This window comes from Vicugna pacos, unplaced genomic scaffold (genome assembly GCF_048564905.1).
Source record: "Vicugna pacos unplaced genomic scaffold, VicPac4 scaffold_105, whole genome shotgun sequence".
NCBI classification, from domain to species: domain Eukaryota; kingdom Metazoa; phylum Chordata; class Mammalia; order Artiodactyla; family Camelidae; genus Vicugna; species Vicugna pacos.
In genome coordinates, this window is record NW_027328785.1 from 2,895,774 (window position 1) to 2,967,862 (window position 72,089).

Here is a 72,089-nt window from a genome sequence, read left to right on the forward strand (position 1 = left end):
GGTACTGGGGTTTGAACCCAGGACCTCGTACATGCTAAGTATATGCTCTACCAATGAACAGTACCCTCTACCCCAAGGCAAGTTTTCTTATCCATTATTATGAAGCTTAGGAGTTCAAATAAATTGAATAGGAATCCAGATCTTTTGATCCTACTGTGGTCCTTTTCTTTATATTCTGCTGAAGGGGGTTGGGGAAGCATTTCCTTTGTTCATTTCTTTATTCAGCATTTTTGAGCAGTGACTTTGCATCAGGGCCTTGCTAGGTGCTTGGAAATAGAAAATAAGAAATGACCTTTCTCTGCAGAGGCAGGAAGCCTAGACCAAAAGCTGGGTAATGTGATCGAGCTACAGTAGCCATATGCAGACTCTGAGGACAAACTGTACCCTTGGATTTGCTTTGGCTTCCCTTGTCTTCTGGCTGGTACACACCAGGTCACCGCAACCCAGATGGGCCCGTAGCACACAGCAGAGAATGTACCTCGATCTCCTCTCCCCTCTCGGCAGGGCCTGCAACATGAGCATCCCTGACTACGTGCAGTGTGCTGAGGACCACCAGACTCGTCCCGTTGTGGTCCAATCCATAGAGAACATCTCAGAGGAGAATTTCTTTTGCATCTATCAGCTACTCACCTCGGTTAGCCATATCAGCCCTTGTGGCTCCCAGTGGACACTCTGTATCCACTACAGGCACCGCTATGTGCCCGAGAATCGGTGGAGCGTCTTCCAGAAACACCCCAAGGTCGTGGGCCTTGTCACCATTACCGAATGTCTCTCTGCCAAGGCCTTCGAGAAGCTCCACATGCAGAGGAGCTGTATGGCACATCGCTTAATGACTCTCAGCTTTTTGTCGTTGTGCAGCATGGGGAGGTAGCCGAGCAGACGCGCACCGACGTTGCCTTCAATCTAAGAGTACTGCAGGGTGGTGGAGAAGAGGATCGAGGACTTCACTGAGTCACTCTTCATCTTGCTCAAGTCCAAGTGGCTGGATGGTGGCCCCAAGAATTCTGGGGACAAGATCCCCCTCCCCTGCATCCCGTTTGAGAAGGAGGACTTCATGGGACTGGACACAGACAGCAGGTAAGTTTACCTGGAAGCCAGTCCACCTTGGCTGTGTACTGGATTGCTTCCCTACATCCAGAAAGGGATCAGCAAGGAAGAAGTCTGTCTTGTAGCCAAGGTGGGAGGGAGGTGCAGCCCGCCGGTTTCCAGACATTTCAAAGTGAATCCGCCTTTATTTCAGAGAGATCCTTTTAGGGTTAGTGTGGACACTTACTCCCGCTTTACAGCCAGGAACATGGTGGGACCCCTGGAGTTGCTGTCCAATAAAGTAGCCAAAGCCACTGATGCTAGGAGCACTGGGGAGGAGGCTGGACTGAGCTGAGATGTGCTGTAGGTCAAATGCACATCAGACGCTGAGGCTTGTCTAGTAAAAGTACATAAACTATCTCTTTACTTCCTATATTGATTACATGTCAAAATAATAGTATTTTACATACAGTAGATTAAGTAAGATCTGTTCTTAAAATCACATTCTAGTATTTGTTTTTTGTTTGTTGGTTTGTTTCTTTGTTTCAAATTTTAAACGTGGCAACTGGGAAACTTTCTTTACATGGCTCTCATTTCATTTCTGTTGGGCAGCCTGTCCTGGTACATGCTCATCCCTTTGTTATAGATGAGATGCTGAGCCCCGAGAGGCAGAACGAGGCGCTGGTTGAGCTGCGGCTGGAGCCGCTGTCACCTGCCTCCCAGGCCCAGCAACTTTTCAGCTCAGGCCGTCTCTTCCTGCCCGACAGTCACCATGCCAAGTTAGGACATCAGAAACACCGCCAGGGACTTCCTAATGAACTCCTTATGCAGGGAAAGGCGTATCACGGTGTATGGGACAGAGCAGGGAAATGTTCATTCCCACTTTGTCCCTGTGATTAAGTCAATGGCCCCACTTTGCCTCGGAAGTACAGATGAGCTCTTCTGGGCTGCCTACCCCCCACCTTCTGCTCTGTTTCCCCATATATCTATCGTGTTGTCCCTCGGGCTGAAGAGGGTGAGATGCCTTTGCCGAGACGTGGTCCCCCTTTGCTGGGGTGAGTGAGGGAAGCTGTGTCCCCCCGGCCTACGGCCTCGGTCCTTGAGTCTGGAGAGGGCTCATGGTGGTCCCACAGGTGGCGGTCAGAAGACCTGGCATGTGCTACCGGGCCCGCTTTGGAGGTGGTGCTCTGTGATTCTTGAACTTACCTAAGATCAGATCCTACTTTCTGGTTGTTGGTAAGTTGGAGGAGAAGATGCTAGAGAATTAATAAAAAGAATGTCTAGACCAGCCCTGTGAGTGAGAAGCACAGGGGACACTAGTCCCACCTGCGAGAGCCCACCTAGCAGGCTCTGGATGAATTTTCTGTTCCTCCCCGGAAATACCTCTATGGCTTAAGGAAGAGGAGAGGCATGTCGTGGCCATGATCTGTACTTGTCCTCACAGGGCCCTGTGATCTACATGCTCGCACTCCCCATCTGCTTCTTGGAGATGAGTTGACATGTTTAGGAGCCTGGGCACTGCTGAGGGCATAGCTCCCAGCACCGTGCTACACAGAGTCTGGCTCTGTTCACCTCACCTGTCAACTCCTGCTGAGGCCCCAGACATTAGTCAAGGTAGGTGCATCAGCGAAACCTAAGCAGGGACCACCTTCTCCCCCTGGACATAGTGGTGAGTGAGCAGTGGAAGCCTGGAGCCCTGCCCCAGCCCCCACGCCAGTGCCACTTCTTTTGTCATAGGAGGCACTGGTGACATTTTTGCTCAACAAATGCTTGTCTCTGAGTCTGCAGACCCACCAGAGAATGCCAGCTTGTTTTTGCCTTTTGAAGTCTGCCCTTGGGACTTGGCGGAGTAGCCGGATGTGTACTTAGCCCACAGTGGTTCAGCGCATTGAACCTGCCTCCTTGTGGGTCTGTCTATTGTGGTACCATAAGGGCTCAGCCAGCATCTGAACGTCATTGAGATAACGTGGCCAGTGAGCGAGGGTCAAGCACATTCTCCTCCAGTCACTTTTACTCCATTGTTTCTTTTACTATTCCACAGTCATTAATTTTTTAAACAATGCTTTGGTGCAGGAGCAGAGCCTCATTCTCTCCTGCTACTCTTGGTGGAAGTGAGTAAAACGGTCCAGACTGAAATGCGACAACAATTTGTAGCTCAAAAGCTGCCTAGACGCTTGTAGGTCGAATTTTGGTTAGGGGAGCTGAACACGTTGTGGTCCCCCGGCAGCGCCGCTCCCCTCAGGCCCCTGCTTTCCCTTGAGCAGGAGGTGAGGTTGGGCCTCACCATCCCCGTGTCCCTGGCCTCACACACTCACATAAATTCTTGTACATGCAGTCAAAATCATTTTTATTCTTGTGTGATTCTAATTTTCTCTTGTTCCTCTTTTCCTTTTTCTTTACTCCTTTTTCACTTGTACTGCACAGTGAGCATGTTGTTGCTTCTGAAAATGTGGGCTGTGCACACCCTGCATTGGAAATAGCCAGATTGTCCTCCGTACAGTCTCCATCACTTTAAAAAGGAACAACTTAACAGATGTTTTGATCCATCTATTATCTTAGTCATTTTTTATTTTCTAATTTTTTGGAATATTTGCTTTGTTAGCTCATCACCCACTGGTGTTTGATACCTGTTGAAATCCTTGCTTTTGAGGAACATGTTTGGTCCTCCTTTTATTTGGTGACAAATGCGCCCTTATTAAATTTGTTTGATTGTTTTGAAGAATTAAGATGCGAATTGATTTTGTCGGCTGCTCAGGGATTCTTTTCATGGAGTATTTAAACTTGTAAGGTCAAACTCTGCAGCATTTTGCTCGATTCCTGCTTTTACACAAACGTGCTCGGCACGCGGTTCCTGGCTGTCGCTGTGTGACGTGCGTGACGGCGCTTCCTGGCCGGTGGTCACTGGTGAGGAAGTGGCTGCCACGGAGGTGACAGCTGCAGGGGACGCTGTTGGAGGAAGCGGTCACCGTTTGGTTCTTTAATTTTTTTTTTTTGCATTCAACTTCCCCGTGCCATTTACTTTACTTTGCCTTCATAAAGGGGTAGAATTGGGTCTAAAATCCATGACACTATTTGTTCCCTTTACGAGGCTGGTTTTTCTGGGTATCAGGACAACATGACCTTCTCCTAAGTAGCTGGCTCACCTGGATCTGTTGGACACAGGGACAGCTAAAAGGGCCGTAGCTTCCTCTCTGCTCCAGCCAGTGGGCATTCAGAGCTGGGTCTGTGGTTTGCCTCAGCAGCCGTGCAGATCTCCCTGCCCCGGCCTTTACTTTTAACCCATGTTGGCAGTAAAGAGTTGAATCCGTTTCTGTTGCAGCTGACATCCACCACTGACAGCCGTGTCGTTAGTTTGTGGTAGTCAGTCTCCAACACCCCAGACAACAGTGAAGGAAGATGATTTGGCCGACCTAGGACCCTGGATTCTCACCCTCACCATGGTTCATCTCACCCGGTGGAAGGGTTTGGCCACCACCATCATGCTGACCATGAGGCCTTGTTTCTCCTTTCATGCTCTGGTCCAAATGTGGACACTTCATTTTTCACTGAATTTGTCTCACTTGAGACAGGCCAGAATATCTGAATGAGTCCATCACATTCTGGGTGGGGAACAGAACAGAAGTAAGTGTCGCAAGTAGATGGAGTCTAGGCTGTCCGGGTTGGCAAATGCAGGCTGGGATCTGTGATGGCTGGGCTGTACACTGGACACAGGCCTTTCCCGTGGCTCCTGAGAGCCCATGAGTTGAAGTGATAACAGCCTTGCGTGGGTTCCCCCATCCTCATCTGCTCATTGGCAAGTGTGTCTGCTAATTAGGAGCTCCCCCAGACCTCGGGCCCTTCAAAGCTCAGACCATGGGAGAACCTTGAGTCCCTTCTCCTGGACATCCTGTGTGAGAATCCACTGCCTTCTGAGGTGAACAGCGGCAGGAGATGCCTCCCCCTCCAGGGAGCACCCTACGGCGGACTGTTAGTGCACCATGCTGTGAGCTTGTGTGTTTCCGGCCATGGTCCCTACAGAACTACAGTTGAGATGGGCTTATTGATGGAAATAACAGGACTGATTCCAGGGCAGGGCCTGGGGGAGGGAACAGTGGAAATTGAATGTGACCTCAGACACCTCGGTGGGTGCTGGGGCTGTTACTAAAATGGGGAGTCTGGGAGATACCTGCCAGGAATGGAATTCTAGAGTAAATGGTGGACATGAGGCATTTTTAAGATGCCATTTGTCATCCAAATTAGGACTTCAAAGAGGCACTCGGGTCGATGAGCCTGGGGCTCAGGTGAAGGAGCCGGACTAGAGATACACGTTGGGAGTCGTCATTCTTAGCTGGTGTTCACAGCCTTGCATGTGAATTAGATCATCTCGAGAGCTGCAGACTGAGGCTGAGGGGGGGCAGGGCTGTGTCTTGGTTGGAGGAAAGCCCAGACCATACAGCTTTGGTGTGTCAGTCAGTGGCGTTTGCCATTTTCAAAGCAATGCCAGTTATCCTTAAGGGGCCAGGGGCTGGGCAGGGCCAGCCAGGAAGAAATCTGAAGGGAGGGTCGTGGCCACGTGTGCGTCTTGGGAAGGTGCAGAGTCTGCAGGGTACGGGAGGGTAGACTCCTCAGATGCTAGAGTTGCAGTGAGGAATGGGGAGAAGTTAGTCACAATCACCTGTGAGGGAGGGAGGGAGGTCTAGGGAGCCCCACCTTACCGGACTCGCTTTCCCATGAACAGAAGGCAGTCAGGCAGAGGATCTGAGGTGAGAAGGGATGGGCACTGGGAGGGGAGCCAACCTGGAGAATGGTGCTTGCAAAATTCTGGAATAGTCTCCCTGAAAAATAGAGTTAAAAATACCCAGACTCTTAAGAACATTGTTAGTGACTTGGGAGGAGGCAGTTGTTTTTCTGGCCTCCTAAGGGTAAGGCATGTATCCAGGGATACACAGAAGATACGGGAAGTCTGTTCCGGGGGCTTGATCGTTACTGGGGGAACAGTGCAAGTTTAAAGGGGGAAAAGGGCAGCCGAGGGAAACTAGCCAGGCCCCGTGTCAGGTACCAGTCGGCCGCCCTACTTGCGTGTTGCATTCACATCCATGCCTCCCAGGTGGGCGCTGACAGCCCCCTTTTGGGGATTGGGAAGCCTTCTCAGAGGGGTTAAAGAATTGGTCCATTTAGTGACTAGTAAATGATGTAGCAGGATTCAAGCAGGGCCTTGTCAGAATTCAAGGGCATGTTCTCTCTACTGTTTCCAGTACTTCCCTGTTATACCTGGAATGGTGAAGTGGGTCAGTTTTGGAGCCTTTCAGAAAAAGTATGATTTAAGCGTCTCTGGACTGGTTCACAAAGCTCAGCATTCTTTGATGGTTCTGAAGCACGCAGTGATTTTCGCCCCAGAGAGGTAACGTCTAACTCCTTTGATGATGACGTGGTTGCAAATGGTGTGCAGGTGCAAAACCAGACTTTGCAGCTTCTGAAGGGAAACTCTCCAGTTCTCCCTTGGTCGGCTTTCTTCCTCGGGATGTATCTGTGCTGCAGCATAGGCCTGAGCTTTCCATATGGAGTGAGAGTTTAATATCCAATGTTAGCATAAAACGGTCAGATGAAGAAAATCGACGTTGACAATTTATTTTTGGGTTTCATTAGTCAAAATATACTATCAGTTAATGGCCCATATAGCAAATGAAATTGAGTACAGGACATTGCATTTCTTACTTTCTATTTAGAGTTCTCTTACAGAATAATGTTGCCTGCTTTGGAACATCAGCTCCACCACTCACGGCACCTATCAGTGTGTTGGTGTGATTGCATTTACAGAGTGAATGTAATCTGGGCTTCCTCAGCCCCAAACACTTCAGTGCAGAATCACGGGCTGTAGACGTCTGTTAGTCACGCAAATACTTCTAAAATTATATGATTCCAGAAAAGAAAGAAGAGAGAGAGAGAGATTGCCTTTATCAAATTTCCTTTCAGTTCTAACTGAAAACTGTTGTTGAGCAGCTCTGGTTTCCTTTGGATAAGAATATATACATTTCTTTGCATGTAACCTGGGTTTTGGGCTAGAACACCAAGTTCTTGCTGTCCACAAGCCACAAAAATAGTAGCCAAATTGCACACGTGTGAAATAGTTTATACTTTTTTCTGAGAAAGTATCCTTGAATTTGGGACTTGGGCTGTGATTTCTGCTTTTTGCTTCCCCCACCTGTCTTGTAATCTCTCACTCCTTCCCACGTGGTTCCCAAGTGTTCGTGGTCTCAAAGGAGCGGGCAAACACCCAGTTGGTCACCATGTACTGCTGCTATAGAGCCCAGTCAAGACCTAAAGGACATTATCAGAGAGGACTTCCTGGAAGAAATGGGCTGTACATTCAGTTGTGAGGACAGAGTAAGAGTCAGCCAAGAGAAGGAGTCAAGAATGTGGCTCAGGTCGCAGGTGCAGCCCAGGCAGAGGCCTGGAGGCTTTTGGCGTGGGGACCCGTGGAGAGTGCCCTGTGCGGTCCAGGGTGGAGGGAGCCCCTGCTGGGTAGGACACTGGAGAGAGTCCGGGGTGTAGGGCTTTGGAAGAAGTTGAGTTTTACTAGAACTGACACAGTAGGCAGTGAAGGGTGTCAACAGAAGTGACCCTCAGGAAAGGTACTTCTGGTTTTGCTTCTGATATACTACAGACAAAAGGGTCGGGACGGGCGAGAGCAGGTATGTCTGTCCCTTTGAGATCCAACCCGTCATTCATTTATTCATAACACGTGCACTTCAGTGAGTCTAGGGGAGAGAGAGTGTAGCCACATAAATAAGCAAAATGTATTTGCTTCTTGAGAGCTTAGCATTGTCAGAAGTTGACTTAGCCTAGAATGTTCTAGGAAGAGAGGAACAAATTGTGGAGGTTGGAGGGAGGGAAGGCTTCCTTGGGAAACAGTCAAAATGAACCTGGAGGCAAGTGGGAAGTAGGAGCAGGTCAGGGGGCTCCTGAGGTCACTGGGGACCTATGTACTGAGATGATGCTGGGCGAGCAGGGTCTGGGGTGGGGCTAGAACTCTACCAGGGAGCCTCTGAACTGTTTGAAGTGGGGTTGATGTAATCAAATTTGTGCTTTGGGAAGGCTGTCGTGGCTTTGTGTGTGTGTGTAGTGGGAAAGAGGTGGAGGGTGCCACCAACTGGGGGATCATTTGAAGACCATTCACAGGCTGGGATATGGGCTTCGGGGCTACTTGGGGACGGCAGGGGCAGTGTGGATGCCGGCTTTCCTTATGGGGGACTTGTTAGCGGGGCTGCCCTAGAGGCACCTTGTTGCTGGAAGAAAACTGATGGAGGCTGCCAGGTGGACATTCCTCTTCTCTCCTTCCCTGCTTAGTGTGATGATCTTAGCTCAGCCAACATTTGGAACAAAAGAGCTAATCTCCAGGGTTGCCCAGGCCTTTGTAGAGCTCCTTCGAGTGAGATCTGATAGGATTTAGGTTTGTGTTCAGATCTGGATGTTCACTTAGCTAGAAACGTCCTGTCATTTCGATTTCCATAGGGGTTTTTATTCCTGATAAAGATTGCTTTCTTGGTGAGAGGAAAATTATTACAGCTGTTGTCTTTTTCAAAAAAAATCATATGTTTTAAGAGCTTTAATATTCAAAAGAATAGGAATATATAAAATATTTAAGGAAGTCTTTGGTGTAGTTTCTTTGCTTTCTGAGCTAATGTGGAGTTAGAGCCTTTGCATTACTTAATAGCACATCCTTGTCAGTATTTAAAGAGCTGTTAGTGAGCACCCCAGGCCCCACCTCTCAAAGAATCGTTAAAGTTTGCTCTGAAATAGTGAGGTCATAAAGGTCTTGTTTTCAGAAATCAAAAGGTTTTAAATACGCACCATAGCTCCATTTATAAAATAATAATAAGTTCAAAATTAAGAAAATGGAGGATAATTGATTTTTTTTAAAGCCTAAACATAAACTTTCTTGTGCTAATGTTGCAACTGGAAATTTTGAAAAGAAAAATCCTACTGCAATATCATCTACGTGGTATATATATATATATAAGTTTCACGTTTGAAAAGTAACTGCGCAGTGGTTTTCAAAGTCAGGAGCATTCCAGCTCAGATACTGGCAGTGATGGTTGCTGGTTTTCAATGGAAGAGCCTAAATTTGCCTTCTTAGCTTTTTTTTTTTTTTTGTACTGAGAAGGTTGAGTAGTGCTTTGCCAGGATGATTTTCGGGCAAATTGAGGGCAGATGTCGTGTAAAAACAGTGAGATATTTCCATGCATTTTATTTTCTGGACATCACCAGGGCACATGTGGGGTTTGTGCCTGCAGGCTGGAATGCTGTAGGACTCCCTAATCCATCACCATTATGTCCTGGTGCTGCTCCGGTCAGTGAATGATTTTCTGTGACTTGGAGGTAATGTGGTCTGATGGTGATGATCAGACGTGCAGTTAAATGCTATTAATTGAAATAAGAGTAACCTAGAAACATTGCTCTAACAATACAGGATGAGGGAGGAGGATTGGCTGAGCTGCTTGCAGTGGGGTGTCTTCTCAGGTGACTCCCTCACCGTGATTCCTGCCAATATCCGCCCCAGCCCTGCACGGTAGTCCTGCCGAAGCAAGCAAGCACTTTGCTCAGAAACGCACTGAATTTCCTTGTGCCTCTGTTTGTTGGCTTTTTTTTGAAAGCACATTTTGCCCTTTGCTTAAATGCCATCCATGCTAGTCATCCCTTACACTCATTCTTCTGGACCTCGTCCATACATAGCTGCTGAATGGATGAACAGAATGTAGTATCTCCATGTAGTGGAACATTATTCACACGTAAGAGTGAATAAAAAAGAAAAAAAAAAGAGGAAAATGAAAAATGCCACCTGTTTTGGGAAGTCCACCCTGACTGTTCAACCCACACTTTTCCCTTTGAAACCCAATCACTTATGCTCCATTCTACTCTTTTTGATAGTACTTACCACCTTCTAATAATCTTTAACGTTTCCAAAAAAAATAAATAAATAAAGAGATGCTGATGCCACTTCAAAATATACAAGCCTTGCTAACAGCATGTTAATTGAAAGGAAGCAGACACAAACGGCCACATATTGTTGATTTCAGTGATCTGAAAAGCCCAGAAAAGGCACATGCAGAGGCAGAGAGCAGGTGATGGTTGGAAGGGGCTGGGTGGAGGGGGATTACGGGGTGAATGCTAGTGATAGGGGGATTCTTTTGGGCTGATGAAGTGTTCTGGAAATAGAAGGTGATGGGTGCTACACAACCGTGATTGTGCAGAAGACTGCTGAGCGCTGTGTCTGGGAGTGCCTGTTGTTGGGGCATCTTTATTTTGTTCACATCCTGCAATGTGAAGGGCCATCTTCTGCTGTGGTCATTCTACTCCTGTGAGTGGTGAGGGTCAGAGACTTTGTAGAGTCCTGTTTCTTTTCTCCCTCTGGCTGAGTGTAGGCAAATAAATTTAAGCCTGAGAAATTGCTCCATCTGCAGAAATGTCTTTCAGTTTTGCCTGGTGTAAAAATCTTGAGAGCTTTTAACCGTTGAGGCTAGTCTGTGGGGGTAAATAGCCTATGAAGCCTGGGTGAGCCCGGGAAGAGCCGCGCTTCCCTCCCAGACACGGGTGGGGATTTCACCCCCTTTCAGGCAGTGAAGGGCCCAGACCCGTGGGCAGACTTGACAATCGTGAATATTTACGTGTATCCGCTGCTTCATCTTGGATATTAATTTCAAGCTGAGTCAGTTTGTGGCGGCAGCCTCATCCTACAACAGGAATTTATAGTATCTGCTCTTTGAGGTGAAGACCTGACAGACTTGATTATTTAACAGTCTGCTTTGAATTGATATCTCAGATTCCTTTGTCAAAAGCAAAACAGCAGAAATACAGACGTCCTTTAATTCCAATGTGGCCTGGAACGGGTTTAGTGTCTGTGCCTCAGTGGCCTTATCTGCGGGTGGGGAAGATGATAACAGTGCTTCCCTCAGAGGAGCTGGTGAGGGGAGTGTGAGAAGCACAAATGGAGGACTTACACGAGATGCTCATAAATGACCGAATTTAGTGCTCTCCGCCTGGTGAGGCCTTAGGGGCAGAGATGTCAGAACAGAGCAGTCCTAGCCGGAGCTCGATACGTGATGGTAGCTGTTATGATCAGTATCACCACTGTGGGTTATCAGGTAGTTTTAAGACTTGGTAATATGATTTCATGAATAATGTTAAAAGACTAGACATCTCAGATCCAGTTTACATAGTCCTCAAGATTTCTTCTGAGAATTGGATGGTTTCTTCCCCATCTTAAATCTGAGATGAGTCTCTAAAAATTTCCGTATTCCTCCATCCTTTTGCTTTAATTCTCTATTTCTTAAAAAACAAAGTTTTTAGATGGAGTTACTGGGGACTGAACTGAGGGCCTCATGCATGCTAAGTACATACTCTCCCAAATGAGGTATAATCTCTTCCCTGATTTTTTTTTAAAATTTACATCTTAATTTTCAGAGGTTAGAGGCCTCTAATTATTTTTCTGGAGACTTGTCCATGAACCTGTAAATCTACAATTAATGGACAAAATTTGGTTTATTAAAAAAAATCTATAGAATATTCTGCAGTCCATCCAAAAGGAAATGCTCATGGACTTAGAATGTTTCTCCTTTAAGGTGATTTCTCCTGTTTGGTCGTGCTTAATTTGTTAACAGCCATCCTCATCATCATAATGACCAAACTCGCTGTGAGTGGACGCCTAACTGAGGCTAAAATGCTTTGCTCATGTTTTACTTCATAGCAAGTGTTTGATTGTAGGTATCAGTGTCTCCTTTTTTGTAGCTGAGGGACTGAGAGATGGGTCAGCTTGCCCCAAATCACACGCAGCTGGCGGTGGCTAGCTCGATGCTGGAATCCAGGCTGCACAGGATGAATTCTCAATTGCTCCTCTAATCAGCTTCCCGTTGAGTGTTTTCCCGAACTCCTGTGAGCCCATAAATGACCGATTTTAGCTATCTCAGCCTGATGAGGTCTTCAAAGGAGAGACACCAGTGAGAATGAGAGGCAGAGTGGCATAAATTAAAATTGTACATTTTCACAAATGTTTTATTCTCAGGTAATGACTTTAAAGGTAATATTTTTTTAATTTAGTGCTTTGTGAGAACTAAAAACAAAACATTTAAAATAATTATTGTGCAAGAGAGAAGTGGTCTTTGAAAGTCCAACTGTTGCTAATGATGTTACTTGTTTTTTCTAGTGGTGCTTATTTACTGAAAAATTTCCAAACACTGAATTTGTTTTATGTAGTCTTAGTATGAAAGAAAACTTTGTCAGTGAGTATTGTAAGTAAAATCCTTACTCTTTTCTTTCCTGATGATGAATATCTTAGTTGTTTACATGGCTTAAGTATATTTCGTCATTTGTGAAATTTGAGTAATATGGTTTACCTTGTCTGACTGTGAGAGCTGGACGCCTTGTATACAAAGCACCGTAGAGGTGCTTAATAAAAATGTGCTGTCACAGTGACTGATAGTTTAGAAGTATCAACTCTGAATACTAAAAAGGGTAGCTTATTTCTGATGCATATTCAATATGTATATATATGATATACATTATTATGGCTTAAAGTAACTAGGATTGTTTTTTTTAAGTGCAGTATGAAGCTTTAATGAAATCTGTGTCATTCTAGTGAGACAGGGACTACTTAAATTGCCTTAAGCAGACGACCTTGAAGATTATTTACACAGAATGTGTATTGTTACAGCTCAGAATTCATGTTGCCGTGTAACCATCCATCAGACATTTAATTTCTCGGGATTCTGACCAGAACCATTAAGTTTAGAAAAATCCACATTGATTATTATCAGGGAATAAGCTCCTCTCTTTTGTGACTAAAGAAAATTTTGAATTTTTTCTGCACTCTTTTCAGGTTTTAAAATTTCAAAATTTTGATTTGACATGTCCCTTTTTTACTAGAGAGAATAAAGCTCATGCTGTTTTAATATGTAAATAAATGTTTTTGTATTTCAATACCCTTCTATGATTTCCTGGCTCTTTGAGAAGTATTTTGCAAGATACTTAGATTACCTACTGTTGGAAAAATACAGACGTGACTTTTATGAATATAGGCGTAGTACAGTTCTGTTGGTTTTTACTACAGTGCAAGACATGAGACCTAGGAGAGCTATGCTGCTGATTGCCAGGAGGACAGATCTCAGGTCTCAGTCTCCCCTGGTGTAAAATGAAGTGGCTGGACTGGATTCTTTCCTCTTCTAAGATGAGCTTCCATGAGCCTATGTCTTTTGTTTATATTTAGGAGTATTAGCAATATCAGATTAAATACTGAATACCCCTCCATCCCCCCGAAGCAAAGTGCAGTATATGCTACATAAGCTTCTAGTTATCTGATTCTCGTTTCTCATCTTACAGTCAATTTTTGTGTTGCATGTTTCCCGGCAACCTGGAAGATCTTTTTAGCCATAGGTGGCGCTGTTGCAACTTTTTACAGTCTTAATTTTTCTGTTTGTAAAATAAGGCTTAAACAATGTGATTTTATTTTGATTCCTTTGCTTAATGCTTCAGAATAGCACAACGTCCATTATGTCTTTCTACCTGGAAAATTTTTTCTGCTTATATCATAGTTTTATTCTTTTATCTCGCTGTGAACATTTCAGACTTGCTGTGCAAACAATGGCAAAATCGGGCTTTTCTTCTAGTGTTAGAAACCAGTGAGCCGGGATATTTTAAAACAGCTAGAAGCTGCCTCTGGAGCACCATAAAGCTGAAAAGTGTGTTGATTTCCCTGAGTATTGACCCCGCCGCTGTGTGTTAATTGGTGGGAGTTGATTTGGTACATATATGATGGGGTGTAGTTTCTTGACTTGGGTTTGCCTGCACGTGCTGACACTGAACCACGTGATCCTGAGTCAGCTCGTTCTGAGTTTTCCCCTCGTCTGTGAGAAGGGGACACTCATATCTGCTTTGTAGAATTGTGAGAATTAGTAATTATGTAACATGTTTACCACAGTGGGTATGTCAAGAGAGCTCATAAACTTTAGCTGCTGTTTTGTGTGCAGCCATCATTTTATAGTCTTTGGTAATTACAAAGAAACAGGAAAATAAGAAAAGCTGATTTTATGATGAAAGATATTTGAGGAGGTTCCATAATTCCTACACCCATAATTTAGCATCAGCAGAGTCAGAACTGTTACACAGTCGCCCTGGACCAACGTTAAGCCACAGAAATTTTTGTTACTTCATATATGTTGGGGCCTAAGGGGAACCAATACTTATAGACATGTTGTCTCCAGCAGCCAACTGAGAGATGACACAAGAGTAGGCAGATGATAAATGTCTTCTTTGTTACTGATGAAGCCACGTTCTCCATGAACTTCAGGGCTGTGGATAAATGAGTGTCATGATACTGTGTCCCAGAAGTAGAGACTCACCCTGTCCCAGGTATCTCTGGGCCACAGCAAGCCTTCCCTTGAGAGAATGTGCCCCATCATGCACAGGGCTGTTCTGCAATGCAGCTGAGCATCCAGGGTGCTTCCCTAGGGTAGTCAACACTGGAGGGAAAGGAAGGGTTCACATGCCCTGCTTGTCTCCCTGGAATCACAACTCAATCTGTTAATGTGAGGAGGGCTAGCTGTGGGCCAGGCGTCAGGGCTGTGAAGGGAGTAGCACTCTGCATGGCCCAGAGGAGTGGGGAGGAGGTATCCCTTCCATCAGTTTAAACAGGTGGTGGGATGGAACAGAAGGGTGCATCCCATGAGTTTATAAAAGGAGAAATAAGAATATCCTTTGGGTATTAGTCTAGCCAGGAAACACAGAAGATGATTAGGAAGGAGACTTGTAAACCACTGTAATATTAATTTGACATTTGTTGAGCACCCAAAATGTGCTACATTCTTTTCTGAGCGTTTTACAGAAATGAATCCTTCAATCTTCTCAACAAGCGAGTAAGGAAGGTTTGATTGTTATCCCAGTTTTACAGTGTGGAAATTGAGGCACACAGAGGGTAAGTTGACCAAGGTCACAGAACTAGTAAGTGGCAGAGCAAGTATTTTAACCCTGGCTGTATGGTATTGTGGCTCCCAGAATGGGCTTTGGGTGTTTAGATGTATCTGCATCCCTCGATTTCTGTACGTCTGTGCATCAATTAGCCCAGAAAGGACAGGGAAAGGAGAGTTACACAGGTGCTCACAGTCGTGTCTCGGCAACTGTCCACGAAGAGTGCACCGTGATTAGAATTAATTGTTTTCCAGGCAGCAGATCTGTTGGTATAACAGAAATTTAGTCCATTGAATTCATCTAGAAATCCTTCCTGCTCTGCTTCTGTCCACACTTGCCATGTGACTGCCTGCCCGTGTTTGGGCCGTGGAGGAGAACATATACTCATGGTTGAACTCTGATATTGCAGTCTGGTTCATAGTTTCACATCTTCTGTTACATTAATAAGTTAAATTTCTGGTTTTCTTGCATCAGTGTCTCATGAGTTTGGTTAATGTGAAACCAGTCCATGGGAGCCCAGGGGTTATGATGGTATAAATTTTTAGCACGTTGTGGCACTTCTAGCCATGCAGACATGACTGGGGGATGTACGCCTTTCTCACTGATTTCTCCCAACAGCAGGGTCCTCTCACGGATGTGAGGCTGGGAGCTCTCTGAGTAGCTCAGTCAGAGGCCAAGTCCACCAATCCGAAAATGATGAAGTACCTGGAAGTGGGTTTAATAAAAGTAAAGGGCTTCCAGGTAGTCCGATGGGCTGTTCAAGAAATTTGGTGAAAAGCTGTCCACTGTCTGTGGTTTAGCTGCTTCTTTGCTGTTGAAAAGTCTGGAGTAGATGAAGGGATTTTAAAAAGCAGAAAGGAGTGATTTCAGGTGGTACGTCCACACCGGTGAGAAGTGATGGATGACCGCCTGTGTGAGGCACAGACAGAGTCTTACAAACTTCATAAACCAGCTTCAAATGCTCTGCCATCTGAGTGCGCTTCATATGGGGTCCAGTTCATCACTGGTCACGCTGTGAGGGCAAGTAACTGACGATGGCAGAAAGGACACGGAGGCATCAAAAAGGTCTCACTCATGTTCCCTGTTTAAAGAATGTGGCACAGTGTATTATATTTGAGCTGGTTTTTCACTGAACAGTTTTTAGTGTTTTCTGGGACTCCCCAGTGCCCCAAGGTTCCATGCAGCTGGGTGTCCCCTCATTGCAGCTCCGTCAGCGCTTGCCCTGGGCTGATGTGGTGTCACGGGAAGCAGGACGGTCAGCGTTCCCGGCTCCTCTGAGCTCCATCTCCTCATCTGCAGAGCCTGGTTTCTCATCCGTGTCTACTTAGTAGGGTTGCTGAGAATCACACGTGATGGTTATCAGGTGTGATTTCTGGTTGTCTCTGCGATTGGCAAATAGCCAATAATTGACAGAAACTCTTGTTTTTTTTTATTGTAATTGTGTCTCCTAGATTGCAGTGGTTTTTAGTCTGCATTTTTTTATAACTTTACTCATTTTTAAATATGCCCTTATTTTATTTATTTTTTTTTTTGAGGTACTGGGGACTGAAGCCAGGACATTGTGCATGCTATGCAGGTGCTCTACAACTGAGTAATACCCACCCTCCTTTTCTGCACTTAAAAATAAATATTGCAATACACAAAATAGCTCTTAAACTCCCTGATGGGACCTGGTCTCTGTATAGGCAAATGAACACGTATACTATTTCAATAAGAATAAATGCTGTTGAGACATACGTTTCTGAATCTGTTAATGTGCTTAAAAACGATCATAGCTAGTGATAAACACGAGGCTTAGATCCAGGACTTTTTAGGGTATGTTTTGCCATCATGGGAAATTACATTCTACCGAGAAGGCTAATTGGGTCTCTTTGATATTTGGATGGTTTAGCAGGTGATCAAGGCTTTCCAAAGCTGACAGTTTTGTATTTTAAACTAACTACAAAGTTATCTTCTAGAAGATGGAAATCCTAAGTTTGTGAATTTCCCAGTAATCCAGGGGGTATGTGTCTGTGTCTGTGTCTGTGTGAACGCTTGTGTGTGTGATTTCAGGAATGTAGAAATAAGTTCCATATAGACTTCTGATATCTTTCTCTTCCAGTTCAAGGTTTAAGCATATACTTACACAAATAAATTGATTTTCTTTTGTCATTTGGCATATTGGCGGGAATAAGAGGTTCTCATACTTGTTTCAGAAGGTTTGGGAAGCATGAGCTTAGAAAACGGGAGGAGAAAGAGGCAGGGAGACACTTCACACTTTGTGCAGTATATGAGAAACAGTAGCTTTTCTTTTCTCTTTTCTTCTAAAGCAAACTGGCTCTGAATTGTAACACACTATTACTCAGAATTGCTTTTCTAATCAGATACAAGTGCCTCAGATTTTTCAAGGCAACATGAATGATGAAATGTGTTTTAGCATTTATCTTTAAAAGTAGTTTTATTTCTCAAGTAAAAGACTATAGCCTGTTTCTTCCAGCGTCTCAAGAAATTCTCATTGATCTATGTACATGTTCTATGTGCTTATTTTCTTTTTTTTTTTTAAGTGCTTGTTTCATTGTGGTGTGAATGAATGTTTAAAATTTCTGGATTTTGATCTTTAGAAAATGCTGACTTATCATAACTGTTAAAAACCTGATTGTTCTTTGGTCCTTGTTTGGTGGGGCACCCTATTGATTACTCTTGTCTGTTAAAGAGAGAAATTCTTCCTCTAGCCTGCAGATCATTAAGTGTATGGTTTGCAGTATGCCTTTAAATTTCATTGAATGCATTGAACATGATTGTCCAGTGAATTTTGAGTTGACTCATAGTAATGACTTTGCTTTGATTCTGTGGCTTTTGCTCCTCTCCACAAGAGCTTGAATTCTCTGTTGCATTTTGTATACGTGTTCTTCACAGTGGAAGAAATTTTGCATTTTTTACAGAGGTGGTTTTTCCTAACACCTCTGAATGCCTTCTGTAATTGATACAACAAAAATCTGTTATTTCAATGCTTAATTATTTCATACACTAGTTTTTGGCTTAATCAGAAACAATGACAGAGTGATAATAAAAAATAGGAAAACTTTCCTTCCTTTGAAGAATAGAAATCAGGTGGTCAGGCTCACCCATGCTTTGGGCCTGACACACTTAATCTCATGTCATTGTGTATCATGATTCGGAGATGGAGTTGCTTCAGGTTTATTGATTTTTGTTTTAACATTTGTGTTGAATTCTTTCTCCAGGCTTATGTATCCTGTTGGGTTTGTTGAAACTGTAGAAGGGAAACAAAAGCTTTTTTTGGTTTCCGGAGTCCTGAGTTGCTGATGATAAAGAGTTGAGGTTGGGCTGAGGAACAGAGTGACACTCCCTCTGCTCCCAGCTGAAATTGATGAACAATGAAATCAATTAAGTGTATCGGTATTTGACCAATAGAAGTTAGCGAGCCCAAACTGGCTAGTTATGCCCAAAGAAAGTACTGAATTCACCTGCAGAATTAGGTGCTTTACCAAGAAGAAGCAGCTTAGAGCAATCAGAAAAATCAGTCCTATGATGAGATATAAAGTAAATATAATATCTTTTATTTCTGAAACTTTTCTACGTTAAGTTGTGTAGAGCTAAAATTAAGTTTCAAGCACCAGGAGTTAACAGTGTGGGTGGTTCTGTATGATCATTATTCAGGAATGTGCCTAGACTCTGCTAGAGTGGCTGAAGCTGGCAGGAAAAGACCTAGAGCCAGGATTTGTCACCTTAGGGTGTCCTCCATAATGGTTCCATGTGGGAGCCCATGATTGGGTTAACAAATTGTAACAGACCCCAGCCGCCTGTCAAATTTAAGAAGAAAACGTATGCTTAGTAACTGCTTTGCAAGCAAGTGCCTGTGCATCCTCACTCCTGTCTCCTTGCCTTAAAAAGCAGAGATAATGCTTTGCTTGCGTAGATGATGTTTTAGATAGCACTCTGCTCATCGCAAAGCAATGACCCAGGCCCACAGCTATAAAGGCTGGGCTTGTGTGCAGTTAGATACTCTATTATCCCCCAAGCAAGGACCTAGCTGGTCTGGTGGTCTGCTTTGTAATTCACATGTCTAAAGAATGTATCTTATTCCCCTCACCCCATGACTTACCTAAAGATACACTAAGCCTTTGTACTCATGGTGGATTCTACAATCTCTGTCTCATCCTTCTTTCCCCAAGTTCCTGCTTACTATCACACAACTGTTAATGACGTTTTCCTTTGATTATACACAATAAATATGGGATCATTTGAGAGGCTCGTGGAGTTGGGTCCCTACGCCCTCTCTCTTTCGTGACTTTTTCCACAGAGTCTTGAGTATTCATTCCCTGTACGTAAGACTTCTGCCAGCCAGAACCCACAGTTCCAGGTGAGAAGGATGCAGGCTTTATCTCTCCTACCCGAGGGAGAGAGAGTAGAAAATTGAGATCTGCTCTTCCGTGGTCCCTTCCTGCCCCAGGTCTGCTCCAGTTCACCTGCAGCCTTCTGGCCTCTGCTCACACTGCCTCTGTCCCAGGACTGACAGCAGCCTTTTCTTCCCTGGTAAACATTTCCTGTGCCTTTTAGAAGTTGGTCTCTTCTCTGCAATACAACCCTGGCAGATGTGATGGTGGTAAACGTGCTGGTGGGCAGTCACTTGGGGACTGCCAGGAGCCATGCTGATTCTCCTGAGTCTCTCATTCGGGGTTACAGAACTGTCGAGCAGCAGAGGAAGCCCTTTAACGTGAGGCCAGCTCAGCATTGCATCACTTTCATTTTATTTTTGAATTTTCAGTGGAGAAATTATTTGTAGCAAACTGTTCCAGATTTTTGGCTGCCTGCTTTCCTCACCACCATTTCCTTGTTGGCTCTGGTGCTTGTTGTAAGAACCAGGTTTCTTCTCTGGTTATTTCTAGCAGCTGGGCTTGCCGAATCCTTGATCTGCATTTGAAGCAGAATGCTTCTTCGTGATGTCAAGCTGATTTTCCTATTTCTGAATATTTCGTGTACACTCAGCAACTCTTTCAAGTGAAATGCTCTTGTCCAATTCTGTTAACCCATATTTGCCGATCTCCTGCTTTCATGCTGAGGGCAGTTTCTTCTTCCTGTAATAAAAGTTAGCAATTTGCATTTACTATTTGAAGGTTCTGGCCCTAGGTGCTTTTGTCCTTAACAGTTTTAATACAATTCACCCATTAAAATGTGCAGCGGTTTTTACTCAAAGCCCAGAATTGTGCATCGCAGTCAATCTTAGAATATTTTCATCCCCCAACAGGAAGCCCTGTATGCACAAGCAGTCATTCCCATCTTCCTCATCCTCCCCCAGCCCCAGGCAGCCATTGTTCTCTCTCTATGGATTTGCCTGTGCTGGACATTTCATGTAAAACAAGTTATTTCATGTAAATGGAACTGTCTATTGTGACTGACTTCTTTCACACTGAGTAACTTTTTCAATGTTTTTCCAGGTTGTGGCCTGGGTCAGTACTCTATGCTTTGCTATTGCTGAATTATATTCTACTGTATATCTGGGCCCTACTGTTTACCCATTCATCAGGTGATAGTCGTTTGTGTTGTTTCTGCTTTTTGTTTGTGAAGAGTAATGGCGCCGTGAATACTCCTGTAGGAATTTTTATGTGGACATTTGTTTTCAGTTCTCTTACTTGTGTGACCAGAGAGCAGAAATGCTGGGTCATTCATAAACCAAATGTTCAACTCTCTGAGGACCTGCCAGGCTGTTTTCTAAAGTGGCCACGCTGTGTTACATCCTCACCAGCAAGGGCTGCGCGCTCCGCTTCCTCTGTGTCTTCATTAGTGCTTGTTACACCTTTTTTTTATTATAACCTATTGTAGTAAGTGTGAAGCGGTTTCTCCTAGTGGTTTTGACTTGATTTCTTTTACAGCTAATGATATTGAACATCGTTTGATTGTGCTTATTGGCCATTTGTATATTTTCTTTGAAAAATACATTTTCAGATACTTTATACACATTTTAATTGAGTTCTCTTTTTCTTGTTGAGTTGTAGGAGTTTTTTCTTTTATTTGAAGATACAAATACTTAATCAGATAAATAATTTGAAAAAATTTTCTCCTCTCTGTTGTTTTTTCACCTTCTGGATGGTGTCCTTTGAAGCAAATTTTTAACATTTGATGAACTCCAATTTATCACTGTTTTCTTTGTTCCTTGAGCTTTTGGGGTAATATTTAAAATCTGAGGTATTTTATTTAAACTTTTATATAAAAAATAACTTAATTCTTAAGACCGTTCTGGGAGATGGGTGCTGTGGTTGTCCCCAGTCTATGGAGAGGAGACTGAAGTGCAGAAAATTTCACTGAAATATCAGTGTCACAGCTACCCAGTGCTGTGGGATTTCAGACCCTCATGTTTGTCCCCAGCATTTGTGATCTTCACCACCATGCTCCACTACTGCCTGGAATCGTTAATGAAAAAGTTTTCCTTTTTTGATTTCTTGATTGTTTGTTTTCTCATTGGGGAACTCACCTCTTCATTTTCCTTGCAGAGATCTGTGTAGGTTTATTTTAGATCTCATGTACTTATTTATTACACAGGCTCCAGTGATGATTGTGCCTAGTTGTTCTAATCAATTCATACTCAAGTCTTTCCTGCTCATGACACTAAAAAGAGAGTCATGATTTACATAATGCTCAAAGAAGAATGTACTTGAGTGATTTTATTTTTCTAACCAATCAAACAAATCAAATAAAAACCCGGTGTTGGAACAGATTATAAGCCCTGCAGAATAGGGTCACTGTCTTCCTTGTGTTTCATTTGATTTGTCACAGTGTCTGGATAGTGCCTTGCTGTCCAGCAGTTTTGTGAGTATACGGTGCTCGTGAATCATTGTAAGGAAAGAATTTTGACAACAGACTGTGTTGTTCATTTCACAAGGGAAAAGATCATATAGAAATACTGCTCAGATTTATTTTAAAATTAAGCTTGGTGTTTTGAGAAGGGTTCAAGAAACCATACAAAAATCTTTTTCACTAATTTTAAATCTATCTTAGACACATTATGCATACATAGCAGAGTAACTTATCAACTAGTTTTGACAAGAGGAGTGTATTATTGATTATCTATTTTAGTTGAAATATTCTACCTGGGATAAAGTAATCAGTGCCCATAAATGAACAAATATGTTTGTATTTCTATGCAACATGGGAGCAGACTTCATATGTTTCTATATAATATATATGACTGTGTGTTTTAATCTGTCTGTCAGTGTTTTTATAGTTTTTCAGCAATGTTGTAACTTTAGAATTCTTCTATGGAAATCACCCCCAATTCTAGTGCAGTTTGTACTGTGTATCCTGTCTTATGCATGGGATTCCATTGTCCCCTCTGTGAGGAATTTCCTCTCCTATTGAGTTAGTAGCAGAGTTAAAGGAACTGTGATTTCTAGGCCTTTGCTCTCCATGTGTTTGCAGTTGGCTGTCAATCAAGATTTTCTCTTTCTTGAGTTTTCATTGTTCAATTAGAATTTTGGAAATAACAATTAATATGTTGCAACACTCTCCCTAGAAACTTGATGTGTTTGTGCTTTTCAGTTTCCAATTTACAAAAAATGTAAATTCACTCCTGTTTTTAAATAGTCCTTTTTCACTAGATATTTGTTTACTTCTTTATAGTCAAAATATTTTCTTCCCAATGAATGAATCGGTTTGCATGTTTTAAAAGATACTTTACTTTTTAAATTTCTTATTCTAACAGGTATATTCGTTGTACAGAATTTAGAAAATAAGGATAAACACAATTATAACTTAAAAATGGCCTCTAATCTCACCTGGGGATACAGTTGTAAGGTTTGAAATTGAGAATTACAAGTCCTCTCAAACTCTTCTTCTATTTCAAGTACGGTTTGGTTACGGAGATCCTCGAATTCTCATATGAATTGTAGCAGCAGATAGTCAGTTTCTGCAGAGGAACCCACTGGGATTGTGATCGAGTCCACGTTGAATATATGGATCGCTCTGGGGAGCACTGCCATCCCAAGAATGCTGTCATTTGATTCAGGAATGTGCGTGGTGTGTCTGTCCAGGTGTTTAGGTATTCTTTAATTTTTTTCAGCATTGCATAGAGTTTACATTGGATTATTTTACTATATATTTTGCCTTTATACTGAGGACAAGTGTGCAAGGTACCGGGATCAGAAGTGTATTGGAGCTCCGCAACTTGCTGCCACCATGGACGCTGTGCTCTTGCTTCGCCCACTGTGCAATGTTGCACAAAATAGGACCTAAGTAACTCTCCCTTGAAAGAATGATTATATGATTGCTGGATGATGCTTGAGATTCCTTGTGATGATGTCTTTTTCCCAGAATTTCGCCTCTTCTTAACTATGCCCTTTCCCTTCCTTTCCTCCAGCCTGTGTTTCAGCCTGCCTGTGGCATTGATTTTCCTTGTCTGTGGACTCTTCCTTTCACTAGTTCGTGATAATGTTACATGTGAGATGTGGAAACTTGCTAGATGTCAAGAAAGAGCAAATCCATTGCATGCTAGATTTTTTAGAGTGTGTTATTGTATTATCGATTGAAATGAAATCAGGCTGACCCATTGAGCCATCCCCTGAGCTCTTTTTGCCTTCCTACAGGTGATACTGCTCTCGTTGCTGCATGTGCCCTTCCCCCAGACTTGGTTTTGGAGTTGAGTAAGTCACCATCACTGGAGCCCTCTCTTTAAATGATGACGAGAACATTTGCTCTATCTCCTTGTTTGGGGACTTCGATGAGATGAGGCAACAGATAAAGAATGGAGCCCCACCTCATTCTGATCCCCGCTCTTTCCGTTCCTTTCTCCATGGGAAGAGTACAATTCAAAAATATAAAGATTGTGAGCTAATGAGATAGACAAGACAACCGATCATTTATTAAATACCCTTTCATGCCAGAAACAAATGTATTATACACACAAAAAGCACATAAAATACGGTAGTACTGTGGTTACAAACGTGGGTCCGAGTTCGAGTCCTGGTCTGGAGTGACAAGTCCTGTGAGATGGAGAATTGATAGGTCGGCTTAGCCTCTCTTGGACTTGTTTTCTGTCCTGCAGAGATGGGGCTCGCTAGGCGTCCCTCCCCCGTAGAGGTGCTGAGGGGTGTAAAAGACACGTGTAGGCAGACCGAGCACAGCTGCTCTTTCCTCGTAAGTGCAGGATAGCATCGCTTTTGCGGTGATGGCTTTATGACCGCACCGTGTAGACTCTCAGTGCTCCAAAGGGATGCCTTGCAGATTGGAGATGGGATTCTCACTTCTGTAAATACCCAAGGATTGTGTTATTGGGCCTTGCTGATTTGACTCTATTCTTTAGAAAGTACATAATGTAGATATATTTTTCAAACATGCATGAATTTTTTCTTTTATTATTTATAGTTCTACCCTCTCATCTCTTGGTGTGACTTTTCATGGAATCCAGGAAACAGTCCTAAGCAACCTGCCTCTTCACACTTCTCTGTGGTGGTTTTCTTCCCTGACTAGAAGAGGGTTTTGCATAGGTAATTTTGATTGCTCCCCTTCTCTTGGAGACTCTCTGTTTTTCTGCCCATCTCTCACCTGTCCATCTGTCCATTTCTCTACCCACTCATTCTTCTGACTTGTTTCAATAAGCATTTCAGGCAGCTTACAGAAGAACAGATACCAAATAAACAGGTGAGAAAATGGGGCCAAGTTCATACAGTGAGGCTAGGAGTTGAGCCTGTGTGAGAGTTGCAAGCGTGAGACACACGCCTCTGCCTTGTGACTTATAAGATAGACAACATCAATGTGCCTGAAGCTCCCAGCAGACACAGGGAAACAGGGTTTGTGGGAGATGCTCATTGGCTGTGAAATAAATAAGTGGCTTAGGAGAAGCCCAGCCTTTCCAAGTACTAAGGCTTAGGAGAATATTTTAGTGTCTTCCAAAATCAGATTATTGCATCTTTTCTTTTTCAGAGTTTTATGTATAGTTGGTTTACATTCTATACCTGGAAATTTCTCCAAAACTGCTGCCCACGTGAGTCCCATGACTCGGGAATGGGGTGGTTCTGCTCATTGACGGGGGTTGGCCAGAAACGGAAAATGACAGCCTCAAAGGAGCCTGGGATTTATCAGTTATGTTTTGTCAGTGCTGTAGATTTCAGAAAATGCTTTCACCTTTTCTTTCCATCTGAGGCAGCAGTGCGCTCTCTTACCAGCATCAGGAGCTCAGGGCCACGGGATGGTGGGGGCTGACTGCACTGCCGTCAAGACAGCTGAGCTAGTCACTGCAGGTGTGGTTCTTTTACATACTGCAGTTCATGCTCTTTACTAGAATGTTTCAACAGGGAGTTAATTAACTGAGTTAATTAACATTTTATAAATATGATGCTTTGTTGAAAAGACAGTCATAGGCAGAATATAAGTTGTGATCACTTTAAAAATGGTTTCATTACTGAAATTTCAGTAGGAAAGATCCAGTTTATCTTATTTCCGCCTCTCTTTAAAAGTAACAAAGAAACAAGACAGAAAAAGCAGAGGATGATTTCTGTTCTTCCTCTCGGGTTGCAGGCGCCCTCACCTCCAGTGGCATCCATCCAGACACCAGCACTGACACTGGCCGTGCTCAGAACTGCCTCAGCCCTGAAGACACATCTGACAAATGGAAGGGGGCCGCGCCCTGTTACAGCAGGTGCTCTCACTTTGTGGGTCCTTATGTAACTGCGCGGTGTTATTCAGGATCGCCCTTTCTACACTTTGTGACGCTGCTGCGGTGTCTCCTAGTTATTTGTTTCTGTAAGTACTCGTGTAATTTTCCAATGTGTGGTACTAGACATCTAAAAATGCATTTTTCAGATGAAAAATAGTGTGTATTTAATATAAATGTCTGAAAAAAGGGTCAAAAGGATCTATCCTGGTGCCAGTACTCAGAGATAATAATTAACACATTAACATCTATTTTCTGTTCTTTTCATCAGTGTGTATTACCTCTGTCATAAAAACCAGCGAGCAATGTGTGCCTGTATACTGTGTGGAGACCTCCATTTTCCATTCGGCTTATTACACATTTTTCTACAATATTCTATCTCCCCTGGCATGATTTTTAATGACTAGTATAGCATTCTGTCTTGTGGAGTCCTCGTCCATTTTACTTTGGACTTAAATAAACTTTTAAATTCCAAGTATACTTAACTGAAATTCTGAAAAGAGATCTGTTGTGGTACCGAAAGTCCCCTACATCCCTTCCCCTTTTTTCCTGAGAGTAAAAACTGCTGACAATGTGGAGTATATATTTCATGACCTTTATGCCTATGTCATATAAATAAACACATACATACACGTTTATGAGAAATCTATGTCTATGTGTGTGTATATATGCTTTATTGAAAAATAAGGCCATACTATATGTTTTCTGCAGCTCGGTTTATTCACTCAGGTATATATCACAGACGTCCTCTCCCTCCAGACTCACCCGGTCCTTTCAGATAGAGTAGAGGGTTTTCCTGATATGCAGGTTTGGTCTCTTGTGTAAGGACACCTTTCGTGGGAGCGTACTGTGGACAAGGCCTTGGACCACGCCGAAACACCGGAACTTTAGTGCCCAGAGCTCACCGTGATTTACCGCATCATTGTCTTGATGGTGGACACTTAAGTTTTCTCCATTTTCCACTGTCAGAAAGGGTGTTTGACTGGCATACTTCTTATACAAACATTCCTGTGATCTTGTATGAGTATTATTTTCGTTAAGTTTTCTGGTAATTTAGTCCTTGGATGTGACAACTACATAAATCACAGGCTCCTTTCAAGTGAATCTAGAAATTCCTTCTCCTGTGGGGCATGAAAAGATGTAGAATAACTTATGTAACCAATTCTCTATCGCTGGATATGATTTCACTTCAGCTTTTCTTCTCACCATTGTAAACAGTGCTGTGTAAATGCTCTGATAAGTACATCTTTTTGAACTGAATTTTTCTAAATGAAACGATTCCAAAATGTGGAGTTCAGCCTGTGTGTACACACGTTTTTCAGAGTTTACATATCCATTGACATGTCATCCTCCAAAAGATCGCTCACAGTTTGTTCTCTCAAAGATGGACACTAGCTAGAATATCTTTTAAAAATATGTGCCAATATGATGAGCAAAAGTACTTTTTCATTGTTTTAATTTGCACTTGATGACCAGTGAGGTATTGAGCATTTTTCACTCATTAGCCATCTGACTTTTAAAAAGTGAATGATCTCTTTTGTCCTTTGCACACATTTAAGTGAGGCAGCTTCTTGTTGCTTTGTGACAGCTCTATGTATATTATGAACATTAACCCCTTGTCTTCATCAACATGTATCAGAGAGCTTTTCCTTGTCATTTTTTGCCTTTCATTTTGTTCAGTAGGTTCATTTTTGTTGTGGCCCAAAATAATCTTAAGATTGTAAATGTCTTCTTTTTGGGTTTTATTCCTGATATTATTCTTAGAAATACTTTCTTATAATGGTATAAATTTCTTCTGTAGGTTTTTTTAATCTCTAAGATGGAGATGATGATGGTACTTGTTATAGTGAAGAGAAGTTGAATTAATATGAGCAAAGAATTATATTCGCTGTTATTAGTACTTTCTAATATTCACATCACATTCTGTAATTTTTCTTGCGTTCATTATGACTGGAATAGAATTTGTTTTTTCCAGGGGATTCTCTGATTGTCCCAAGACAATTATTGAATTCCTACTTTGCTTTTTAACTTGAAATCCCACCTGTAAAGAATACTTATGTACACTAGAGTCTCTTTTTGAGCTCATGGTTTATTTTTATCAATCTTACTTTCTTACACTAGCACTATATCTTACATATTGTAAACATTTATTTAATATCTGACAGTGCGATTTTTTGATTCTCATTTCGATCCCAAATTTTCTTGGTTAGTATTATGACTTTATTATTCCTGAAGAATTCTAATATAATTTTTCAAGTTAAAAAAATAAAGAAGTGCTGTCGTGGGATTTTTTAGTACTTTTGAATTATCTTTAGGAGAACGTACATTTTTACAAAACTGCTTTCCTCCATACAAAATGTTGATGTCTCTACTTTCACACCTCTTACTTTACCCCACAGCACAGTCGTGTACTTCCTCCATGTACAACATGGGCATTGTTTTTGAGTTTATTCCAGATTATTGTTGATGTTTTTGTTAATTATTTAAGTAAGAATTTTTTGCTATTGTATATTTTAACTGTTAAAACTGACACCTAGGAAGGCAGATTCGGTTTGTAAATACTCACTTTGTAACTTCTCATTTAAATTGTAAGTATTAAGTACTTGTTACAGAATCCTTTCTTTTCTGTTTTTAAAAATTTGTTTCCAAGATTCTCAAAATGGTCATAGCAAAGTAGTATAGGTGGGGACAGAGATGGAGAGAGGTAGTGTGGCTCATGTACAAACTGTGAGCACTTTCATGGCTGTGTTTATGCTGGAAAAGCTGCTGAAGAGTCCAGGATAAAACAGGGGTGGCTTTGTATGCAGTTGAAAGCCAGCTTTCTTGCCTGGTGAAGCCTGGTGGGCGTGACAGGTAGATGATCAAGGTCGAATGGAGGTTATTGGCTGCACAGAGCGCTGTGTCTGAGAACTGGAGAATATCGCCATGGGAAATGCTTGGTGCCAGGAACAAAGCAGAGGAGCTGGGGACCCTGTGTGTTAAGGAATTTCCAGCCCTCGGAGTGGGAAGATCAGACTCTGCATTCAGATCTGAGTTTGAATTCATCCTCTTTAGTTTACTTGTCCTCTGACTTTTGTCAAGCTATATACCCTCTTTCACTTCCTGTTTTCTTATCTCTCAAAATAGGAGAATTACAGCCTGCTGCTAGATTGTTTGATCAGGTTAAATAATTAGTGTCTATAAGATGCCACGTACAGTCACAAGCTCAGTGAGAAATGGGCTGTCACCTGTTCTTCTGCAACTCAGTGCTTGACAAGACATGGGGGAAAGCCAGTCCCTAATTTGTGTGTGATGCAAGTAGGAACAAAATTAATGTCTTGCCTTTCCCTAGCAGTATACTTACAGCTTTGCTTCATTTACTTCTTTCCTCCTTTCCTTCCCCTTTCCCATCCTCCACCAAAAGATCCTGAGACTCTCTCAGAATAGTAGATTCAAATTACTTTAAAGGTTGGCTCATCCTCATGAAATGATAGTAACATAAAAAAAATCTGTGCACATCCCAGAATACATTGTATTTGATTTACACACACACGTGTGCACACATACACACACACAATCAGGCTACCTTCCACTTGCAGAGGGATAAGGACCACTTTTTCTGAGTTTTCACTCACTGAGCTTGAGAACAATGTCTCTTACACAGACTTTCACCAGGCTTCGTGCATGGTGTTTTTAATTGAATTTCGGCTTTGTGGCCATAGATATAGTCTCCTAATAGAAGAGAGAAAGTGGAGACATAGACATTCCGCTGAGATATTGGTGTCATCATATTTTAGTTGTAAAGGACTTAAGACAGCATAGAGTCGTAATATTATATGGGTGAGAATCCATGATGTTGTAACTTGGACAAGAACATGGACCTTCTGCCGTCTTGTCCACAAAGGTGAAGAGGCAACTGGGCAGGGGATGGTAGGGATCCTTCTTGATTGAGTTCCATGTTCTTGCTAGTTTTCATTGCTCAGTTGCCTTTAGTTTATGTCCATGAGGCCTCTCATGGGAAGGTCACTCTGTCCTGATAGATTGAGTTTCTTATCAGCAAAAAGCTCTGGACCCACTCATATTTCCCAGAGTTTTCTGCTGACCTGCTGACACTTTATATAATTGAGACCTAAGAAACTACTGAATATAAAATCCTTATTGTTATTGTTTGCCCTCGAGTTCCATAGGAAGGGGTGCTGTCTCAGGCTGTCTAAAGCCAGATCTGAACAAAGATAGGGTGACAGGCTGTGCTGCTGGTCCTCCACAGTTGAAGGGGATTTCCAACTTAGCTTTATATTCAAGGCAGATGAGTTCAAATCTTGCCTTTACCAGTTATTATCTTTGTGAATTTGGGGAGAAACTGTACTTTTTTGTGTCCAAATTTGTTTATCTGTAAGTAAGTTCAGTATTTATTTTAAGGTTTCTGTTTTAGAATTGAATGAGCTAATACTCTCATTTATACCTAAAATAGTGATCTCATGGTTCTATGCTGGTGCCTTGGTAGTTGATTACTAAGGGACTCCGCAGTGAGATTGGGGGTGGGGGACCCTGGATAATAGAGCTTATATTCCAGGATATGCTTGTAAAAGACTGGATGTGCAGTGGATGTTTAGTAAATATCTACTCCTTTCCTAATCTGCATTGATTGTGTATATATCTTTATACTAATATATGAACAATTTTTATTGCAATTTAAATATCTTTGTACTATTTACAATATCTAGTTATAAAAATACGTGAAATAAAAAGATTTGAATTTATTTTCTTTTCAATAAGCAAAACAAAATAAAATAGAAAAGAAAAAAGTTTTGAAGGAGTAGAAATAATTTTATTTCTGTGGAATCAATTCCTTGTAATAGGTTTTTTGTTCATGTTGTTAAAAAGCATATAAAATTGATAGGTTGTGAAATACTGGAAATGAGGGAACAGTGGAGACATACTACCTCTAAGGCAGTCAATTTGTTACCAAGTCCAAACTCGTTCTGCTTGCTGCATGACAGGCCAATTAATCGGGAGATGAGATGTTGGAGTAAGGAAAAGAGACTTTATTTGTAAAGCTGGCAGACCCAGAAAATGGCATATTGTTATCCAGTAGAACTCTCTTCCCCAGGGCAGAATTCAGTCTCCTTTTATACTAAAAAGTGGCGGGGATGTGGCTGGTTGTTGCAAACTTCTTGCTGTATGAATTGTTTGTCCTTGAAATCCTTTGTTCCTGCAGCTGTCCATGTGGGTCAAATTATGGTGCCCCCGTAAAACCTCCAAAAAAAAGAAAGGTTATTCACTATTTTACAACTTGCCATCTATACATAAGTGTAGAAGAGCAAATATCCTTAAAGATCAGAGCCCGGAGAATAGACCCTCCTGGATATTTCAGGCTAAAGGCAACTTTCTTTTACAAAAGGTGCAGAGATAGCAAGTCTGAGCCTAGAAAACAAGGTACAGGATTAAAGCCAAATGAACACATCTAACATGGAGTGAAATTTGTTCTTTCTATTACAATTTCTTTTTCTCCCTCATAAATAATTTTAGTAAGAAACATGAGCAATTTTTTTATTTTTGCTTCTTAATAAAGGACTACAACTACAATTTAGTGAGCAGGGATGCTGTGCGTGCCTTGGTGTCACAGCAAACTCTTGTTGGTGGTGGTCGACCCTGCAACATGCCTGATGCCCCATGAGTGTTGGTGAGGGTCCCCCTAACCAGGGGCTCTATTCAGGAACCACCATATGCGCGTTGACCTCTGGCACCTCTTTTTCAGCTGCAGGAAAATTTTTCAGATTCTATGATAGAAAAATCACTCCAGCTAGGGATAATCAGGGAATAAAGGAAGAGGAAAAGGGCTTGAATTAGAGTAGAAGAGAAAGACAGAAGCTCAGGGAGCCTGGGGGCTTGGCAGCGCTGCCTCGGGAGAGAGAGGAGCAGAGGTGTGGATGGGACCGGCTACGGAACCAGCTCCTGCAGCTTTCCCTGCACCCAAGCCACACAGCTTTTAATAGGGCCCAGGACTCTCCTGGCTGGATGTCACCCTGGGCAGAACCTTGAGAATCGAAGGTAAGGGGTGGGCAGCACTCACCTAGGGGGTCACTGAGGACTTTGTTCAAGTCCACATTGACTTTTCCAGTCATGTGCCTTCACCTGTTCTTTATCTCAGGATCTGAGAAGCAGGAGCAAGGAACTCAGGGAGAGATCCAGGAAGATATCTGACTGTGTTAAGAGACGACAGTCACAGTGACACTGGGAGCGAAGACACTTGCAGCAAAGTAAAATAACTTCACAACTATTGCATCAGAGCTGCATGTGTGAGAGAGCCTAAGCCTGTCTCAGAGTGCAGGGGACAAGCGGAATGGAATGGCAAAATTAACACTGACAATTGAAATTTTGTTAAATAGCCTTTTACTTTTAATTTCATCACTTCAATGTATGCAGGTGTATTTCTATGAGCATTTATAGGTTCACACAACCCCACCAGCCCCTCTTGCCCCCATGGGGGATGGGATTTCTCAAGCACAGTGCCCCTCCTGCTTCCTTGGGCCACGCTGCGGGTCCTTACCTGGGGCCAGACTGCTACAGTACACTGAGTCCCCGAGGCACGGCCTGGGATACATGACAGGAACAACTGTGCTCTTGGCTGAGGGCCTCCATTTCCCCCTGCAGTGTAAGAATGCCGGTGACTCAGTTAGAAGCATGCATCCAAGCCGTCCTTCCGTGTCATCACCATCTAGAAGCGGTGCCTGAATCTTCTGAATTTCTGCAGAATGTGGTTTACAATCACCTTGAACAAGTGAGTGTGTGTCCTCTTTCAAGTGGAGGAGTTACTGCCATTTTCCTGGAACTTACTCACCACTAGTCCATCTGATTTTTCTGTGCTAGGATTCAGTATGGCCTGCTAATAACTCTGCAGTCAGATCTAGAAACCCTGATGAAGAGGATTATTTATTTTCTTTCTTTATATGATAGTATTTTACTTTCAAATTTCTGAGTTTTCAGTTCTTGGAGGAATTTTTTCTGGGGTTGGAGAAACAACTTTGCTCTTACCATCTTTGTGACCTGTTGCTATATGCGTCTCACCTGTCTTCTGTCACTTGTGAGGCGGTTCCATTTGTGACCCTGTCCTGGTTGTTCATGTAATAAAACATAAAATCTGTAAAAGTACAGTCCCTTTTACTCCGAAGACATTCCACAAATACTCCTTTAATCTGGGTATGGTTTTAAGAAGACACAATAATTAGAATATATACTTGCAGGTTGCCAGTGCAAAATCCCCAAATTAATAGTCAAGCTCAACATCTAAAATCTTTCTAATCTACCATGGATTTGTATGGATAAGTGAAGTAGTTTGCTAAGAACTCAATCCTCCCAAGCTGATGCTCTGCCAGATGGTGGAGCCGAGGGACGAGGGTGTGTCCTGCCCTTCCTGAGCTGACAGTTTCATGGCAAAGACCTTCACCAGGTGAAGAAATTGAAGTTTCTTCTAAGAACAGTGGGTCTGAAATGAGTCCAAAAGCGTGGGAGAGACACAATCACATTTGTCTCAAGTAGGGGAGAGTGGCTGTGGGGCCACTTGGGAGACTCATGAGTCCAGGTGGGCAGTGTTGTTGGCTTCCACTTGAGCGGTGGGACGGTCAGTGGGTAAAAGCGAACAGATTGAAGGCATGTTTAGATGGTAAAGAGGAAAGTATCAATGATTTCTGTGAAGGTAGGATGGAGTAAGGCCCAGGTTTCTGGGTGGATTAATGAGTTAAATAATGGCCCTGCTGTGTTCTGAGGAGGGAAAGCAGCAGAGGGAGTTCTGGGGGAAAACTGATGAGTTCAGCTGTGGGTAAAGTGAAAGGCTGTTAGATGTGTGGTCTGGGAGCTCTGGTGAGAGCCAGTAGTGAGTAGGGGGCGGGGAGAGAGACTTTCAAATCATTTTGTCTTGTGAAAATACATACAAGAATGAGTAATGACACAACCCCTGTATATTCTGGATTTAAAACCCAGTAACATTTTGCTATATTGACTGCAGGGGTTCTTAATTTTTTAATAGAAATAAAATAAATAGAAACAAAATAGTGGAGTTAATGAATATCTTAGAGTTGATGTGTGTCCTTGTATGTATTTTCATACCTCATCTGTTTATAAACATAATCTACAAAAAGTTAACTTGCTTAGCATTAGAGTTAAACAGAGGGACGTGACACACTCTGTTGGTGGTTCAAGGTGATTTCTTGGGCAAATTATGTAGCCTCTCTGTGCCTTAGTTGCATCTTCTGTGACTGCCCCCGTGCCCCTCATCACAGCTGATTTCCTAGACTAGATGTTGGGAGGGAGGCTGCTGAAGGGAGTAAGAGGTGGCAACTGCTAGGGTCACTGAAGAGAGAGACAAAAACAGATTAAAGCCAAGAAACTGAGTGCTAATACCCTCAAAGGAGAAAGAATCCCTTAGTTTTTTGAGCCACTTAGCCTAAGAGAAAGAAAATCATGTGGATCCAAAGCTCTTGAGCATATGAGTATTGTGGGTGGGAGGGTTTCACCAGAAAAGGGTTGAGAAAAGGCCTTTTGGTTTCCCTTTACGTTTCCAGTAAGGATGAGGTGCAGAAGAAAAACCGCCCGTTTCACAGTTGAAGGTGCTGTTTTGTGCGAAACTGACCGAAGGTTGGAAACCATTCATCAGTGGTGCTGGCAAAAGAAGAGACTGCTGGATTGGGTGGGGCACTTGCTGTGACTTCCAGGTGACCTGCTGGCTGGGGGCTGTGAGGCGGGCAGTAGGTTTGCAGTGTGACCTGGGTATAATCCCTGGCAGTGAGGCTGCTGATCTGACTAGCAGAGCTGGGCAGACACCGTCCTAACGGGGCTGCTAGGGATGAGGCCTGGGATACCTGCCATGGTGAGGGCGAGAGGAGAGCTCCCCTGAGGTTGTGTCCCTGTGAAGATTAGAAACGTCCTCCTGCAGGGGAGGAAGAGCCTCTGAGCAGCGGGCCGGATGCACAGGCAAGACCAGCCTGAGCACGGAGATTTCAGGAAGCCGGAATTCATACAGGCCCGAACAGCCTTGTTCCTGAGAAACTGGAGGGAAAAGATGCTGCAAATGCAGGCTAAGTTCAGACACTATTGTGTGTCATGAGTGATAGGAAAAGACTGTTCAGGCAGCCACGAGAGAACCCTGTGGTTGTCCCAGTTGGGCGTCACACAGGAGGGAGGAGCAGAGTTATATACTTTGCCACTTATTAGCTGTGTGACTTTGAGCAATATCACCCCACTTCTCTCTATATATATCTACATCTGTAAAGAGACACAGTGACAAGCTCGTGTCATCAGAATGCTTTGTTTAGCTCTGATCCCCTTTGTCCAGTCCTGTCAGTGCTGCCCTGCAAGGTTCTGCAGCGGCTGCTCTTGCCCTGTGATGGGAGGGCATAAAAGGGCATTGTAGCACCCGAGGGCAGAAAGGGGTTGCTTTAAAAGCAGACATGTAGCCTCCTGCAGCTGCAGACCTGCAGGCAGTTTGGTTCATGGTCGTGGAGAGGACTTTGGAGGCCTTAGCGTCGTCTTAAGACTTGTTTTCCCTTGGGACCTGATTTGCCTTTGCAGATTAATGTTGAAGATTTGGGCTTCTGGCAAAGCTGTTTTCAGAGATGGGTATATACGTAAAATATCATATAAAATAAAATGATTTATTTAACGTGAGCGACTTTGCAGCTGTTGGGAAGAGCTGTGTTGGCCTGGTCTCCACGGAGGACACCAAGGGTCAGCAGAGCGTGCGGGAGGGAAGGCAGCCTGCAGTGCTTCTGCGGGGGGTTCTCCCCAGCATGGTGCTCTGCTGAGTTGACTCTTCTCTGAGTTTGGTTGCCAGAGGAGCAGACAGCAAAGTAATGAGTTCTGGTGGGATTGTATAATGACAGGAAGAAATAGGAACCTGGAGATTTTCTGGACTAAAACACGCTTTTGGTTCCTGATTCAGTGTGTTCCATTACAGAATTGATGAGTTGTGTCTATTCTGGGACTTCATTGAAATAAACGTTCAGCCTAAATGTTAAGGGATTTGGTTTATTTGGCTGGAGGACTCGAGCCGGGATGACAGCCTCTAAGATCACTCTGAGGGACTGCTCCCAAGAGGTAGGGGAGGAGCTAGGATACATAGAATCTTTACAACAAAGATCAGGTAATTGGAACAATAAAATATTGCTTGTTATCTAAAGAAAACCAGATATCTCAAGTTCAAGTATTTAGTGGTTTTCTATGTATGGTGGGAAGCAAACATTTGGGTCATTGAATTCATTCCTTTGGCAAGCCCCTGGCTATCTAGGGCCAGTATCCTGTCCTTTCTTACTCTGAGTCTGCTCAGAGGGCACCACTGTGAGTGGCTGAGAGGCCGGGCTGTAGGCATGTACTCGCTGGGGGTTGGCAGCAGCAGCTGATGACTCGGATTCAGCATTCTTTGTTTACTGTCATGGTTGCAGTATTTTCATGCACATTGTAGTATTTTCATTCACAGTGTTCCCCCTTGGTCCTAAATTCGACCAATAGTTTGAGAGACATTTCATGACCAATTTTGTCCCACGTTGCTAGGATGGCTCATTCCTAGTTCAGGTGAAGAATCTTCTGAGTTGCCATTCAAGGTGTTAGTTTTTTTTATCAGGCCCTGTTGATACTAAAAGTTCTCTGGATCACCTGTCTTACTACTCTATTATGATCCAGGAAGTGTTTAACCTTCTTTGCTCATTCCCATACCTAGAATCACACTATTATATTTATTTTATTCAGGGTTATAAATTTTATCTGTTTCTTCTAGATGTTTAGCCATCATCAATCTTGTGGGCCTAGTTACACATTGGGAAATGTAATAGACAACAATTTTATAAAATAGACAGGATATAAGTAATACAGCTAGTAACGTTAATAAAGTCACGAGTAAGAATTTAATAGTCGAGAAGTTGTATTTTTGGGTTAAAATTTTGCTTGTGTTTCTGAGTTTGATCCTATGAGAAAGTTCATATTTATGGTCAGGGTCAGAGCAGGTATTAATTGGCCAGTTGAAATCTCCCACCTTGTAAGATCAACAGTGGCCTAAACAGAACTATAATTTCTTTTTAGAATAATGTTTCTGAGGGCTACCTAGTTAGAGCCTTGTATTAGGGAAACCCACCAAGGTAACACAGAAATACTAGACATAGGTAATTTATCATAAACTTAACAATTGGAGTAGTTCATAATCAAAGGTTGGAGAAATTATCAAAGTAATTGGTATACAGTCCTGGTCCGGTGTCTTGGGTCAGCAGTCTAGCTCAGATGTTGTCTTCTTCTCATCCTGGTATGGAAGCTTTTTCTCCATTTGGGCATTGTTTTAAGGTGAGCAGCGCTCTATAGGCCAGTGCACTGCAGTGGCTGTTTCAGATAGGAAATGAATCCGAGACTCCGTTTCCTTCAGCTTTGGTGTGTATGGTCTAGTTAAGAGTATCTGAAAAAGGGTCTTTCCATTCAGGTTGGAGACAGTTCTTTAAGTCATGCCTGTTGCAGTATGCATAATCCCCTGGCTGCAGGTCATGGGGCATTGGAATTTTACCCAAGGATAGATTACTGAGCTTCAGAATCAAACCTAGAGTATTCTTTTCATAATTCAATTAAACTGTACAGCAGTGTGACATAACAGCAAGGAATGATCTGGGAAGTGTCTTAGTAAATATGGACCTCAATTAACAAAACTAGAATTTAATATCGACTAAAATATAATTTTTTTCTCTCTAAAGTTACCCTCAGTTTTCTCAAATATAGCCAAATCAAGATTAATTTCTTTACAAATTAAATCTGATTATTTGATCATATAGGCTTTTTAAATTGACTGTGTTGGAAGTTTTAATACGGAGTCTCAGGGTAGAATGTTAATAAGGTTTTCTAAGGCCAAGAAAGCCACGTCAAGGCTTTTCATGGATTTTTGCCTTACAGATTTAGGTAAATTCTTTTCTCTTTAAAATCCTTAAAATACCTTTATACTCCTATATCTCTTAGGAGATGATCTCCCTAATTTGTCTGATAGAGCCACTGGGGACCTATGTATTTTTAGTCTCTTGAGGGATCAGATAGAGAGAAAAGATAACTGTTCCAAGTCTGTATACATAGTTATAATTTATCAAATTGCTGTGAACCATAACTAGCTTAAGGAGAAGAGATTCTTTATGTCTGGGAAACAGGTTAAAAGGCAGTAGTATTTCAAATAATATCAAAAATTATAACCATATTCAGCTGGTTAATCAGTCCCATGTAACTAATTCTTTTAATGAGAGTTTTCATTAGAACTTTAAAATTTCTTACCCAGTTTAGTTCAGTGCTGTAGTTTGAAATTTATTAGAAATCAGTAAATCTCCTTGAAGAGAAAGCATTTTGCAAAACCATCAGAAGAAAACAATTAACTGTCTATAAATGACAAAAGATTTAAAAGCATGGTTAAAGACCGTTACACTATAATCAATAAAGAAACCTGTTCACTATACCCATAATTATCACTGGTAACATTTCAGATAAACCAGAATTTTAGGGAGTCCATATAATTTCTACAATACCTATATTAATAATATTTCTCATTCAATATAACCTTAGAAGTTTTATGATTCTTTTGACAATTCCATGTTATTTAAAATGCCAAATGAAACTTTATAGTTAAAAATCTCTCTTTGGGATGTTTCAGGGGCCTTCTGTAGCATCCCAAACTTAACTGGAGATTAAAAGAATTTTAATTAATTAAATTAATTTTTATTTAATTAATTAGAATTTTATATTTGGGGAGCTTTTTGAAAGATTTCAGAACACTTGATCAGATAAACATATAGATCACTGTAATGTAGTACTAATTCATTAACAAGAAAATATGTCAAATGTAAAGGCAGAACAGATCAGCTAAGTGGTATAAGAAGTTTTACAATCTGTTACTGAAGGTGGATTAATATTTTAAGAAAAATTTTTCCTCTTAACAGAGAGAAAACCAAATCTAATCTTGTTCCAGCTAACTTCTAAGATTCATTTACGTTGCCCAATTTGATTCTAAACTTAGCCAATTCTGACCACGTACAAAACTTTCCTCAGGGTTCCTTTTCCACAAGCCTTCCACAGCTTTCTATACTTATATTAGTGTGTCCTTTATTTTGTCTTCCATTCAGAGGTAACCAGCTTCAGGAGAAAGTCACTATTTTTCATTAACAAAGTATTATTCCATTCTTACATCTTCCTTTACGCATTTATATTACTTTCCTAGGATACTGAGATCATTCCCTTACTAATAGAGACTATTTCTGTGTGACACCAACCATTTATTAATATTTCTAAACACCTTTAGTTTCACTGTAAGAGGAAGTTAAATGTTAAGTAATTCATATTTCAATCATTTTATCTGAAAATGGCATAGATATTTAATAAAATCTTGTCATTTAACTTAATTTAGCACAACTCTAGAATTTAAAGATATCAAACATTTAGAGATTATTTTAAGCATACATTTTAAAAATATATTTTAAATATTTACCCAAAGCTCTCATCTCATTTGCATTTAATTTACTTAAAATTTTACCACAGCACATTACTGTTATTTTTTTTTGACAAATCTGCAACAGATATAACAGGATCTTATTTGACTTTCATTAAACCTAGGTACAGTAAAGGTATTATAGTTAAATGGATGATTTTAAAGATGTCTATATTTATTAGAACATACTTAAACTAAACTATATCAAATATTACCTTAATATTGAATATTTTCCAATTCACATGACACTGAAAGTCAATTTGTTAAGTTTTTATTTTAAAAATACTTAATTTTTAAGCTCTTATATTTTTACATCAATTAAGCAGAGCTCTTTGACTTCGAAATTTTTTTTTTTTAGCAGTAGAAATATCTCACTTCTATAATCTGTATGCAGGCTTATAAACAGACAAAAGCTAGAGATCTCATAGCTTCACTTTAAAACTTACTTATATTTATAATAATAGTTGGAGTAAGCTGAATTTGCTTGCTCAAATCACTAAGGCTTACTATTTATGAAACAGATAATTAAGATTTCCTCACAAAGTCTGAAGGACCCGTCAGAGTTCTGAGTTCTAAAATGCCAAAAATTTCATGGCCTCAAGTTTTATTTTGTTGAGCTAATTAGGCTCAGTCCTAGGTCACTGTTTGTTGTATTTACATTTCTGATCTGCAAGACAAAGACACTCTCTTCCAGGTCCCCAGATAACTGCTCTGTCACCCAGACCCAATTTTATCTCCTTAATTGGCATTTTTGTATCAGTGAGAAGAGCTGTAAACAAAGAATTCCATGTTTTAAAACTAAGGTTTTCTTTATTTTGTCTCCCAAAGCTTGCATAAGACATTTATTAAGGTCTCTTTTCCTTGAGTTATAAGTTAAACCCAGGGTAAACCTATATTTTTTTTTTAGCTACTCAAATTACTTTTTAGATTTACGTTATATTGGACGTCTCAAGTAACTATATTGGTTTCCTTTAATTTGTTCAATTAATATTTTCAGAGGGATAGACATGTGCCCAGCCTTATAATACCAAGAAGGGGAAGCGTTTTTCCACTGAAACATATCTATCCCACAACATAAGCAAAAGGTTTATATAAAGACCATCTAAATATACCAATTTCACAAACTTTTATCTCAATTTTATTAAATCTTATACCTTTAATTTTTATATCTATTAAGTTTAATCAATAATTCTTATTTCTAGAAGGAGTGACAGAAACCTTTTTTTTGTGGGTGTACATTGTATATAATTTTATAGAAGTCTCTAGGATGCCCAAGTTTCAGCCAAAGAGCTTAGGCCCTTCTCAATTTTTAATTTCATTAATTGGTCTGTTGTCCCAATCCTTGATCAAGTATTTCAGTCTACATATAAATATATTTTAAACTGTGGTAAATAAAACGGACTTGTTTGAACTTTAATGTTGGGGGGGAGTAGGTGAACTCTTTGGCCCTTTTTTTTTAACTTTACGTAGTGTAGTATCAAAACCCTGTATGTAAATCCAAAAATGTCCATTTTATTGATCTCATTCAAAATAACCATATAAAAATATTTATCCTTTTGGGATAAGCCACTTATCTGTTTTTTTGACATTTTTACAATCCTTTTTCCAGTTATTCAACCTAATTAACATTAATTATACTAAGTTTTTATTAGCATCTCTAGAAACATTTATCAGAAAGGAAAAACAAAAATGTAGCTTTTCAAACCAGTTATATTTTTATATCTGAGTTCTTAGGTTAACCATTAGATATATTTTTCTGCATTTAAACTTTATTTTAATAGGTACCAATAAAACAGCCATTTATAATGAGATCTCTTTAAACTTTCACCAATTAAAAAGTTTTTCCAAATTAAAAAATCCATCATATGGCCATCAATTTATATATATATAAATATATATATATATATATATATAGTGATTTTAAACCAATAAGATGAAGAGGCCCTTCCACATGAGAGTCGGGGTGTTGCCTAAATAAAATTCAAAGGTTTACTCTCCAAAAGCTTAAAGCCTTCGTGGTCCAGGCTGATGCAACAAAGTTTAAGATGGCAAAATATCTGAAAATTGGTACAATCAGAGAATTGCTTAGAATCCCAATTTATTTGCGTGGCCACCGTATGTACACAATACTTGAACCTTTTGTATGGCAGAGTCCAAGGTTTCCTTTAAAAACTAAACTAAACATATATATACTTACATGCACACACTTAAAACATCCAGAGAAAGATAAAACGTTTACATTTCAAGGACACAGGAAGAGAAATCCAAGTTCCCACTAAAGGGGATTTTGTTTTTATAAGTTCAGAATGCCAAAAAATGTTTTTATCAGGCCTGGTTATTTCCAGAGTGAGTTTTTTTTTTCTTATTCCCAATTAATGTTGTAAGTTTTGTATGTACATAAATCTGGCTGGGGTTTTACTTGGAGACTGGCAATCTGTCATTTCTTTTTCTTTTCTTTTCTGTTCTTTATTTTTTTTTTTTGAAAGTTCTATTCCCCATTGTAAGGTCGGGTTCTCAGAATAAATTTGCTAGTAAGATTTCCCACAGGCACAACTCTGTGGCATGAAGTCTTTGTGTCTACCACTCCTGGAAGATTCCCTGTCACCTGAGAATGCTGTTACCAGCCAGGAGGATGGTCCAAAATTTGGAGTTGAAAGTTTCCTCATAAGAGTTTTACTTTTATCCTGAAAAATTCAATGGAGGTAACCAAATTGAGGAAAACATTAGACCAGCCTCTTACCTAACCACTCAGTCCTGAACCCAGTGTCTTTCAACTTGGACCCACTCGGGATGTCTCCACTGGGTGGGTAATTCACCTCAGTTTCTTTCAACTGGAGGGCCACGTACCCGGATACACCGCCAGATAAAACTTAGGATCATCAACCAATATGTGAGATCTGAGAACCAGGAGAGACTCAGCCAAATTCATCTGGACCCCCCGAGGAGGCGGATAAGCACAAAGGGCCACTGCTGGTACCAAGGCTCCGGTTACTTGGAGAGTTCAGGTGGAGAGAAATCTGCTGTGGTGCTTCATGGTGTCCAAAACTGTTGACTGAAATAAACGTGCAGCCTAAAAGTTAAGAGTTATGTTTTATTTGGCGGGAGGACTCGAGCCAGGATGACCGTCTCTCAGAACTCTCTGAGGGACTGCTCCCAAGAGGTTGAGGAAGAGCTAGGATATATAGGAGCTTTACAACAAAGACCAGGTTGTTGGAACAATAAAAGATTACTTGTTATCTAAAGAAAGCCAGGTATCTCAAGTTCAAGAATTTAGTGATTTTGTATGAATGGGAGGAAGCAAATATTAGGACTCACTGAATTCATTTTTTAGACAAGCACCTAGCTATCTCGGGCCAGTAGCCCGTCCTTTCTTATTCTGAGTCTGCTCAGAGGGCACCATTGTGAGTTGCTGCAGTGGCTGGGCTGCAGGCCTGTCCTCGCCGGGGAGTGGCAGAAGCCTTTAATGACTTGGTATCAGTATTCTTTGTTTACTGACATGGTTGCAGTATTCTCATTCACATTGTAGTATTTTCGTTCACAGACCGAATATGGATAATCTGCAAACTTGGAAAGCAACCGAGATGGAATTACTGCAGATACCTTCTGCTTTAATAAGCCGTGTGCAAACATAAACATGGAGGAAGCATACACTTGGATTTGGAGGTGTAGGAAAGGGATCCTGCACATTTCAGGAGAACGCAATGCAGAATTCCTTAAGTCCAACTTTCTTTACTGTAGTGGTTTCTGAGAACAGTTTATGGTAATTAAACAACATTGACAAACGGTGGTACACATTGCTTTTAAGAGATGGCCGGCTGCAAACTTTTATATTGGACAGGTGGAATTCATAGGCAAGTGGTCAGGTGGATGGGAGAGAGATGGAGCCAAGGCCTGGGCCCAGATTCCGGTTTAAATTGCCATTTCTTCACCATAGGGCCTTGGAATAGAATGCATACTCTCAACCTGTTGGTGAATCTGTGAAATGGGCATGATAATATTCATTTCTTCCTGGGATTGTTGTAAGATCTAAAGAGTATTATAGCACACATGAAGCATTTAACACCCTGGCACTTAGCAGTGTTCACTGTGTGGGGCCGCCCCGCTTAGCGTGCGTCAGAGCCGTAAAGGCAGCATTTGTCTGTTGAGGATGCACTTGTAGCCCCTTGGCTAGGTTGTGAATTTGTTGATTTCCTTTAATACTTGTAACTCTGTGTGACATGGGCAGTTATTTTCATGGACAGATGAGGAATCTCAGGGTAAAGAAGACTGTGTAATTTGTCCAAAGTCAGACCATAATTTTGGGTGCAGGGGCCTCAGTTCAGCATGGGCCCCTGGGCCTTCTGCTCTCTCCGTTCAGCACCAGAGCCAGATATGGAGTTGGCTGTTTCCCTGCCCAGAATATCCGGCAGGACCCAAGACACACCTGGCCCTGTGCTGCTTAAGCAAAAACTCCGGAGGAGAGGGAGTTACAAAAGGGATAAACATAAAAACATACGACAGCAAACTGTGATCAGCTCTGAGAAGGAAAGGAACACGTCTCGCCGTGCAGAGCTGGGAGCTTTCCCGTCTGGGCTGCTCTGGGGGTGTTCATCTCAGCTAAACAAGTTCTGCTGTTGCAGCAAGGCAGGAAGGCAGGGCGCGTGTGGGCAGGTAGACAGGGCCTCATTGATCGTACTCATTCCCCATTAAGCGGCAGCTTTCACGGGCACTTACCTAGTAAACATTGGCCATAATCTTCACGCAATTTGCTTGGTAGTTTTATTGACCCCAGCTTTGAGATGAGGTCATTGAAGCTGGGGAGTTTGCTGCATGCCCGTGATTACCTTGCAAATACCCCCACTGGTCTTTCAACCTAGACTGGTGTGGCTGTCATGCCCCATCCCTGTGAATGGCATCGTGTAGCTTCTCCCAAGTGGCCCAAATGACTGACATTGATATGCTTAATTCGTAGGAAATGGTATGTGGCAATAAGAGAAAAAGGTAGTAAGAAATTGTTTGGAAAACAAGAAAAAAACCTATTCTTCCCCAGCTGGGGGAGCGTAACCTGTATCACCCTCCTTAATCAATGCCTGTCACCTCCTCCCTGAGGATTCTGTGTTCAGAAGCCACTCTGAGCCTTGGGAGAACATTTTTCCTCATGACACTTTTGACTAGGACCCGCGACATCTCTGTCCCTGGTTAACACTCTCTTCAAAGCTGTTTAAATTTTTTGCAGGTTCCTCCACTCTGATGTAAGAATAGCCTGTATAACTTCTTGATGCAGCTCCTTAATGAAGATCTTGTGATGGAAACCTAGCCAAAACTGGGATGTATGCACATAGTGACTGCAACTTCAGCACATTTTGAGTTCATAATCAGAGGGGTGGGTGACTCAGGAAAGGCTTTTTTAAGGTAACAAGGGGAAAGCGAAAGGACGCTTGCTGTGTGAGAAAGAAACATCTCGGTCACAGCCAGCAAGACACCTGTGTTCATGATGGGGTGTGGCGAGTGCAGAGTTCTCACAAAGAAAGAAGTGATGTGATGGGAGGGAGGACAGTTGGGTAATTTATTGGGGAGGAAAAAAGTGGGCTGAACATTTCCTGGTTGAACAAGAGGATTGTGATATGACGTGCTTGTATTTTGGAGAGAAGGGTTTTGTGGGGACAGGCCTAGGAGTACGCTGTATGTCTGGGGAGTCAGCACAACAGAGAAACACAGAGAACCGGGCAGACCCCAAGGCCCAAGCTGGGGGAGAGGCTGCCCGCAAATTGGAACCCTGGAAGCTGGTTCTGTCCCTTAGCTGGGGCCTCAGACCTCACTTCACAGCCCAGTCCTGTTGATACAAGAATAAAAAACGTTGTGCATGAGAAGGGCTGTGTCCCAGGCTTTCGTTGAGCCCCTGGGATGTGCCCCACCAGATTTTGTTCTTTGACTTCATGCAGTAAAGAATTCAAGAGCAAGCCAGTGTTGAGTAAAGGTATATATATTCAGACAGATACATTGAAATGCAAGAGAAACGTCACGAGGTGTGGGGGTTTCATGCACAGATTAGAAGTAGGTACACACCCCACAGACAGAAGGTCTGTCTTCTCCAAAGAGGGACAGAGAGTGGTGACCGCGAGGTGGTGCTGTGTTGCTTGTATTCTTGGGCTTGGTGGTTTCATATGCTAATAAGTAGAAGGACCAGCCTTAGGGCAAGGGGCTAGGATTCCCAGGGAGTTGGCCATTTCCCACCCTTTGACCTTTTGTGGCTATCATTGGGACTGCCATGGTGCCTGGGGCATGTTATTCACCAGGTTACTATTACAATGGATGTTTACTGAATCTCAAGATCTGCTAGAAGTTAAATCTCTTCATCCTGAGCCTCAAGGCCTATTGGGGGTTGAATCCTTCACCATTTTGATGTCAATTGCTGCGGCCTTCCTTGAATGGCTGTGCTCTTCCCCCTTCCATCCTGTATCACTGTGATGACACAAAGACAGCAAAGGCCGGGCCCTAACCGTGCTCCTGCATTTAACGGCAGGAGGTGTGGTGTGGGCTTATGATGACTCTGAGTGGTGAGAAGGATGTTTCAGATTTTCCCACGTGAGACATGGGGATTTACCAGCAGCCTCCCCAGATTTATCTCACGGGCATTATCGCTTGTGTTGTTATGGAAACAAAAGGCCAGCCAAGAAATAAGAATCACACAGAGGGTTGGAGTACTGAGATTTATTACGCTGGCGGGCTCAGAGGGGTTTCTTTTCCAAAGCTCTGAGCACCTCCAAGACGTGCACATGAGGTTTTATAGGGTTAATTACAAGTATGGGGCTATTAGCCAATAAGGCTCAAACAACAAAAAGCAAGGAATCAGTACACTGAAGCTTATCAATTTGGAACAGATCACGTTACTGACAACTGTTGACCTTGGATTTTCGGGTTAGCTTATTAGCCCAGTAAACTGACACTAAACTTCAGATTTACCAGGTAGCCCAGCAAAACTTAGATCAGGAAACCGACACTTATCACACTTTGATTTGTGACTTAGCTTGTTAGCCCAGCTGTGGTTTTCCTTCAGTGTCACTTATCTTTTGAATTTTTCTTTTTTTCTTTTTTTTAATATTTAATCCAAATTTAATATCAGGGTTCTTTGGGAAATAAATTTCTCTTTTTCTTTTCTTTGGTGATCTTTTAGGGGGGCAGTTAATTAGATGTATGAACCTGTTAGTGGAAGCCCTGGGACTTCAACCCAGGAACCCGTGCACGCTAAGCACACGCTCTACCACCCGCCCCATCATCTTTTCTTTTTGGTTTCGCTGCCAAGAATCCTACAGCTGAATTTCTAGTCAGCCTTAACACTTGCCCTGACTTCATGGAATCCATTTTTATGAGTTTACTTCCCCCTGGTTTCATTTAAGTATTGAATCTTCATTTTCTCTTCACTCTCAGTTTTGCCTTTTTGTTGTTATGGTTGTTAAGCTGTGTTTAACAGAATTGTTTAAATTCTCTTTTAGCAAGAGGCTGAATGTAAATAAATATGTAAGCAAACAGCACAATTAAATGCTTTTATACATTCTGAGCTGTTTAGTAGTAACTTAAAAACCGAATTGAATATTAAAGTGATAGCATTTTAAAAATATTTTTTAATTTTTCATAAAAATATAGCTGATTTAAAATATGATATTAGTTTCAGGTGTACAATAGATGCTCCATTTATAGTTACTGTAAAACATTGTCTGTATTCCCTGTGTTGTAAGATACATCCCTCTAGCGTGTTTACATTACATGTTGCAGTTTGTATAAGAAAGTTGGGTAACGCAGAGTCTGGAACGTGGCTGTGTCTGACACAGGTTCACGCTCACCCTGCCTGTCAGAGCTCAGGCCTTCACTCCTTTCTGCAGGGGAGCGAGTGGAGGCAGCTCTCATCAGCGCTGTCACCACCCTCTGAGTGGCAGTGACAGCAGTGACTGTGTGTGGACGTGCAAATTGTTTTTCCAAGAGCTTTATATGCGTTTCTGCATTTAATAATTAAAGCCCTCCTGTGAGGAAGCGTTTTAAGTTTTTAATGCATAATACATTTTATTTTGATATTGATAGATTTCAAACCTCTGGAAAATTTACAGGAGTAGTACAATAAACGCTTAGATACAGTTCACTTTTAAGGGCACTATTTGGCTTTTTGTGTCTGGCTTATTTTAGCATAAAATTTCAAGGATCATCCATAATTGTAGCCTGAATCAGTACTTTATTCTTTTTCCTTGATAATATCCTTTTCCTTTTTTTTTTCGTTTTTGGTCTATTTAAAAATATTTTCATTGAAGTCTTGTTAGTTTATAATTTTGTGTTAGTTTCTTGTGTACAGCACAACACTTCAGCTAAATAGGAACCTACCTGTATTCATTTTCATCCTCTTTTTAAACATAAGTTACTATAAGATATTAAATATATTCTCCTGTGCTATACAGTATAAACTTGCTGTTTATTCTTTACATACTCAGTATCTGCAAATCTTGAACTCCCAGTTTATTCCTTCCCACACCCTCTCCCCACTGGTAACCATAGTTTGGTTTCTATGTCTCTGTGTCTGTTTCTGTTCTGTAGATAAGTTTATTTTTTTGTTTCTTTCTATATTTTTTTAGAGTCCACATGTGAGCAATCTCATATGGTAGTTTCCTTTCTCTTTCTGGCTTACTTCACTTAGAATGACATTCTCCAGGTCCATTGATGTTGCTGCCAATGTCATTATTTTATTATTATTTTATGGCTGAATAGTAGTCTATTGGACAAATATGCTACAACCTCTTTATCCAGTCATCTCTCAGTGGACATTTCGGTTGCTTCCATGTCTTGATATTGTAAATAGTGCTGCTGTGTACATTGGGATGTAGGTGTCTTTTTCAATTAGGGTTCCTTCTGGATATATGCCCAGGAGTGGGATTGCTGGGTCATCTGGGAGGTCAATTGTATGTCTTTAGAGGAACATCTATACACTTTTCCACAATGGCTCCACCAAACTGTATCCCCACCACAGTGTAGGTGTGTTCCCAATTCTCCGCAGACTTTCCAGTATTTATTGTCAGTGAACTTCTGAATGATGGCTATTCTGACTGGTGAGAGGTGATACTTGATTGCAGTTTTGATTTGCATTTCTCTGATAATGATATTGAATATTTTTTCATGTGGCTACTGGCCATTTGTACGTCTTCATTGGAGAAATGTTTCTTTAGGACTTCTGCCATTTTTTGAATTGAATTGTTTGTTTTTCTTTCTTATTAAGTGTAAAAGCTGTTTACATATTCTGGGAATTAAGCCCCTAGCAGTTTCATTTATTGTAAATATTTTCTCCCATTCCATAGGTTGGTTGTCTTTTTGTTTTGCTTACTGTTTCCATAGCTGTGCAAAAGCTTGTAAGTTTAATTAGATCCCTCTTGTATATTTTTGGTTGTTTTTCTATTGCTTGAGTAGACTGCTCTAGGAAAACATTGCTGAGATGTATGTCAGATGTTTTGCCTATGGTTGCTTCTAAGAGGTTTATAGTTTCTTGTCTACATGTTTAAGTCTTTAACACATTTTGTATTCATTTTTGTATATTCTGTGAGGGAGTAGTCTAACTTCAATGATTTACATTCAGCTGTTAAGTTTTCCCTACACCATTTGCTGAAGAGGCTGTCTTTACTCCATTGTATTTTCTCACCTCCTTTGTCAAAGTTTCAATGACCAAAAGTTTGTGGGCCTATTCTTTGTAATTTTGTTTATCCGTTCATTGATGGATGGATATTGTTAGTAACTTTTGGCTACTCTGAATGATACTGCTATGAATATTGATGTGAAATTTTTTATGAGAATATGTTTTCATTCTGTTGGCTGTACATTTGCCCCGCCATATCTGTAGTTTCCACTACATGAATCCAGATGGTTGATTGTAAAGGGACTCGAACATCCTTGGATTATGGTATCCAGGTTGTGGGGTTCCTGAAACCAACCCCCCAAGGATATTGAGAGATGACACTATATGTAGGAGTGGAATTGCTGAGACATATAACTCTAAGCTTTTGAGGAAATACCAGACTTCTCCAAAGAAGCTGCAACATTGTTCCTTTCCCCTGGCCACATATGAGGTTTCTCTGCCTCCTGAACGACATTTGTTATTGTCCATGTTTTGGTTATAACCATCCTAGTGGGTGTAAAATGAGATCTCATTTTGTTTTTGACTTCCCTAGTGATGCTGAGCATCTTTTCATATGATTATTGGCCATTTGTATATCTATTTAAATTCGTGGTAAATTTAAAAATTGAGTGTATTTTTTTGTATTGTTCAGTTGTAAGCATTCGTTATATATCCTGGATACTACTCTCTTATTAGATACATGCTTTGCAAAATTTTTCTTCTATTCTGCACATTGTCCTTTAACTATATTTTTTTTAAACATTAAAACAATTTCTTTACAAGGGAGGTAGTTAGATGTAAAGACTTATTTTATTTTTTTGCAAAGCACGCACTCTCTGACTTGAGATACCCTTTTCCCCTGTCATTTCACTTTCTTGATGATGTCCTTTGTAAGAAAAAGGTTTTAGTTTTGATGAAGTCCAGTTTATCTGCTTTTTCCTTCTATCACTTGTGCTCTTGGTTTTGTATCTAGAAAACCAAAGCCTATCCTAGGCCCACAAAGATTTATACTGTGTCTTCTTTTAGAAAGTTTATAGGTTTAATTTTTACATTTCTGTCTGTGATCTATTTTCAATTAATTTTATTTGTTATATAAAATATGGGTGTTCAGATTCCAGATTGATTCTTTTGCCTGCAGATACCCAGCTGTCCCTGAACCATTTGTTGAATAGACTATTCTTTCAATGGAGTGTTTTTGGCCCCCTAGTGGAAAAGTGTCTGTAAATGTAAGTTTTTCCCCGTGGGTTTTTATTGTGTCTTTTAGATTTATTTATCCAAACTTATGCCAGTATCATACTGACTTAGTACTATAGCATTTTAGTACACTTTAAAGTGAGTCCTCCAACTTTACTCTTCTTTTTCAAGGTTGTTTTTGCTGTCCTGGGCCCCTTGCACGTCCATGTGAATTTTGGGATCAGTTTTTCAATTTTGCATAGAAGTCACCTGGAATTTTGATAGGGATTCCACTGAATATATAGTTCACTTTGAGGATTCTTAACATTTTTAATAATATTGTCAATCATTCCATGAAAATGGGATGTCTTCCATATATGTAGATCTTTTAAAATTTATTCTGGTGATACTTCAAAAAGTTCAATGTACAAATCTTGTAAATTTTTGTTAAATGTATCTCTCACTTTATTTTTAATGCTGTTGTAAATGGAAAGGCTGAATTTCTTATGGGTGGGACTATGTATCAATCTTCTTATTTGTAGAATTCCTTCACAACAAATACCCTTGGTATATATTTGCTACATAAATCTATCCACAACTATTCCCTGCCCCGTGTTATAAGAAACCAAGACCCAAGGTAAGCTACTTGAAAACACCTATGTGGAAGTGAGAAATGAGACCCTTGGGTGGGTCTTTGTGCAGATGATACTGAGAGCTTATTCTGAATGGCTTCTTCTTAATTACTTTTAAACAACCCTTTCAGTGTATTTAGTCAGATACATTAAGATTATGCCCTTTTGATGTGCGGAGTAGCTAAGACTATAATTTTCAAATAAATTCTAGTGAGAGTGTTGTACTTGAAACCTAATTTGCATCAATCTTTGAAGATTTATGTTTCAGGAGCTTTGACTAAAGAACAACTGTCTTTATTCTATAATGAGAACTAAATGCTCAAGCAACATGTAAGAGTTTGAGCAAACTGCCCCCGCCCCGTAGTGCTGGGTGGCTGCAGCTGTAACTGGAGTCAGCACTTACCTCTCCCAGTATGCCTGTGCTGATCTGCTCAAAGTGGTTCGTCCAACAGTTTGTCAGTAGTCTGTTGGACAAAGTCATAAAACATTGATTGAAGGTTGCTAGAATGCAATATATTCTTATTAATATTAAGTAAGCACATATTGAATGCTTACTGTATGATGGAATTGCCCCTCAGCCTCACATGAATATTATTTCTCTTGAAACCTCACATATTTCCTTGTTATTCTCACTTTACAGATAAGGAGACTGGGAATTAGGTCTTCTCTCTTTTGGGGGGAGCTCATTATTAATGATGGGCAGTGGTAAGGAAAAAGATATTGATTCATCATGAGAAAACATTTTTGTGAGAGTCAGCAATGAAGAAGATGAACACTGAAGAAGGTGATCATTGTTCGAGTGAGACAAGCCCTGGGTTGTGCGGAGTCAGCATCCCTGTCCTAGACACGGCACGTGTAGAGCTGCGTGGTGGGTGAGGCGGCGCGGCCGTGCAGGGAAAGCGGATGCTGGGGCCTTAGGCTGTGCTCAGGCCTGGTTGGGCTTTCTCCTAAGGGGAGTGAACCATCATTGACAGATTTTAAGTAGGAGAGTGGGGTGCTCTCATAGTTCATATTTGTCTTCTAGAATGTTTGGAAACATTTAGAAGGCTTGGCAGGAGATGATGTGATGAGTCAGAGTAGGGTGGCTGCGAGGTGCAGCAGTGTCCAATTTTCAAGTGGTTTTCAGGCCCAGGCTTGTGGCTTAGTAGCCGTGTCAGTTTGAATGACGCACGCAAGGAAGTGAAACAATTTATCTAATCAATTGAAGCAGTGATGTACCCAATTCCCAGGACTATTGTGGAGATCCAGTGAGATACACTGTGCAGTGTGCAGCGTGGTCTCCAGCAGAGAGTCAGTGCTGAGTGAGTGCCAGTGAGTGTCTGGTAGGTCAGTTGAGGGTAGTGGGACTCGGTGTCTGAGGATATCTGGTCCCTGAAGGAGGGGTCCATTCACATCTGTGAGTGATGGGCCTGAGTTGGGAGACGCAGGGAGACCTTACCCTCCGACCAGGGGCCCTGATAAGGACGGCTATGGGAGGAACACCGTGAAGTCAGCTCTTTGCATGTGGAGTTGGAGCTGCCTTTGAGACAACTAACTGCAGTGTCACGAGCTTAAAGAGGAGATCTGGGCCCAGGTTGTGCATTTTCCTAAAATCTCAACTCCTAAGGACGCCGAAGTATTGATCACTGAACGTGAAGTCATACTTTAAAGGACAAACGAATAGTAGTATTATCTCTGTCATCAAAGCTCACGTCTATTTATTCATCACTCACTTTGCTAATTGGGTACTTACAGAGCTCACTTCACCGTCCTCCCGTGGGCTCAGGCTCCACAGAAAAGAGCTGGTGAGACTCCCTCTTTTCTAGAATAAGACACATTTAGCTTGTAGACTTCTGTACCTCGCCAGACTTAGGAAATTAGTTTGTTGGTTTAATTGTATTTTCTGTTGGCCATGTCCTGACAGGAGAGAAATTTTACCTCATGGTCATGTTTCAATTAGCTGTTACTGAGAATTGCTGATCTGATACATAGTGTATGTATTACATTAAATTTGTAGAGTAGTTATGATTTTTCTGTCTTTGCCCTTTAATTTTGTTTGCCCCTTCAGTGTTCTATACTTTTTGGGGCCTTATTTATTTTTTATTAAAAAATGTCTGTTAGCAGTTAAGAAAAAAAAAGCAAAGAAAAAATGCACATGAGAACTAAATTTAGAAAATGTCTAGTGTGTTTTCTGTCTCGGCAATGGAGGGTACTAGAAACTCCTGAAAACCTTCATTACACAAGTTCCTTAAAATGCTGATTGAGAAATAAAACCTTCCTTCCTCATCTTTCAAGCTGCACAACTCATTGTCAAGAAAGTGAGGGAAAATTCTCAGAAGCCAAGACAAACGAGAAAGCAGGGTTTCTGAGAGATACGTGAGCGTTAGAAGCCGTGGTGTGCTGGTTGGCTCCTGAACTGATTTTCAGTTGCCTTGACAGGAGGGAAGGATGTGAGCCCCAGACCTCTCACACTAGGAGTTGGATGGGTGATCATATAATGGGCCAAGCCCATCCTGAGAATCTTGCTTTACTAAAGGGTGAAATAGGAAAAAAAAATTCCTCAAGACAAGAAAGTAAGAAAAGTCAATTTTGTTGGAAGAGGGGAAAAATAACAAATCCAAAGTAAGGATATAGTTTAAAGCTGTTCTGGCATGAGAGTGACCACAAACTCCTGGCAGAAAAGCACAGCTACTCCTTGATTGATAAGTTGTATTTTGAATGAATCAGTGAACAGCTATTCCGAAAAAGGCCTCCAGAGTCTTGTGGATCAAGATACTGGACAGCAAACACCTCTCTTCCAAGGTCTCATTCAAATAACCAGAAAGGTTTTAAAGGAAACTAACAATAATCTGAGTTGTATTTATTGACATTACTATATGCTAAGAATTCAGAGGTGACTATGGAGTTGTCTCCTCTTTTATGGACCTTATTTTCTCTTTGGGGAGAAAAATGACATAGTTGGGTATCTTGGTGGAGGGAGGTGTTAGTCTGTTGCAATTAGCCAGGAGAGGAGATTAAGAAAACAGTGAAAGATGGGTGAACTTTTTAGCTGAGGACAGTCTTGTTCACTTGGCTTTTAATTGCAGGCTCAATGAGCTGTCACTGGAGGGACTAGATCTTACGGAGGATGGACTTAGCTCAGGCCTCTTTTGAATGGACAAGTGAACCTGGAAAAAGACAGTCAAATCTGTGCAGACATTAAAGTTCACTTGAACGTGCTGCATCCCTGAGCCAAAGATAGGACAAATATGCAGCAATTCTTGAGGACAGAAGAGTGGTTTTTAAGGTTCTCCAAGAATGAATCCCATGGAACCGAGATGGCCAGTTGTCAAACTGAGACTTTGTTCTTTGGACGGTGTACCCAGCAAGGGTATTGGCCTTTTATATGTTTCCATTTGTCTTTAATACATGTCTGTTGATGAGGACATGGGCACAAATGTTTGACACCTTGTCGAGGCGATTTTGGATACCTGCCTAGAAGCACGGGCACAGTTGTGGCTGCTTCATACATCTTGCAGCCCATCCCTTTCCCCGGCTCCGTGATCACGGCAGAGTGGTTCCTTGTTGACCTGTCCGTTTCCTCTGTGACATCATAACCCATGAAAAGACCGGAGCATATTAACTTGGCTTTGTTAAAGTCAAAGGTACAGATCAAATATGGAGTCAGATTTGTTCTTTCCTATTTCAGTAGTACCATGGAGATGGCAGTTTGGGCAGCTTTTTGTAGTGTCCTGGAGGCTTTCTCTCTCAGCTTCTGGGTGCCTCTATTGAAAACCCTTCATTGCTGTCTGGCCTGCTGGTAATGCACACTGCCTGTTTTGCCCTGAAGATGTGTTCTGTTTATAAACTCATCTCTACTCCTTGGAAAACAACTCAAGAAAAACTCAGTTGGTTTTCCACCAGCCATGGGCAGGGGTGAGGTAAACCGTGTTATTATTTCATAAAATAATAGTAATAATAGTAATAGTCATAGTAGTAGTACTTGTAGTAATAGTAATAATAATAATAATAATAATAATAATAATAATAATAATAATAATATTAATAGAAGTCTTAAAACAGGACAGAGCACATTGGAGAGAGTCAAAAAATGCTTTCTGGCTTAAATCAAAAGTGATGACTAGTGATTCCATGGCTGCTGTATTTGCTAAGCTAATTACTCCTTTGCTCCATTACACATTTCTTTTATCTGAAAAAGAAATACAAGGAAATGGTTTAAAAAAAACTCAAACAGAGCACAAAAATACACAAGTGAAAGAAGTTTTCCCTCATCCTCTGTTCTTTCAGCCCTCTCTGGAGATGCCTCTGTTTACTATCCTTTGGGTGCTTTTCCAGATATGCTTTGCACATTCCCACCTATGTATGTAAATTCCTTTAAAATTTTAGTTATTTTTAACTTAAAGGGATTTAAATCCTCAAGTGGCTTCTGGCCGGGTAATATAACAGAACAAATCTGACTCCATATTAGATTTGTTCCTTTGAATTTAACCCTGTGCTCTGTCACCTAGGCTTCATCTTGCTTGTAAAACAATGTTGCCTAGAGCCTGAAATAAACAGGAGACCCTATTCTGAAGGCTCTGACCTTTAAGGATATTTAACACTTTTTCATTCATTAAAAGATAGCAAATTGCAGAATAGAAAATAACGTTTCTTTTGTTGGAGGTTTACAGGGATCTGACCCACGCAGATAGCTGCAAGAACAAAGGATTCTAACAAGAAGGAATTCCTACACTAAGAAGTTTGCAACAACCAAGCACATAGGAAAGGATCCTGAATTGTGACTTGGGGAGATGGTTTTCCAGGACATTAGTTTGCCATCTAGGTCTACAGAAACTTGCTATTCCATGCCCCAACATCTGGTCTCCCAACTTATTGGCCTGTCCTGCACTGAGGAGAATGAATTTGGACTTGGTAACACTCCTATCTACCTAGAAAGCTGGGCACTGGAGCTGAGTGTTATGGAAACAGGCCAGCCAAGAAAAAAGCACCAATCGGAGTGTTGGAGTACTCAGAATTATTATGCCGGTGGGCTCAGTGGGGCTTCGGCTCCGAAGTTTTGAGTACCTCCAAGACGTGCACATGAGGTTTTAAAGGCTTAATTTCAAGTAAGGGGGGATTAGCCAATAAGGCTCAAAGAACAAAAAGCAAGGAATAAGTACACTAGAGCTTATCAATTTGTAACAGATCACATTACTGACACTTGTTGAGCTTGGAATTACGAGTTAGGTTGTTAGGCCAATAAACTGACACTAAACTTCAGATTTACGAGATAGCCCAGCAGAATTTAGATCAGTAAACTGACACTTATCACACTTAGATTTGTGACTTAGCTTGTTAGCCCAGCTGGACTTTTCCTTCACATGAGGACAGCTCTCCCACACCCAGGGAACTACTGTGAGCCCTTGATGTTTCCACTAGGGTTGGGTATGGTTTACCCAGGAGGGATGGGGACTATGCACCAACACTCAGGCAGTCTGCTCTGTCTGGGGCTCTGATCTTGTACCATCCCGCTCCCCGCCAGCCCAACACCTGGGACAGTGGAGCTAAGGCAGAGATCCTGCCTGCCTGTTTCCCAGCGTGTAAAAGGGGAATATGTGCTCTTCCCAAGGTAGTTCTGAGCGACAACACCTGCGGGTGCTTGGTTCTCAGAGCAACAGAAAACCCAGCTCCGCGTGGGGGCAACGGGTGTGATCTCCCTAGGGTTTCTGCAGAAGCATCGGACGGAGGGTTGGATCACGGTGGTAAAATTGAGCTGCGGGGCTTGAAGGGTAACAGAAGGGTACAGAGGCAGGTCTGCCGCCTAGGGGTGCCCCAGAGGTAAAGCTTTTTTTCTCCAACTTCGCTAAGACCCTCCCTTCTCCAGAGCCCTTCCTTCTCTCTGCTCATCCTGTCCATCTGTATCCCTCCAATTTTCCTGTCCTCTCCACCCGCTCCCATCTTCTCCCTCCCTCGCTGTCCCACCTTCTCTCACAGAACCCAGAGAGGATCGCTGGCCCTCCTGCGCATGCGCAGTCAGTGCCAAGTGGTCCGCTGGTTGGGAGCTCCATATCCGAGCCGGGGATCGGGCCCAAAGGCTTCTCAACTACGTCGCCCGGTAGGCCTTTGGTTCCTGCCTGGGGCCGGGGCCTCTGACTGTGGAAGTGCAAGGTGGGGGGCTCCCAGGAAAGGGGTCAGGCGGCTGCGGGAGGGCGGTCCGCCTGTCACAGACCCCAAGGGCGCTAGTCAGCCCGTGTTCAGATGAATTGCTCAGGCCAGACCCCTCTGCCAGCGCCACCTGCCCCGGCGCCCCGGCCACAGTGTCCAGGGCCTGGTGCGCACCTGCCACCTCTCACCCAGCCGGGATCCCCTCAGTCCGCGGCTGGCGTCCCATTCCCCTCTCCCTCCCGCTAGTCCTCTCCTCCCGGGCTTCCTCTCCTCGTCCGCCGTCCCGTCCCCGCCCCTGGGCGGGCTGTGTCCCGGGCGGGCGGGGTCTGCGGACCCGGACGGGGGCGGGCGCCTGGGACTGGGGCTGGGGCTGTCCTCCGAGCGAGGCTGCAGCCCGCGTCCCCCTCCCCGCTTTCCCTGCCCCGCGACCCCGGGGCTGCCCTGCTCTCCCTTTCCCGCTCCCTGAGGTCCAGCTCTGTGGCGTGGGCGCTGCTACCTGGGCTGAAAGCCTCCGGCTCTAACGCCCAGCTTCTCCTGGTGGAGTTGGGAAAAGGGAGCGTCACTGCTAAGCGAGGTTCTGTCTCCCCCCTCCATGTTTCTGCCGCAGGTAAGTACCTTGAACACTTTCAGGTGTTATGATGGAGGTGCTTGTTGATGTCACGTGTTTTTATAGTGAGAGGGATTGCAGTGGTGAAAGCAGGGCTTGGTTCTCTTAAAAATGTGCTGAAGGCATGAGGCTGTGACATCCTCCTTCCTTCCCTCTCCCAGGGTGAAAGGAGTGATCCTCGATTTTCAAAAGATAGTTACAGTCCCTAACTAGCCCAGCCCAGGTAGTGTGTGTTAAGAGGAACAGCACCACCAGAGGCCTTGGAGACCCAGGGATATTGCAGTCCTAAAGTGCTCCTGGCATAGTTTGGCTTGTTTAGGTTTTTTGTTTTTCTTAAATTGTGGGACAGACTAGTGTATAAACTGAAAAATAATTGTCAAGAAATAATTTTCATAGGACAGTTTTATTGTGATATAGTTCACACACCATGAATTCCATCCATTTAAATGGTACAATTCAGCAGCTTTTTGCATATTCACAGTGGTGCATGCATTATTATTCCAGAACGTTTTCATCACTTCAGAAAGAGCAGTGGAAATGAATGACCAATCCACCCCTCCCAAGTGGTGGTTCTAAAGAAATTTCTTGGCTATTCCTGACCATAAATTAACTTGTTATATTCCAAGAAAAATCTGGTAGGAATTCTAACCAGAATTGCAATGAATCTGTCTATCAAAACAGGAAGAATTTATACCTTTATGGCATAAACTTCTTCTACCCATGAATATATCTGGGACCCTATCTTTTCATCTGACCAGAGCCTGGCCCATGTGAAGTCCTCACTACTTTTTGGGCTTGTGAATGATGAGATTCTATACATCGTTAGTTGCAACTGTAGCCTTTCACAGAAGAGAAAAGTAACCTCAGTGAAGCAAGTGACTCTCTGATGGTCAGAAAGAGTGACAGCCAGTGCTGGAGTGATCCAGTGGACTTGGTGTTTGCAGCTAGATTTCTCGACCACCTACAGTTAAGGGGATTAGAGAGTTCTTTTATTTTTTCTTAATGGCATTGCATTTATTTTTACTTATTTTTTAAAATTATTTTTTATTTAAGTGTAGTCAATTTACAATGTTAGTTTCAAGTGTACAGCAGAGATTCAGTTATAAACATATGCATATGTATATATATATATGTTTTAGATTGTTTTTAGTATAAATCACTACAAGAAATTGAATATAGTTCCCTGTGTTATGTAGCAGGTCCTTGTCATTTATTTTATATTTACTAATTTGTATCTGTTAATCCCCCCTTTCCTGCCTGCTAAACACAGTTTGCTTTCTATGTCCATGAGTCCATTACTAGGAGCACCGTTTTTCCTAGTAATATATGCTCTTTTGCTGCTTTCAGTTTCAGTAATTCCATCTTATCTGTGGGCGCTTTTCTTCTGGTGGCCTTAATGTGGTTTGCACACGTGGTAATAGAGATCTGTATTTGGGAGAACCCCAGGCCTCGTGTAGTCCCTGGTACAGAGTGCCCACTGAATTGATGCTTGAACTGGGAAAAAAGCACAGTAAATGTTGGAATTTCCACTATGGTTGAGAATTCTATAACCTCTTTTGACAAACTTAATATTGGCTGCACCCATTCTGGGTAATTTGGTGGAAATTCATGTTATGGTGGTGAAGAGACGGGGCCTTGTATGCTTCTTCTCTTTCTGTTTTCTAACACTCATTCTCCTGGGCCTTCCAGATCCTCCCGTAGAAGTGCCAGGTCTGGCTTGGTGCTGCGCTGAGGCAATATTTGTTAATAAGGCCCTTTCCTCATCTCTTCTGAGCCTCCGGTTCTTTCTCTGCACAATGAGGGCTTAGACTAGATAACTACTTTTCAGTTTCTTTTAAAGCCATGTTTCCTTTGAGAAACAGAAAATGCAAATCTCTCCTCTCAAACCAACCCTTTAGATTTTGAAAAGTCCTCCAAGGAGTGACATAGCTCTTTGTGGAAAATGAATGTGATTGTGATTCCAGGTGAAACAGAAAAGACTATTCAGAGATTGATTGCAGGGAGAGGGCAGGAAAGGGGCAGTATGTCACAGTTTCTAGTGTGAGCACTGGAGCAGGGGCTTGGATTTAAATACGGTGTCTGACGTGGCCTCTCTCTAATCTTGTAGAATGTGATAAACTACTCTACCTCAGTTTCTTGATGTGTCAAGTTGGGGTGATAATATTTTAAGGCTTTTGTGAAACATTATGCACATAAGCCATTTGTGTATGGGTAGAAACAAGACCTGCTAGGGATTCAGGGATTTGTTTAAAAAAAAAAAATCTTGTCCATAGCACTCTGTCTGTGTGTATTTAGTAGTTCCTGAAGGGTGAGGGTGAGTCTAAAGTCCATCGTGGGACAGGTGGCCCATGATTCTCTGTGCCCCTGAATGCCCCCTCCTCCCCAGTCCTCTTCCTCAGTCCAGGATGAAGTTCCCTAGTAGATTTACTCAGAGGTCTTGTGAAAATGGCTATTCATTTTATTGTTTCACCAAGAAGGGCTGCCATCATGATCTCTGTGGTCAGGTTTTGAAGGGCTGCCATCATGATATCTGGTAAGAATTCTATAGAATTGGGTGTTTCTATTTAATGAAAAGAAAAAAATTACAAATAGAAAATTAGAACAAGGATGGTCACATGGGCTCTTGGAAGTGGACACCATTAGAAGTTGGAGGGACTAGTGGGCTCAGTGGGAATGTTAACTGAGTGTATCTCATGGGCTGGGCATTGTCCTATTTGTACTGTGTGTTCCTTATTTGAGACAGTGAGCTCACCTAACCTCGAAAACCTCTTTAAAAAATTAGACTTTTTATTTTGAGATGTAATGTAGATTCCCATGTGGTAGTAAGAGATAATATGGAGAGAGCCTATGGACTCTTTGCCCAGTTTTCCTTAATGGTTCCATCTTGCAATATTGGGGTACAATTCATTACTGACTCACTAACAATTTGAGGTTTGTGTTATTGCCCTCATTTCTATCCACGATTAAATTGGGGCTTAGAGAAGCACACAGGCCTGCCCAGGTCACCCACATTGTTAGTGCAGAGTCTGGTGAACGTGGGCTTGGGATTTCCAGGAAGTATCACTATGATGGTCTTTGACAGGGAGCAGCATTCACTTTGCTTGTTTATTCATTCATTCAAAAAACATTTATTGAGTAAATTCTGTGGGTCAGATGCTTTCTTAGGGTTATCTGATTCTTCAGCAGTACTGAGAACCAGGTAATGTTTATATTTTTTAAACTGAGAAAATTAGCTCTGAGAGGTTATAACTCCCCCAAAGGAAGAATAGCTCATAAAGGGGGGATAGTACATTGGTACAGTCACCACTTTTTATGCAGGTGGTACCCTAGGCATTTTACATTTGCAAACATCCGTAATCCAGATATATTCTTGCAAGGCAAGGATTTTTTTTAATTGATGTATACTCAAGTTTACAATGTTGTGTCAATTGCAAGGTGTTTTTTGACTTTTGAATTAAAAAATACTTTTTCAGGAGGGAAATTAGGTGTATTTATTTGTTTGATTTTTTAAAATGAGGTACTGGGGTTTGAACCCAGGACCTCGTACATGCTAAGCATGTGCTCCACCAATGAACAGTACCCTCTACCCCAAGGCAAGTTTTCTTATCCATTACTATGAAGCTAAGGGGTTCAAATAAATTGAATAGAATTCCAGATCTTTTGATCCTACTGTGGTCCTTTTCTTTATATTCTGCTGAAGGGGTTTGGGGAAAGCATATCCTTTGTTCATTACTTTATTCAGCATTTTTGAGTAGTGACTTTATATCAGAGCCTTGCTAGGTGCTTGGAAATATAAAATAAGAAATGACACTTCTCTGCAGGGGCAGGAAGCCTAGACCAAAAACTGGGTAATGTGATCCGAGCTACAGTAGCCATGTGCAGACTATGAGGACAAACTGTACCCCCGGATTTGCTTTGGCTTCCCTTGCCTTCTGTCTGGTACACACCAGGTCACCGCAACCCAGATGGGCCCATAGCACACAGCAGAGTATGTACCTCGATCTCCTCTCCTGTCTCGGCAGGGCCTGCAACATGAGCATCCCTGACTACGTGCAGTGTGCTGAGGACCACCAGACTCGTCCCGTTGTAGTCCAAACCATGGAGATCATCTCAGAGGAGAATATCTTTTGCATCTATCAGCTACTCACCTCGGTGAGCCATATCAGCCCATGTGGCTCCCAGTGGACACTCTGTATCCACTACAGGCACCGCTATGTGCCCGAGAATGGGTGGAGCGTCTTCCAGAAACACTGCAAGGTCGTGGGCCTTGTCACCATTACCGACTGTCTCTCTGCCAAGGCCTTGGAGAAGCTCCACGTGCAGAGGAGCTGTATGGCACCTCGATAATGACTCTCAGCTCTTTGTCTTTGTACTGCATGTGGAGGAAGTCGAGCAGCCGCGCACCGACGTTGCCTTCAAATTTAGAGGACTGCAGGGTGGTGGAGAAGAGGATCGAGGACTTCACTGAGTCACTCTTCATCTTGCTCAAGTCCAAGTGGCTGGATGGTGGCCCCAAGAATTCTGGGGACAAGATTCCCCTCCTCTGCATCCTGTTTGAGAAGGAGGACTTCATGGGACTGGACACAGACAGCAGGTAAGTTTACCTGGTGGCCAGTCCACCCTGGCTTTGTGCCGGATTGCTTCCCTACATCCAGAAAGGGATCAGCAAGGAAGAAGTCTGTCTTGTAGCCAAGGGGGAATGGAGATGCAGCCCGCCGGTTTACAGACATTTCAAAGTGAATCCGCCTTTGTTTCAGAGAGATCCTTTTAGGGTTAGTGTGGACACTTACTCCCGGTTTACAACCATGACCATGGTGGGACCCCTGGGGTTGCTGTCCAATAAAGTAGCCAAAGCCACTGATGCTAGGAGCACTGGGGAGGAGGCTGGACTGAGCTGAGATGTGCTGTAGGTCAAATGCACATCAGACACTGAGGCTTGTCTAGTAAAAGTATATAAACTATCTCTTTACTTCCTATATTGCTTACATGTCAAAATGATAGTATTTTACATACAGTAGATTAAGTAAGATCTGTTCTTAAAATCAGTTTCTAGTATTTGTATTTTGTTTGTTGGTTTGTTTCTTTGTTTACCATTTTAAACGTGGCAAATGGGAAACGTTATTTACATGGCTCTCATTTCATTTCTGTTGGGCAGCCTGTCCTGGGACAGTCTCATCCCTTTGCTTATAGATGAGATGCTGAACCCCGAGAGGCGGAACGAGGAGCTGGTTGAGCTGCGGCTGGAGCCGGTGTCTCCTGCCTCCCAGGCCCAGCACCTATTCTGCTCAGGCCCTCTCTTCTTGCCCGACAGCCTCCATGCCAAGTTAGGACATCAGAAACACCGCCGGGGACTTCCGAATGAACTCCTTATGCAGGGAAAGGCGTATCACGGTGTATGGGACAGAGCAGGGAAATGTTCATTCTCACTTTTTCCCTGTGATTAAGTCAACGGCCCCACATTGCCTCGGAAGTACAGACGAGCTCTTCTGGGCTGCCTACCCCCCAACTTCAGCTCTGTTTCCCGGTGTATCTGTTGTGCTGTCCCTCGGGCAGAAGAGGGTGAGATGCCTTTTCCGAGACGTGGAAACCTTTGCTGGGGAGAGTGAGGGAAGCTGTGTTCCCCCGGCCTACGGCCTCTGTCCTTGAGTCTGGAGAGGGCTCATGGTGGTCCCACAGGTGACGGTCGGAGAACCTGGCACATGTTTCTGGGCCCGCTGTGAAGGAAGTGCTCTGTGACTCTTGAACTTAGCTAAGATCAGATCCTACTCTCTGGTTGTTGGTAGGTTGGAGGAGAAGATGCTAGAGAATTGATAAAAAGAATGTCTAGACCAGCCCTGTGAGTGAGAAGCACAGGGGACACGAGTCCCACCTGCGAGAGACAATGTAGCGGGCTCTGGATGAATTTTCTGTTCCTACCAGACATACCTCTATGACTTAAGGAAGGGGAGAGGCATGCTGTAGCCATGATCTGTACTTGTCCTCTCAGGGCCCTGTGATCTACATGCCCGCACTCCCCATCTGCTTCTTAAGATGAGCTGGCATGTATAGGAGCCTGGGCACTGCTGAGGGCATAGCTGCCAGCACCGTGCTACACCAAGTCTGGCTCCGTTCACCTCTCCTGTCAACACCTGCTGAGGCCCCAGGCATTAGTCAAGGTAGGTGCATCGGTGCAACATAAGCAGGGACCACTTCTCCCCCTGGACAGACTGGTGAGTGAGCAGTGGAAGCCTGGAGCCCTGCCCCAGCCCCCACGCCAGTGCCACCTCTTTTGTCATAGGAGGCACTGGTGATATTTTTGCTCAACAAATGCTTGTCTCTGAGTCTGCAGCCCCACCAGAGAATGCCAGATTGTTTTTGTCTTTTGAAGTCTGCCCTTGGGACTTGGCGGAGTATCCGGATGTGTAATTAGCCCACAGTGGTTGACACTGTCCCCATTGTTTACCCAGAACCTCGTGTACCAGGCATGGCTCCCAGTATCGAAATACAGCAGTGCATTAAACCTCCCTCCTTTTGGGTCTGTCTGTTCTGGTACCATAAGGGCTCAGCCAGCTTCTGAACGTCAGTGAGATAACGCGGCCAGTGAGCTCGGGTCAAGCACATTCTCCTCCAGTCACTTTTACCCCATTGTTGCTTTTAGTATTCCACAGTCATTAATTATTTAAACAATTCTTTGGTACAGGAGCAGAGCCTAATTCTCTCCTGCTACTCTTGGTGGAAGTGAGTAAAACGGTCCAGACTGAAATGCGACCACAATTTGTAGTTCAAAAGCTGCCTTGAAGCTTGTAGGTGGAATTTTGGTTAGGGGCGCTGACCACGTTGTGGTCCCCCGGCAGCGCCGCTCCCCTCAGGTCCCTGCTTTCCCTGGAGCAGGGGGTGAGGGTGGGTCTCACCATCCCCTCGTCCCTGGCCTCACACACTCACGTAAATTCTTGTACATGCTGTCAAAATCATTTTTGTTCTTGTGTGTTTCTAATTTTCTCTTGTTCCTCTTTTCCTTTTTCTTTATTCCTTTTTCATTTGTACTGCCCAGTGAGCATGTTGTTGCATCTGAAAATGTGGGCTGTGCACACCCTGCATTGGAAATAGCCAGATTGCCCTCCATACTGTCTCCATCGCTTTAAAAAGCAAAATCTTAATATCTGTCTTGATCTATGTATTATCCTAGTCATTTTGTATTTTCTAATGTTTTGGAAGATTTGCTTTGTTAGCACATTACCCACTGGTGTTAGATACCTGTTAAAATCCTTGCTTTGAGGGACCTGTTTGGTCCTCCTTTTATTTGGTGACAAATGCACCCTTATTAAATTTGTTTGATTGTTTTGAAGAAGTAAGATGTGAATTGATTTAGTCGGCTGCTCAGGGATTCTTTTCATGGAGTATTTAAACTTGTAAGGTCAAACTCTGCAGCATTTTGCTCGATTCCTGCTTTTACACAAACGTGCTTGGCACGCGGTTCCTGGCTGTCGCTGTGTGACGTGCGTGACGGCGCTTCATGGCCGGCGGTCACTGGTGAGGAAGTGGCCGCCACGGAGGTGACAGCTGCAGGGGACGCTGTTGGAGGAAGCGGTCACCGTTTGGTTCTTTAAATTTTTTTTTTGCATTCAACTTCCCCGTGCCATTTACTTTACTTTGCCTTCATAAAGGGGCAGAATTGGGTCTAAAATCCATGACACTATTTGTTCCCTTTACGAGGCTGGTTTTTCTGGGTATCAGGACAACATGACCTTCTCCTAAGTAGCTGGCTCACCTGGATCTGTTGGACACAGGGACAGCTAAAAGGGCCGTAGCTTCCTCTCTGCTCCAGCCAGTGGGCATTCAGAGCTGGGTCTGTGGTTTGCCTCAGCAGCCGTGCAGACCTCCCTGCCCCGGCCTTTACTTTTAACCCATGTTGGCAGTAAAGAGTTGAATCCGTTTCTGTTGCAGCTGACATCCACCACTGACAGCCGTGTCGTTAGTTTGTGGTAGTCAGTCTCCAACACCCCAGACAACAGTGAAGGAAGATGATTTGGCCGACCTAGTACCCTGGATTCTCACCCTCACCATGGTTCATCTCACCCGGTGGAAGGGTTTGGCCACCACCATCATGCTGACCATGAGGCCTTGTTTCTCCTTTCATGCTCTGGTCCAAATGTGGACACTTCATTTTTCACTGAATTTGTCTCGCTTGAGACAGGCCAGAATATCTGAATGAGTCCATCACATTCTGGGTGGGGAACAGAACAGAAGTAAGTGTCGCAAGTAGATGGAGTCTAGGCTGTCCGGGTTGGCAAATGCAGGCTGGGATCTGTGATGGCTGGGCTGTACACTGGACACAGGCCTTTCCCGTGGCTCCTGAGAGCCCATGAGTTGAAGTGATAACAGCCTTGCGTGGGTTCCCCCATCCTCATCTGCTCATTGGCAAGTGTGTCTGCTAATTAGGAGCTCCCCCAGACCTCGGGCCCTTCAAAGCTCAGACCATGGGAGAACCTTGAGTCCCTTCTCCTGGACATCCTGTGTGAGAATCCACTGCCTTCTGAGGTGAACAGCGGCAGGAGATGCCTCCCCCTCCAGGGAGCACCCTACGGCGGACTGTTAGTGCACCATGCTGTGAGCTTGTGTGTTTCCGGCCATGGTCCCTACAGAACTACAGTTGAGATGGGCTTATTGATGGAAATAACAGGACTGATTCCAGGGCAGGGCCTGGGGGAGGGAACAGTGGAAATTGAATGTGACCTCAGACACCTCGGTGGGTGCTGGGGCTGTTACTAAAATGGGGAGTCTGGGAGATACCTGCCAGGAATGGAATTCTAGAGTAAATGGTGGACATGAGGCATTTTTAAGATGCCATTTGTCATCCAAATTAGGACTTCAAAGAGGCACTCGGGTCGATGAGCCTGGGGCTCAGGTGAAGGAGCCGGACTAGAGATACACGTTGGGAGTCGTCATTCTTAGCTGGTGTTCACAGCCTTGCATGTGAATTAGATCATCTTGAGAGCTGCAGACTGAGGCTGAGGGGGGGCAGGGCTGTGTCTCGGTTGGAGGAAAGCCCAGACCATACAGCTTTGGTGTGTCAGTCAGTGGCGTTTGCCATTTTCAAAGCAATGCCAGTTATCCTTAAGGGGCCAGGGGCTGGGCAGGGCCAGCCAGGAAGAAATCTGAAGGGAGGGTCGTGGCCACGTGTGCGTCTTGGGAAGGTGCAGAGTCTGCAGGGTACGGGAGGGTAGACTCCTCAGATGCTAGAGTTGCAGTGAGGAATGGGGAGAAGTTAGTCACAATCACCTGTGAGGGAGGGAGGGAGGTCTAGGGAGCCCCACCTTACCGGACTCGCTTTCCCATGAACAGAAGGCAGTCAGGCAGAGGATCTGAGGTGAGAAGGGATGGGCACTGGGAGGGGAGCCAACCTGGAGAATGGTGCTTGCAAAATTCTGGAATAGTCTCCCTGAAAAATAGAGTTAAAAATACCCAGACTCTTAAGAACATTGTTAGTGACTTGGGAGGAGGCAGTTGTTTTTCTGGCCTCCTAAGGGTAAGGCATGTATCCAGGGATACACAGAAGATACGGGCAGTCTGTTCCGGGGGCTTGATCGTTACCGGGGGAACAGTGCAAGTTTAAAGGGGGAAAAGGGCAGCCGAGGGAAACTAGCCAGGCCCCGTGTCAGGTACCAGTCGGCCGCCCTACTTGCGTGTTGCATTCACATCCATGCCTCCCAGGTGGGCGCTGACAGCCCCCTTTTGGGGATTGGGAAGCCTTCTCAGAGGGGTTAAAGAATTGGTCCATTTAGTGACTAGTAAATGATGTAGCAGGATTCAAGCAGGGCCTTGTCAGAATTCAAGGGCATGTTCTCTCTACTGTTTCCAGTACTTCCCTGTTATACCTGGAATGGTGAAGTGGGTCAGATTTGGAGCCTTTCAGAAAAAGTATGATTTAAGTGCCTCAGGACTGTTTCACAAAGCTCAGCGTTCTTTGATGGTTCTGAAGCATGCAGTGCTTTTCGCCCCACAGAGGTAACGTCTAACTCCATTGTCGATGATGTGGTTGCAAATGATATACAGTTGTAAAACCACACTTCGCAGCTTCTAAAGGGAAACTCTCCAATTCTCCCTTGGTCGGCTTTCTTCCACGGGGTGTAACTGTGCTGCAGCATAGGCCTGAGCTTCCGTATGGAGTGAGGGTTTAATATCCGATGTTAGCATAAAATGGTCAGATGAAGAAAACCGACATTGACAATTTATTTTTGGGTTTCATTAGTCAAGATATACTATCAGTTAATGGCCCATATAGCAAATGAAATTCAGTATAGGACATTGCATTTCTTCCTTTCTATTTAGAGTTCTCTTACCGAATAAGGTTGCCTGCTTTGGAACATCAGTTTCACCACCACGGCACCTATCAGTGTGTTGGTGTGATTGCATTTACAGAGTGAATCTAATCTGGTCTTCCTCAGCCCCAAACACTCCAGTGCAGAATCACGGGCTGTAGCCATCTGTTAGTCACGCAAATACTTCTAAAATTATATGATGCCAGAAAAGAAAGAAGAGAGAGAGAGAGAGATTGCCTTTATCAAAGTTCCTTTCAGTTCTAACTGCAAACTGTTGTTGAGCAGCTCTGGTTTCCTTTGGATATGAATATATACATTTCTTTGCATGTAACCTAGGTTTTGGACTAGAACACCAAGTTCTTGCTGTCCACAAGCCACAAAAATAGTAGCCAAATTGCACACGTGTGAAATAGTTTATACTTTTTTCTGAGAAAGTATCCTTGAATTTGGGACTTGGACTGTGATTTCTGCTTTTTGCTTCCCTCAACCGTCTTGTAATCTCTCACTCCTTCCCACGTGGTTCCCAAGTGTTCGTGGTCTCAAAGGAGCGGGCAAACACCCAGTTGGTCACCATGTACTGCTGCTATAGATAGAGACCAGACAAGACCTAAAGGACATTATCGGAGAGGAATTCCTGGAAGAAATGTGCTCTACATTCAGTTGTGAGGACAGAGTAAGAGTCAGCCAGGAGAAGGAGTCAAGAATGTGTCTCAGATCGCAGGTGCAGCCCGGGCAGAGGCCTGGAGGCTTTTGGCGTGGGCACCCGTGGAGAGTGCCCTGTGCGGTCCAGGGTGGAGGGAGCCCCTGCTGGGGAGGACACTGGAGAGAGTCCGGGATGTAGGGCTTTGGAAGAAGTTGAGTTTTACTAGAACTGACACAGTAGGCAGTGAAGGGTGTCAACAGAAGTGACCCTCAGGAAAGGTACTTCTGGTTTTGCTTCTGATATTCTACAGACCGAAGGATCGGGACGGGCGAGAGCAGTTATGTCTGTCCCTTTGAGACCCAACCGGTCATTCATTTATACATTACACGTGCACTTCTGTGAGTCTAGGGGAGAGAGCGTGTAGCCACATTAGTAAGCAAAATGTATTTGCTTCTTGAGAGCTTAGCATTGTCAGAAGTTGACTTAGCCTAGAATGTTCTAGGAAGAGAGGAACAAATTGTGGAGGTTGGAGGGAGGGAAGGCTTCCTTGGGAAACAGTCAAAATGAGACTGGAGCATGTGGGAAGTAGGAGCAGGTCAGGGGCCCCTGTGGTCACTGGGGACCTGTGTACTTAGGTGAGGATGGGCGAGCAGGGTCTGGGGTGGGGCTAGAACTCTAACAGGGAGCCTCTAAAGGGTTTGAAGTGGGGGTTGATGTAATCAAATTTGTGATTTGGGAAGGCTGCCGTGGCTCTCTGTGTTTGTATAGCGGGGAAGAGTGGGTGGGTGCCACCAACTGGGGGATCATTAGAAGACCATTCACAGGCTGGGATATGGGCATCGGGGCTACTTGGGGATGGCAGGGGCAGTGTGGATGCCGGCTTTCCTTATTGGGGGACTTGTTAGCGGGCCGACCTAGAGGCATTTTGTGGCTGGAAGAAAACTGATGGAGGCCGCCAGGTGGATTTTCCTCTTCTCTCCTTCTCTGCCTAGTGTGATGATCTTAGCTCAGCCAACATTTGGAACAAAAGAGCTAATTTCCAGGGTTGCCCAGGACTTTGTAGAGCTCCTTCGAGTGAGATCTGATAGGATTTAGGTTTGTGTTCAGATCTGGATGTTCACTTAGCTAGAAACGTCCTGTCATTTTGATTTCCATAGGGGTTTTTTACTTCATAAAGATTGCTTTCTTGGTGAGAGGAAATTTAATACAGCTGTTGTCTTTTTCAAAAAAATCATATCATTTAAGAACTTTAATATTCAAAAGAATAGAAATATATAAAATATTTAAGGAAGTCTTTGGTGTAGTTTCTTTGCTTTCTGAGCTAATGTGGAGTTAGAGCCTTTGCATTACTTAATAGCACATCCTTGTCAGTATTTAAAGAGCTGATAGTGGGCGCCCCAGGCCCCACCTCTCAAAGAATCGTTAAAGTTTTCTCTGAAATAGTGAGGTCATAAAGGTCTTGTTTTCAGAAATCAAACGGTTTATAATACACAGCATAGCCACATTTATAAAATAATAATTAGTTCAAAATTAAGAAAGTGGAGGATAATTGATTTTTTTAAAGCCTATACATAAACTTTCTTGTGCTAATGTTGCAACTGGAAATTTTGAAAAGAAAAATCCTACTGCAATATCATCTACATGGAATACATATATGAGTTTTACGCTTGAAAAGTAACTGCGCAGTGGTTTTCAAAGTCAGGAGCATTCCAGCTCAGATACTGGCAGTGATGGTTGCTGGTTTTCAATGAAAGAGCCTAAATTTGCCTTCTTAGCTTTTTTATTTTTGTATTGAGAGGGTTGATTAGTGCTTTGCGAGCATGATTTTGGGGCAAATTGAGGGCAGATGTCGTGTAAAAACAGTGAGATATTTCCATGCATTTTATTTTCTGGACATCACCAGGGCACATGTGGGGTTTGTGCCTGCAGGCTGGAATGCTGCAGGACTCCCTAATCCATCACCATTGTGTCCTGGAGCTGCTCAGGTCATTGAATGCTTTTCTGTTGCTTGGAGGAAAGGTGGTCTGATGGAGATGATCAGATGTGCAGTTAAAGTGCTATTACTTGAAATAAGAGTAACCTAGAAACATTGCTCTAACAATACAGGATGAGGGAGGAGAATTGTCTGAGCTACTTGCAGTGGGGAGTCTTCTCATGTTTCTCCCACACCGTGACTCCTGCCAATATCCGCCCCAGTCCTGCACGGTAGTCCTGCCGAAGCAAGCAAGCACTTTGCTCAGAAACGCACTGAATTTCCTTGTGCCTCTGTTTGTTGGCTTTTCTTTGAAAGCACATTTTGCCCTTTGCTTAAATGCCATCCATGCTAGTCAACTCTTACACTCATTTTTCTGGAACTCGTCCATAAATAGCTGCTGAATGGATGAACAGAATGTAGTATCTCCATGTAGTGGAAGATTATTCACACGTAAGAGTGAATAAAAAAGAAAAAAAAAAGAGGAAAATGAAAAAGGCCACCTGTTTTTGGAAGTCCACCCTGACTGTTCAACCCACACTTTTCCCTTTGAAACCCAATCACTTATGCTCCACTCTACTCTTTTTGATAGTACTTACCACCTTCTAATAATCTTTAACGTTTTCAAAAAAAAAAAAAGAAAGAGATGCTGATACCACTTCAAAATATACAAGCCTTGATAACAGCTTGTTAATTGAAAGGAAGCAGACACAAACGGTCAAATATTGTTGATTTCAGTGATCTGAAATGCCCAGAAAAGGCATATGCAGAGGCAGAGAGCAGGTGATGGCTGGAAGGGGCTGGTTGGAGGGGGATTAGGGAGTGACTGCTAGTGATAGGCGGATTCTTTAGGGGTGATGAAGTGTTCTGGAAATAGAAGGTGATGGGTGCTACACAACCGTGATTGTGCAGAAGACTGCTGAGCGCTGTGTCTGGGAGTGCCTGTTGTTGGGGCATCTTTATTTTGTTCTCATCCTGCAATGTGAAGAGCCATCTTCTGCTGTGGCTGTTCTACTCCTGTGAGTTGTGAGGGTCAGAGACTTTGCAGAGTCATGTTTCTTTTTTCCCCCTGGGTGAGTGTAGGCAAAAAAAGATTTAAGCCTGAGAAAGTGCTCCATCTGCAGAAATGTCTTTTTGTTTTGCATGATGTAAAAACCTTGAGAGCTTTTAATCGTTGAGGACAGTCTGTGGGAGGAAATAGCCCGTGAAGCCTGTTTGAGCCCGGGAAGAACCGTGCATCTCTCCCAGACACGGGTGGGGATTTCACCCCCGTTCAGGCAGTGAAGGGCCCAGACCCGTGAGCAGACTTGACAATCGTGAATATTTACGTGTATCCGCTGCTTCATCTTGGATATTAATTTCAAGCTGAGTCAGTTTGTGGCGGCAGCCTCATCCTACATCAGGAATTTATAGTATCTGCTCTTTGAGGCGAAGACCTGACAGACTTGATTATTTAACAGTCTGCCTTGAATTGATATCTCAGATTCCTTTGTCAAAAGCAAAACAGCAGAAATAAAGACGTCCTTTAATGCCAATGTGACCTGGAACGGGATTAGCCTCTGTGCCTCAGTCGCCTTATCTGTGAGTGGGTAAGATGATAACAGTGCTTCCCTCAGAGGAGCTGGTGAGGGGAGAGTCAGAAGCACAAATGGAGGACTTACACGAGGTGCTCATGAATGACCTAGTTTAGTGCTGTCAGTCTGGTGAGGCCTCAGGGGCAGAGATGTCAGAACAGAGCAGTCCTAGCCGGAGCTCGATCCGTGATGGCAGCTGTTATGATCAGTATCACCACTGTTGATTATCAGGTAGTTTATGACTTGGTAATATGAATTCATGAATAATGTTAAAGAACTAGATATCTCAGATCCAGTTTACATAGTCCTCAAAATTTCCTCTGAGAAATAGATGGTATCTTCCCCATCTTAAATCTGAGATGAGTCTCTAA

The 72,089-nt window shown here is 42.7% G+C and overlaps 1 long non-coding RNA gene across 1 annotated transcript; it reads left to right on the forward strand.

Moving 5' to 3' along the window:
- The first annotated feature begins 2,470 nt into the window (after positions 1-2,470).
- On the forward strand, positions 2,471-31,934 carry LOC140694838 (uncharacterized). The gene is made up of 8 exons (XR_012070481.1): positions 2,471-2,640; positions 22,845-22,985; positions 23,538-23,594; positions 24,316-24,437; positions 24,874-24,934; positions 25,116-25,190; positions 25,468-25,692; positions 31,734-31,934. It is a non-coding gene; the product is annotated as an uncharacterized lncRNA (long non-coding RNA).
- Positions 31,935-72,089: the final 40,155 nt, after the last annotated feature.